The sequence below is a fragment of the Anguilla anguilla genome, chromosome 7 (assembly GCF_013347855.1).
Source record: "Anguilla anguilla isolate fAngAng1 chromosome 7, fAngAng1.pri, whole genome shotgun sequence".
In the NCBI taxonomy this organism is placed as follows: Eukaryota; Metazoa; Chordata; class Actinopteri; order Anguilliformes; family Anguillidae; genus Anguilla; species Anguilla anguilla.
Genome location: NC_049207.1, coordinates 34,219,465 through 34,275,453, shown reverse-complemented (window position 1 = coordinate 34,275,453; position 55,989 = coordinate 34,219,465). Strand labels below are relative to the sequence as shown.

Genomic DNA, 55,989 nt, shown 5'->3' with positions numbered 1-55,989 from the left:
AATACTATGACTTTATTCTCGTAACATTACGACTTTATTCTCAAAATCTCCGAATTTATTTTCCCTCAATGTGGCCCTAATACTCCGTCGTAACACACAGAGGCAGACCTGCTAAATGTCAGGTGCACCAGTGCGACCAATGAAAATGTTTAGTCGCACTTCACAGATTTTTGGTCACATGTGCGACCAAAATGGTCGCACTCTGGAGCATTGATATATATATATATATAGATGTTGTATTTTTTCATTTTGTTATGTGGAAATTTCACTAAATATATTGATGAAAAAAATTTTTTTCCTACTACACAGACAAAGATATACAATTAAAAAAAAAATTATTATATATATTATCCCATGTCTGCGCTATCCTCGTTGTACATGTGATTTAGGGGACACAACTGAGCATGTCTGCTGAGCAAAAAAATTGTAATTCCTGGTTCTGATGTGCCCCCCATAGATTTCTATTGGCGTCGCTGTTTCTACATTGGGATGGAAGGTATGCCATCAGACCAAGTTAAGGCTTGGTGGGGCGGCATGCCCCATACCTATACAGTATTGTGAGTTTGGTCCTTTTCAGGCTCCCCTACAGAAATAACCACAATGACCACAGACTCTCAGTCTTTAAAAACATTCATTTCTGTACCCTCTGACCTCATTTCAACAGACAGAATTCAGAACTTCACACGTGCACACAATAAAGCCCCAAACTTAGGGGATTTTGCGTTTTTCCTCCTTCTTCTTCTTCTTCTTCCTGCCTGAAATGCTTCCAGCCCAGAATAAGTCTCCCCGTTTGTCTTTTTTTACACACACCAACCAATAAAAACATCGGATACACACACAAAATGAACATAAGTTCACATGTTTTAAAACAGTTCAACTTTGCACTTCTGATGTCTGCTTCCCTTGTAGCTTAGTGGGAACTGCCTTTGCCTTTAGAACTGACAGACTGGGGTTCATATCCCCCCTCCAACTGAAGCACATTTCTAACTCATTACGCTGGCTTGCTGGCTAACTAAAAATACAAAATTTCAACTATTGCTTTTGCATCTGTAAAATCTTTGTGGGAAACTCATTTACTTTTCTGAAATCCAAATACACCCACACTTTACACCAGGGCTATTCAGTCACAAATTCAGTTGGGCCATATTTTAAAACCAGGAAATGTAGATGGGCCAGGCATTTTCAGCAGCCTATTTAAAACCTGTTTTTTAGCTTTTGGTAATGACAAATTTTAAACAAACTTTTTTTTTTATTGTTTCACTTCTGAAATAAAAAAATATATTTTTGGTCACATATCTGACCCAGGCACATCACAAACTGCAGAAACAGATTAAAAAAGAACTATCAATGCACAGAACCATAACAAGTGGCAATAACAGTAACCAATAACACACTATCTCTCTCTACCAGTATCTCCCTCCCTCCCTCCTTCTCCCCTCTCTCTCTCCCACACACACACACAGACACAAAACAATGCATTGTTTCACTTTTGAAATGAAAAAATATATTTTTGACCCAGGCACATCACAAAGTGCAGAAACAGAATAAAAAATCTATAAATGCACAGAACCATAACGTGACAATAAGAGTAACCAAAAACAAACACACACACTCTCACACACGCATAACACAACGCCTCCTACTGCACACTGAAGTAACATAACAAATGTGTTCGTTTTAAATCACCAGGACATGTGTGATTAGGCATACCCTTGTTTACACATCCCACATTATGTTGATATGTAGGCTACAGTTACACTGCTGACATGACTTGCTTAGTGGGAGAAGTGACATTTTTTGTTCTGAACAAGAGCAGTGACTTTTGGCTCGTAAGATGTCAACGTAATCCGAAGGCATTGGGGATGTACACTTTCTTGACATGTTACTAAATGACATGCAAAGTTGTGACAAGTGGAAAAAGGAAAAAGGTGAAATTATCTAAAACTGAGGAGTACAATTTTGAACTTACCTCCACATTTCGTGGTCCTCAGGGGTCCTCTGAGTGATCACATGGCATGGCAGATGACTAGCATCATGTGATTTAAGTTCAAAATGGCTTCTTATGATTATGTTGCTGAAGGACATTGCGGAATATTTGTGTTTGGGGACAAAAGCATTTTAGATATTTAATGCTGTTTCTAAAGGGGTATCTTGTCAATACTTTAAAATATTTATCAGGACACTTATAACATTATGCCAAAGGGTATAGTTTATGATTTATTTCTCGTTTTTTGTGTTTTACAAAGAATTTTCTATACTGATTTTAGGTGGAGAGCATGTTGCTGAATGACATTTTTGCAATTTAGTGTTAAAAAAATCCCTGAATTTATTATTCTTAAATACAATTATGTACTGGGGTCTACAAAGGGGTCAGAGGTAAATGACTTAAAACAATATTTAAACAAATTTTAAAAAACATATGAGAGTAACTGCTTGGGGACACAGAAATTGAGGCGTCTCATCTTTGACCCGAGTGCTGTCAGTCAGGGAGCAACAAGAGTTGCTTTTTATTGAGTTCATGTGCGAAAAGCTTGATTCACATGTGTATGTTGACCCAAACATACTAAGCACGACGATCGCTACCTTCTTAACGTTAGGGAACTGGTGTATGTTGACATCACTCCAAAACTTCGCAGGCCCCTTAGTGCGAAGCTCCTGTCCCATGGTTACGGACGATTGCATGTCGACAAGTTCGAGTAGGAATTTCCCCTCATCGATGGAAGGGACCACTTCCTTTGCTTCGGAGGAAAGGTCCCCTTCTGTTACAACAGTGAATGGGTCTCTGGCAAAGCCCATCACCTCTGTGGGCAGAGTAAGTCCATCCAATCGACCAGCAAAGTTCTCCTTCAACCTCGCAATGAAATCTGTCATCACATCAGTGATTTGTGCTGGTGATGCAATGCATTTGCGTAGGTTCGGAAAATGCAGCATCCTGCCTGTGCTCAAGTCAGTCGTGAAAAGACCCAGTTTGACTTGGAATGCACCCGTCTGTTCCAGAAGATCAATGACAGTTTTGGCTCTGCCCTGTAGTCCCAAATTTAGGTCATTCATGTGTTGGAATATGTCGCTCAGAAAGCAGACTTCGGCCACATAGTGGTCGTTCAGCATTCGATTCAAGTGCTTCTCCGCCTTTTTGTGCTTGCTACTGCAGAGGAAAGTTGTGATCTCCTCTCTGAGATCACAGAAACAATTCAATGCTTTGCCTTTGCTCAGCCACGTAATGTCATTGTGCAAAAAAACAGATCCTGATGCCCAGCAGACATGTCTGAAAGTAGCTGTCAGAATAAGCAATGTTGGAGGCTTGATGTGGAACAAATGAAATTAATTGTAGCCATTGTCCATTGTCGTTTTAAGGTCTCCGCTTAGTTTTGCGCACAACACTGTCTGATGCACAATGCAGTGTAAGGACATCATCTGAGGTGCAACAGCGGACCAACTTGCTGCCAAACCACTCGCTCTCCCTGCTATAGATGGAGCCCCATCCGTTACAAGCATGCACACACGCTCCATATCCAGACCATAGTCTTTGAAAAATGACGAAATTTTCTCAAAGACGATCTCGCCGGTTGTGTGTCCTTCTAATGGCAGTAAGCCGAGTAATTCTTCTCGGAAGCATTTGCCGTCAAAAAATCGAACATATATGCACAATTGTGCGGTATCAGCTTTGTCTGTGGACTCATTGACTGCTATAGACATGACATCAGCTTTTTTTGTTCTTCTAACAGCATTTCAAAAACATCTAGCTAAAATTTGAACCCTGCGAATAGTTGAAGTGTCAGACAGGGGTACATTTTTAATAGCGGATGTCACACTAGTTTTAATTTTGTCGTCATTTATCACCTCATCCACGACGGCCAGCATGCATTCTTTCACAGTTTCGGAGTCTGTGAATGGCCTTTTCTTCTTTGCCAAAATCCAGGATACACGAAGGGAAGCTGCTGTAGCACTCTCTTGGTCTGTGCATGACCGCACTAGGGTAATACGGCTCCGATCGTAAGATGCAATCAAACTCTGCACTTTAACGTCCGTCTCCTGTGATCCCTAGGGAAAGTTTGTCCGGAAAGTTTGGTGTTTCTCAATGTGGTGCCTCCGAATATTATATTCTTTAACTACCGCAATGCACTCATTGCATTTGGAGATGGCGGTAAAATAAACAAGTATTTGCCAGTCCAGGCAGGGTTAAACAGGCAGGGTTAAACCGACAGTTTTCATTGTCAATTTTACGTTTCAGGGTTGACAGAGACATATTTTCAGTAGAGCACTTGCCTAGTTGTGACTGTCAATAGCCAGATGTTTTGAAAAGCTACTAAGTGTGGTCGGATTCAGAACGTTGATTTGTGAAAGATATCCTGATTGGCGGAATATGTTTCTCATGCTGGTTTTGCTTCCTGACTGCTTATGGATTTTAGACATTTTAGTGATATAAAATTTAGGCTACACAATAACATTGCTATTAACAAATATTTTTTATAAAAAAATATTACAATTAAAATATTAAAATTGCTATTAAAATAGCCTATTTAATTCAAGCATGCTGGGCCACTCGGAGGTTGCTTCTGGGCCGGATGTGCCCCGCTGGCCGCCAATTGAATAGGCCTGCTTTACACAGTTCCGCTTTCCGCATTTTCACCGTGTTTCACGTTTGCTACCTTGCTTACGAGATGACACACCGAGTGTATAACGAGACACAACACATACAGGCACCTCCGAAATTGCTCTCTAACATCTGCGTTACAATTTGGTCTGGTTGGTAACTTTATTGGTTGTATAGAAAATGCTGCAAGATAATGATTTCATGCCAAGTATGTCCTGTTTCTTTAACTCAAAAAAAAACTGTTCACATTCACCGCTGCCCCTGTTCTCATACCTACTTCTTAACTAGGGTAGGCTACTGCAGCTAGCTTTAACCCTGAAACGCCACATTTCTAAATTTATGTTAGCTAGCACTATCCAGCCTCTACTGACATACAGACAATTAGTAGGTCTGTCGTGTGCGATAACCCATTGAAAACACTTCCATTTAAAACATGACATGCACTTCTATTTGACATTCATGGTAAAGGAAACTGTTAGTACACATACAGACGCCTCCGAAATTCATCTGTAAAATCTGCTTTGTGATTTGGTCCGGTTGGTAATGCTACTGGTCGTATAGAAACTGCGGTGAGATAATGATTTCACACGGGTATGTCCAGTTTCTTTAACTCAAAACGGTTCACATTCACCGCTGCCCCTGTACTGTTAACTGCAGTTTCTCAACTATGTTACTGTATCTACCTGACAGCCCCTCCTTTCTAAATTCATGTTGGCTAGCCCTATATATCCTTCACTGACACACAAACAATTTGTACATCTGTTGTGTGCAATAGCCCATTAAAACACTTCCATTTCTAATTTTGACATACAATTTCATTTATTTGGCATTCATGGTATAAGACTGAATCCATGCCTATATGTTTCTTTCAGAATGTAGGCTATGTGTGTTTGCATGCATTTATGTGTATGCATGTCTGTCATAGCCTACATTTATATATGAATTACTATTATAACTTACTCATTACAAACACAGTGCGAAAAGAAATGATATCTGATGAAAAACACGTTTTCAACGTACAAAAATGCCAAGTTATAGACATTGCTTTTTATGTGTAAGTAAGACATTTATTCTAATTGCCATTGAAATTATTGATTCTGATCAAAATTACGCCAAGTTACTGTACTGCAAAAAATATTCGTTATCTTACCTCAAACAAATTAAAGAAGGCCTCAATATGTCAAATTTGTATCTGTATTTATCCACTCCACCTTTCTATTGTGTGAATGATTGTTTGTTGGTTGGTATAAATGTCTGTTTGTACATGTGATTGTTACATCAAGCTCCTGTGCGGACAAGCTCCTGGCCAGAGCAGGGAGGGATCCAGTGGTCATGGTTCACGTAGGAACCAATGACATAGGTAAAGGTAGGTTTGAGTTCTGCAGGACAAATTTCTGGAGTTAGCAGAAAAGTTTAGGAGCAGAACCTCCCCGGTAGTTTTTTCTGGAATACTACCAGTACCACATGCAAGTAGAGGAAAGAAAAATTTCATTTGGAGGTTTAACACGTGGCTACAAACCTGGTGTAGGAAAGAGGGCTACAGGTTTATGGGGCACTGGGACTTCTTCTGGGACAGGGGTGATCTGTAGAAGTGCGATGGGCTGCACCTGAACAGGTATTAAGGAGACTGGTATTAAGGTATGGCTTGGAGATGAGGATGGGGATGAATATAATATAGAAGGATACAAACTCATTAGGAAGGATAGACCCAGTAAGAGAGGTGGGGGTGTATGTAAAATTTTAATGTGCAGAAAATTCCAGAAATTGACCAGCTCGTGCCTAGTGAGGATACTTGGATAAAGCTGAAAGGGCCTTACGGTTGGAGTGTGTTACCGGCCGCCAGCTTCAGACAGTAGTGTGAACTCAATGCTCTTTGGAAAAATAAAACAAGCTTGTCAGGATTGTGAGACTATTATTATGGGTGACTTCAATTACCCTGCTAATAATTGGGAAATGATGATGGGACAAGGAAAAAGTGAAGAAGAATTTTTAGTTATAAATGACCTTTTTTGTCACAGTACGTCAGTACGGTGCTATGCAATGATCTAGCCAGAATTTGTAGCATAGAGGTAATTGAGCCACTTGGGACTAGCAATCATTCTGCAGTTAGATTTGATGTATTATGACAAATTAACAAGGCCTCCTCTATGGCCAGAATTTTTTATTTTAGACGAGGCAATTTCAACAAGATGCAAAAAAAATGTAATAATATTGACAGGGTGAAACTTCTTAACTGCAAGTCTGTGAATTAAAAGTGGGGTATGTTCAAAAGGGTTATTCTTGAGGCGCAAAGTAAATTTATTCCAAAGGTAAGGAAAAGTACGTTGAAGAAGCGCTCCCCCCAGTGCATGAACAGAGTCATACGGGAGAGTTTTAGGGGGGGAAAAAACTGCATAAGATATATAAAAATGACAGCACTGAGAGTAATACGGCTGAATATTGTAATATGCATGCTAAGGTTAAAAAAGAACTACGGAAAGTCAAAAGGCTCTTTGAAAGGCGAATTGCACAAGATGCAAAAAGTAATCCTAAACGTTTCTTTCATTACTGTAGTAGGAAAAGGAAAGTCAAAGAGGATATCAGGCGCATCAGGAATGAAGAAGGAGCATTTATTTCTAAGAATAGGTAGGTAATTTTGTTGAGAGTTTTACCAGAAAAGAGGTTACTAATAGACTGGAAGGCAAATTCAGTACTCAGAAAGTCTTATCAGATATTGAAATAGAGGATAAAGAAGTACTGCATGAATTACTTAAACTAAAGACAAACAAGGCAGCAGGTCCTGATGATATATACCCAAGAGTACTCAAAGAGTAGGCTGAGATAATTTTTAAACCACTGGCAGGTATTTTTAGACAGTCCTTTGAAACTGGAAAAATACCTGAGGACTGGAAGCGAGGTCATATAATACTGATATATAAGAAAGGGGACCGTACTGATCCAGGAAACTACAGGCCTGTAAGTTTAACTTGCATAACATGTAAAATACTGGAGTCTATCATTAGAGACAAGTTGGAAGTATTTCTTGAAAATAGCAACATCCTAAGGGATAGCCAGCATGGTTTTCATAAGGGAATGTCATGTCTGACAAACCTTCTGGTATTCTTTGAAGAAGCTACCAGGTGTTTTGATTATAACAAGTATGATATTATCTGCTTAGATTTTCAAAAGGCATTTGATAAGGTACCACGAGAGACTTGTTCGTAAAATGAAGACGTTAGGAATTACAGGACGTATTTCAGAGTGGATTCGGAACTGGCTACAGGGTAGAACACAAAGAGTTGTAGTAGGAGGGATATTATCTGAGCAGGGAGCTGTTAGATGTGGAATCCCACAAGGATCGGTGCTGGGACCACTGCTCTTCCTCATTTATATCAATGACCTTGACAGGGACATAGGAAGTACATTAGCCAAATTTGCAGATGATACAAAACTGAGAGGCCCTGCTAATATAGTTTGGAAGCTACTAAAGTAATCCAAGAAGATTTAAATAAAATCCAGAATTGGGCGGAAACCTAGCAAATGAAATTTAATATAGCCAAATGTGAAGTTCTGCATGTGGATAATAAAAACATTAGGCAGGATTACTTTATCGAAGGAACAAAATTGGAATGTGCTCAGTTTGAAAAAGACTTGGGAGTAGTGGTTGATCAAAGCCTTTCTGGTTCTAGGCACTGTGCTGTAGCAGTAAGAAAAAAGTCCAACAGGATGCTGGGATATATATAGCCAAAAGTATTGAGTATAAATCCAAGGAAGTTATCTTATACTATACATTTGTAAGACCACACTTAAAGTACTGTGTGCAGTTCTGGGGACCATACTACAAGAAAGATATAGAGGGTCTGGAAAAAGTTCAAGAAGAGCAACAAAATTGATTCCTGGTATGAAAGATAAAAGCTATGAGGAAAGACGTAAGATTCTTAACCTCTTCAAGCTTAGTAAAAGGAGACTCAGGGGTGATTTGATTGTTGATCCCCTTTATGAATTTAAAAGCCTCAAAGTGAACTACAAGAGATTCTTCAGGTTGAGTTCTGTTAGTAGAACAAGGGAACATAAATGGAAATGAACAAAAGGTAGAGTCTTCCAAGACTAGGCTTGATACTGTGTTAGATACTATCTAGTCTGCAGGTAATCAAAGCACTAATTTGGTTAGGAAAATGGCGAGCATTGTTGGGCTGAATGGCCTGTTCTCGTCATTATGTTATGTTATGTAATTTATGTTACATGCTGCTAAGGAAATGTATGCATGGGGATAAATAAGTATTCCATGTATGTGTGTATGTATGCATGTATGTAGAATATTTATTTTACATTCAGTATTTATTTTAAGTAGCAAATATTCAAGAACTTGTACATTTAGTAAAATGAACTTGACAAGCAAGTAGAAATATGTTTTCTGGAGGAATATTATTTCTGCAGGTATTCAGCGACAGTTTTATACATTAATTGAAATGTCTTGCATAAGACAATTTTTGTTATTAGACAATTTCATGTGACACAAAGTTTGAATGACAACGTTGTGAGATGGTTAAGATTATTATTATTATTATTATTATTATTATTATTAATAACAATAATAATAATAATAATAATACATTTATTTTATATAGCGCTTATCATGGTCTCAAAGACGCTTTACAATACATGATACAAACATACAGACATACAATGAATCAAATTCAAGTGATTAAACAAGACCAGGGGCCTCATTTATAAAAATGTTCTTAGATTTATACTTGAACTTAGTCTTAAGATCATTTAAGAACAGTTTTCAATGTCTTCCAATAACGCAAGAACAGTCATGGTTATTTTTTTCTAATTTGACACACTATTTATAGAACATTGCATCCTGTTTTTAATTCAAAACACCTTGAGTCCTCACACATTTAATTGATCATTCCTACCAAATTGTTCATAAAGTTAATGCAAAGTTCACCACAGGCTTGGACGCATATGCATCCCAAACTGCAATAGCCCAACATAAGCAGCAGGAAAATCACTTATGTCAAGTCTAGGCTTTGCGTAGAGATAAGATCATTTCCACGTCAAAGTAAGGTTTTATAAATAACTACTTAGGCGTGGTTTTCTGCGTAAGTCATACTTCAGATCAAAACGGATCGTAAGTCCATTCTATAAATGAGGCCCCAGGTCAATATGTATATGCCTGGACCTAGCACACGTCATCTGGCCAACCAATGGTGTAACTTCATAACTCGGCCGACCAATGGTGTAACTTCATCACTCAATCACAGACATTTGCATTTGTAGGGCTGGCCAAAAAGGCGTCAGACACATATTCCAATCCATTGCTCAGCTTAGCAGAGAATGCACATTTCAGAGCACCTCAGAGACAGAATAATACATATTTAAAATAATAAATACGACACTGAGAAAAAATGAAACAAAAAATGAAATATGAACTCGCCATCCCTGCTACTTGCGTGTTGCGCGCAGTGTAGGCCTACCGTATTATTTATGTAGACATCGGCAGACTACAGCATAAATTGCGTCTTTTGTTTATATTCAATATAGGTAATTGCAGCGAGAAACTGCAGCTGTAGACACAAGAAAGTTTGTTATATTATGGTAGCAACGGATCGAAGCGGACTATATATATATATATATATATATATATATATATATATATACATACCGTCATTGGGCCTCATTCACCAACCGTTCTTAAGAAGAATTTTCTACTTAAAACCCACTTACGCAGTTTTCACAAAGATTCTGACATTCACCAATGTCTTCTTATTTGGGATTTGTTCTTAGGTAAGAACAGAATCTACGCACACTCAAGAGCACACTTATGCACATTTGAATGCTGACATGTTTGTGCAAAATAATTGGTTATTGCATTTTCTTCAATTCTACAGTTGTATAATATTATAGGATTTAAATTACAATAATATTTTTATCATTCATAATATTTTTTTAAAGAATTATCTTCATTATTTTACAAAGCATTAAGGTGCCAGGTTCCACCTCAGAGGGTGGTTGCCTCAGCAGAAGTTCATCTGTAAATAAATTATAAAAATCAAACCATTGTAGTGACCTTTTATTTTTGGGGGTTTCAATTATGCAATGTTTGGTCTATACTGTAAAAGCAAATGTTTAAATTTTGAATACAAACAAAGCACTTAGGTAACAGTTTTTAAACACATGGACACGTTGAAGAAGAGAACACTTATTCAGAGGCGTCACTAGGGGGGTGACACCAAAATGACTGGAAATACATTTTTGTGTGCTCAGTGTTTTGTGCAGCGACGGGTTTACTCCGATGCAGTTTACTGCCGGTTGATTTAATTAGCGGTATTAATGTGACGAGAAGCGCTTTGTAGTTTGAATGCATAACACGCAATTCCTTGTGCCCACTCCCACCAGCATTTTTTTTTTGCATCGTATTTAACATCAAACCATTTTTTTTTTTACTTCATCAGCTGTGCGCCCTTCTCGGGATACAGCGTTCACTGAACGAGTAATAGCATCCCATGCATCTTTTTTGTGTTATTTTATATCCACTACTGACGCTACTAAATATGACTGGTCGTTTGCTGTTCACTTCCCGCAGCAATACCTCCACTTCAGAACTACTGAAATGTTTTTCTTACATTTGGAGTCGGGTGCTCCACCTTCTTTAGATTTTCGTTTGGGCATTATTGACTTTGTTCGCTCTCAACTTTTATTTTCGATTTCTGTGTGTGCACACGACCCTGCAGTCTCATGCCCTTTTATGGGGATTGGCGGGACGTTTACCTATGCTAATTAGGAACAACTGGTACGCGCTTTACATTTACGAGGACGATGGGATTCATCATTTTAAGAATACGTGCGAACAATTCTGCGGTTTAAGAACACGTCATGAATCTGACGTAGATTTTTCTTAGGAACTTTCTTAAGAACAAATTTAAGAAAAAACTTAGGGAGATATTGGTGAATGAGGCCCATTGTTTTATTATACCAGCGTGTTTTCGCGCGTTTGCACAGAAACTGAAAACCTACCAATAAAATGGTTTCGCTATTTCTCAGCATAATGACAGATTTAAAGACTAAACAAACTCACCCAATACTGTCTTCAAATGGATCCATGCCAAAGAAAAGTATTTATCCTCTCAAAAGGCTTTTACTAACAAACCTTTAATAGCCTAGCATGCACTCTGGCTGGCACTGTCTTCCATTGCTTCCCCGACATTCAGACCCTCCCCTCACTGATAAAAGCTAGACCCTACGGTGTCGGATTACTTGCGTCGCCATGGATGTCGCTTGCCGTAAAGAAGTTTACTAGATGTCGTAACATTTAGATTTGGAGCTCCAGCTCTTCCGCACCCCAACTAATAAAGAAGTCCAAATGGCAGGCAAACAATATGGCGGACATAGGTGCTCCAAATGCTCCAAAGTTGTAGAGCACATTCAGATGCATCGGTCGATGAAGTTTTGTGTTGATCTGACTTATGGTGTGGGAGTTATGGCCTTTTAAAGTATGACCCTTTGTTATAGCGCCACCATCTGGCCGACATAGTTGATTTGTAGTGCCTGAGTAGTGGGGGGCCATAGGAACCCACCTACTAAATTTGGTTGGTGTACAACTTATGGTTGCTGAGCCTCAGACATTTTAGTGGAGAAAGCTTCCACGCCCCAACGAAAAAGTCAAAATGGCAGGCAAACAATATGGTGGACATAGGTGGTGCCAATGGCAAAGTTGTAGAGCACTTTCAGATGCATAGGTCGATGAAGTTTTGTGTTGATCTAACTTATGGTGTGGGAGTTATGGCCTTTTACGCATTACCCTTTGTTATAGTGCCACCATCTGGCTGACATGATTTTTGTGCCTGAGTAGTGGGGGGCCATAGGAACCCACCTGCCAAATTTCGTTGCTCTAGGACTTATGGTTGCTGAGCCTCAGACACTTTTAGCGGAGAAAAATAATAATAATAATAATTAAAGCCGCAAGCGGCATTGGGAGGGGTCCAAGCATTGGCACCATCGCGCCCCGGTGTGTATGCACAGCTGCAGCGGTTCCATGCCGCAACTAAAAAAGGTGTCACACTAATGTTGTCACGATACCAAAATTTTGACTTTGATACCAATTCCAGGTTTAGTATCACGATAATTGATACTGAAACGATACTGATTCAATACTCGGTACCTAACAATACTGAAATTACCTTAATAGATCAGAAACGTAATGTCCACAAGGGATGACCTCATTTTCGAATTCACGGTTTATTAAAAACCTGGTTTATTAACAACCTTTAAGTTGAAGCCTGTTCAACATATCAATAAGCATAGGACTATATTGTTACAACACTAAACCATAGAAAACTATATTAAATATATTTCAAAAATTTAACAATTGTAAAGTAAATTATCTTTAAACAGGTCTTTCACTTTAAAATATATCTAAAAACAGCATATTTCAATAACGATACAGCATCTTCCTATAATAAAATATTTACAAATTAGAACAGCTATTGCTACTGAAGTCAACTGAGTCTAAGCTTGCGCTGTATCAACTACGGGAAATGCACAAGCGCACGTCACTTCACTTGCCAAGCTTAGTTGCTACTGCCATCTAGCGAAGATTCTGACAAATTAAAACTTTTCATCCTCTCAATCGGTAATGCGGGAGACACATTTCCCTGGCTTTTACATTTGACGCAAAACTACCGAACGTCGGAAAATTCTAATACAGATCCGTTTCTTTTTTTTTTTTAAGTACCGAAAAAGTGCTGAAGTTTCGGTATACTGTGCAACATTACGTCCGACACATATTCCAATCCATTGCTCAGCTTAGCAGAGAATGCACATTTCAGAGCGCCTCAGAGACAGATAGAATAATAACACACATTTCAAATAATAGATAGGACATTGAGAAAAAACGAAACAAAAGACGAAATATCAACTCTCGACCTGCGTGCTGCTCGAAGAATAGCCTACTGTATTATTTATTTAGACACTGGCATATAAGAAAATTTTCGCTTACGCTGACCGATAAAACGCTATTCCAAAAGCAAAATCAGACATATCGTATAAATCAGTTATACATCGTTAGAAAGCTTATACTCTCACCTACGCGTAAAACCGATGGTAAGATTGTATATTTATTAAATGCTTAGTCCCAGATATTGACTGTAGAACCACCAGTGTTGGTGAAGTTGGCTGGTGTTGGTGAAGTATTGGCTGGTGTATGTAAAATGACCAATGGGGAGACATATTCTTTATGGGCTAGGAGGCAGGAAAAAGAAGGAGAAAACGCAAAATCCCCTTAGTTTGGGGCTTTATTATGTGGACTAGTGAAGTTGTTAATGAATTCTGTCTGTTGAAATGGTGTCAGAATGTACTGAAATTAATGTTTTTAAGGGCTGAAAGCCTGTGGCTGTTGTGGTTATTTCTGTAGGGAACCCTAAAAAGTGCCGAACTCTCGGTGCTGTAAAGGTATGGTGCATGCTGCCCCACCAAGGTGTAACTTGGAGGGATTGTTGGTGCTAGCTTGTTAGTCTACAACTGAAATAAAACTATACCCCAATGTAAAGCAGCCTTTGAAAGAAACTAGAATACGCCGAGGACTGTGACTGTCTCGTAGCGTATCCATACGTCACAAGTATGCATGGTATCTCAAATAGATATAACAGCGTTCTCTGTCCTTGTGAGCTTGCAAGTGCGGTCTCCCACAAGAACGGACTTTACAAGTCCAGAGTTCACGTTCTTGGTATTGAGAAACACGCATGGACTCCACCCTTTCGTTCCACTACGCTTGCATTAGTTGCTAAACGGGTGACAGGATCATTGCTTTGTCTATTTTTTCTACAGTCTAAGTTTATATCAGACTTCTGAGGCCCATGGCTATTTAGCCAGACTTGGCTATTTCGCCGTGACTTTTGCAACTCACCAAGTTATGGACGAAACAAAACACCACGAGCAAAGTGAAGGGACTCCTGGTAAGATGTTTGCAAAGTACAATCAAATATTAAAAGGGATTAATAGCCAATCAGCAATTAGACAAGGAAAATAATTTATATATTGGCTTAAATCTCAACTCTTCACAGATATTAGTGAACCACTGACTTTTTCGACTTTATTGCATGTAAAACAAAATAACTAAAATACTAATTTTCTGAATGGGAGACACAACCAAGTGATATGGCTTTAGCTGCTATTTAACAATGGTGCACCAGATTTGAGGAGGCAGTCACTGAGGCTTACATGCAGGGATTGGTCTACGCGACCCATGAGGGGGATGTCAGAGTGGAAGAAATCCTTTCTTCATGATTTCCCACTGGACACGTTCCCCTAAGTCACAAAACACCCTCTCCCACAGAGTTCTGTCTGCAGGGCATGCTGAAGACTTGTCTTATCACAGATAAGGGATCACACACAGATTAAGGATCTTCAAATAAAATGTTATGGATATAAACTTTCTCCAGTGTTGTCCAACTACAATTACTGACATACAATTACTAGAGTAGTGTGCAATTTTCTTTCTTCTGCTCTTTCTTCTGTTTAAAATCGTAATTTGGTCCTGTTCCCAGTAGTAGACCAGGGATCTCTGACACCAAGGCCACAGTGTTTGCAGGTTTTTTTGTGTGTTTGAGCATACTTTTGTGTGTTAATAAGCAAGTTATTAAATGGCTAGAGTTTGCACACCAGGCTTTGGCTATTTAATGAATGATACAGTAACTAGAAAAACCTGCAGACACTCTGGCTTTTGAGGACTCTGACACCCAGTGTTAAATTATTTGCGAACACCGGGTGGCAGCATAGACCTAGCTTGACATTACATTCCAGGATAACATTTCAGAAGTTTTAAACCTTGCTCAACACTATATTTTATAGACAGCTTGTTAATTTGGACATAAAAAATACAATTCAAGGGAATTGACAAATTGAGGGCAATTATAAATTACAACAAACTAATTTTGTTGGGTGGGTAAGCAATAAATAAATGTGCATATGACTAATTCTTGACAGAGTGCAGAACGGCAAATAATTTGCAAAATAAGAGCCAATCAGAAATGAATAAATAATAAATAATTATGTCATGCTATGTAATTAACATAGATTATATGTGTTATGTATGGTTTGGGACAGACAAACTCAGGCTCAGTCTGAGTGCTGACTGCTATAGTGACCGGCAAAAATGTGATACATGATATAAACTGCTGAAAGGTCCATTGTGCTCTAATCATTAAAATATTCTTGTGTCCTAGTTTTTCTTAGCAACCCACCATGTCTTTAACCTGTGGCCTAGTCCCCTGGAATGTTGCCTCCACATTTGTGCACCCATACTTCCGCACATCTGTGCCAGGTGAATTCTCATCAGAAGGAGGAACGTGTCTTCTGAAATTAACAAAATTATATCATAAACTATGGAGTATCTGGATGAGGTAACATTTTTATAACTGTGAAAATTAGCTATGTTTCGGAAGGACAAATGTCTTTTAAAGTGTAGCATTCCTACTTCAATTACCAGTAATAAAATCTACTCTGCGATCTTATTGTCTTATTCACATTCTTCAGTGCACTATAATGTAGGCTGCTAGGCATACAGTGGTAAAACTCAGAGAAGAATGCCAGGTTAAAGTGAATGAAATTTATTGTACAGCAAGTTAACAATTATAATATACAATGGTGCAAAAGATTGTGTGGAGTTGAATGGCTATATGATGCAAAGGAGACCTTGTTAACAAGTCTGCCCGAACAAGTTTCCCCTTACATACCCAAAGACAAAAAAAAAAAAAAAAAAAACCCCAGTCATCAATGATCTCTGCAAGCATATGGGTTAACCTTTGTATCTGCCTCGGGGCTGACCCATAGATATGAAGATCTTTAGTCAGGACCCCACCACCAAAGACACCAGTTTGTTCCCCATGACATCAGCTTTCCAACAGTAAAAAACATAATTACACTGTATTACGGAGAACCTAAGGTTTACATAGTGTTGAACCAGTAGGATTTTTTGCAGCTGAGTACTGTCTCTTTATGACACCTGCTGACTCCTTGTCAGCACAGTAACCAGTCTGTTTTCCTTTGAGGGTCTGATAAGGGGAACACTAAACCGCCCTACAAAAAATTAAATTGGAATTACTGAAATAAATTTTAATGTAGTGGACCTGTGAGGGGCACAGTGGAAAGGACCTATTTTGGCTACTACAAGAGGTCAAATGGTAACAAAAGCCACAAATGTTAACAGTAGTCTTCAACAGAACCAACAGCCTCCTGAAAAAACACACTAATCCATTTATTTTTTGTCATCTTGGACTCAAAGACGTTGTGCCTGCCATTCCACTCATGGATTGCAGCCCATCATGCACTGCAAAGGCGAGAGGCCTGTGGGAATGGGCACTGACATGTGACGCTCACTACAGACCTGTCCTCCAGGAAGAAACTAGGCCTTCCGAATTTTCTCTAAGCCTTAAATTTCATACCACTAGCAATCCTTTCACTGCTCTTTCCTTCTCCTGTCTTCTGTTTCTGGGTGACCTCATAAGAAGAGAATGATTACATCACTGTGCGAGTCAACCTTCACAGAGAGTGAAACACGTCCAAGGGTCACAGGGCTCGAAGAAAAGTTGTGATAAACGCTGTCATCTGCGATGAAATGCTGTAAACAACCTACAACCTCATGCCAGACATAAATGTTTTGGGTTCCCCCCTGAGAAAGCTTTGTGACTCTGTCCACCAGCACAGATGTTACTGTGGAATTAGAGTAAAATATTTATACAACTGACAAGGATGTAATTATTTTCTTGACTTCAGCCATGCCATTTTATTTCTATTTATTTAGTTATATCTGCTTTATATATTTGTTGACTGAGTAACATGTTGCCTTGCAACATAATGACTCAGAGGCTTGTATAGAACTCGTGATTGGTACTGCATTGTTGCCTTGGTTGGATGGCTAAACTGCTGTTTTAATGACCTGTAAGTTTTCTGGAACTTAATTAATAAATGAATTGTTATTATTCCAGTTAATTATTAATAACAATTAATGTATTAATCTGGTAAAATTACCCTGAGAGTTAAAGGTGCAGTATGTTAGTTTTTTTAAGAACACTTTTTTTCATATTTAATAAAATTTCCATCACAGCCCAACAGATATAAATAAGTTATAACCTCTAAGAAAAGATCAGATTTTTCTGACTGCCCCTGACTGAAATCAACCACTATAAATTTCACCGCACCTGAATCTTAACAACGAATCAGGACAGCTCTCTGCAACAGACTTGCCTACTTTGCCTATCAATCATATTACGCGTTCACAGCTCACACAGTGTTTGCTCCAGCCATGAGTACCAGCATGCAGTAGTAGTTGCGAAACAGGAGGAGTACAAGTTTAAGGATGCAAGTTTTGTTTTTTCCCCTCATATTTGTGTCCCAAGTTTTAATTCCCAATTGCAACAATAGATCCATGCCATCATTGCATACAATTCAGTAGAGAACACTAACACTTGCATCCTCTGTCACGTGCACAGTAAGATGCCACCACAGTCCACCAGCTGAGCTGCAGTTAGTAAGACGGAGGAAAGCCTAAGTGGAACAAACAAATTGCAGGCAGCCAGTTGGCCTGATGAGTCACTGCAGAACAATGATGGGGAATACAACTCCATTCGAAACCCTTCCTCTCTAGAGGATTATGTTTCCATGTGATTTTCTAGGTGCTTTGGGCCCGCCATTTATGCTGTTTTTTTTCTGAAGTCAGTCTCTTCATACATGGCTGTTGAATGTGTGTTTAATTTTGACCATATGAGTCATTATTTATTCTCACTTCTTATTTTCTCATTTTCATCATTCAAAACATTCAGTATTGGACATTCCAGACACATTATCTAACCCTAACCCTAACCCTAACAACACTGTCAGGCACATGAAAAGTGTCAGTGAAAAAGAACCCAGTTATTTCTCTGAGCCCTTGTAATATTCACAGCTTTAGCAACTTAAATACCCTATAGGTTCCTGTCATTTAAGTTTTTGATTTTTTTTAATATCAATAAGGCACAGTCAGTGTTTTATTTGGAAAATATTATTAAACCTGATTTCGTAAGTACAAGTTTTTTTTTTAGCTTTAGCTGCTAATCAAAATAATTTCACTGTGTTCACCTTGTGCTGGAGAGATTAAACTATTGATTATTTAATGAAAAAATGTCCTTTTTAATTTTAACATACATTCTGACTTTGCCTAGTCCTGGCCCTGGTACTCTCATACCTTGCATCTCCCAGGCACAATGCCTGTCTGCATTGCCCCCCAGTATTGGAATTTCCTGTGGTGGTCTAGATAGCAGAATTGTTGAGAGGCATCTGACTGTAAGATGCAGGAGGGTTGTGCCTGATGTCAAACCCAACTTTTAGACATCCTACCCCCTAGTCCAAGGGAGATTTGAAAATGTTTTTAACCAAATAAACTTGCCGCTCCATGCCGTTCCACACTGCTCAGGACTCGTGGGAATGGTTACCGTTTCTTTTTCCATCTGTTAGGCTGCTAAAACCAGGACTAGGAAGTATCTAAGAAAAACCAGTGATGACAGCAAGTGACGCGGTGGATCAGTGTCGACGCCCCGTTGTGTATGTAATAAATATGTGCCAGTTGTTGTCGTCATTTGTTATGTATGGATGAGGATTCTGTGTATTTTTTTTTTTTTTTTTTTTTTTTTGCGTATCCTCCACTGACCATTACTGTTGCATGCATCACAAAAACTATTACACTACTAACGCTTACATTACAGTGTGAGATATCCACATTATATAATACCACTAACCTATTTAAAGACACTCAATTTCAAAAATAATGTGTATAACTGAAATATGTTTAGCAGTAATACACACAGAAATGATGAAATTTTATCTGTGTTCAGTAGATGGAGACAGAGACAGTAAATCAACGATACAGTTCAATCCGCTTCTGTTTTGCTCCAGAAAACAATGTCAGATAGGTCTATCAGCAAATATATGGCTTAGCTATGCCCAGAAGTCCTCAATAATAATAGTATTTTCCAAGAAATTATGAAAAATCATTAACAACATTTCGTTAGGTGCAGCGTCTTTTACTGCTACCACAGAGTGAATGCGTAAGTGAATGCGATAAGAACATTTTTGGTTACGCTGACCTAAAAAACGCTATTCCAAAAGCAAAATTAGACATGTTATACATTGTTAGAAAGCTTATACTCTCACCTATTGAATAAATGAATTGTCAATCAAGCCAGACTGTACTAAAAGGGCAACAACGCCGTAAACAACACATGTGGTATTACACACAGCTATTTTGGAAGGTACCCAGGCATCACAAATGCGCATATATTTCACAAACGGATTGTCCAAGACAATATATGACCACTCAGTCTCAAAAGGGACATCACTATGCGTAAAACCATCAGTAAGGTTCAGAGGAGGCTGGTCCATAGAGGCAGAGGAGGTTGGTCCTCCTCTATTTTTGAGAGGCAAGAGGGAGATAAAAATATAAAAAAGAGTAACTGATTGAAATAAACCATTTCCAAATCTCAGTATCATTTATCAAATATTTTTTATCTCTTCTTTGGAAAAAATCCATTATTGAAATTCTGATTAAAATGCTTCAACAGCGACACCTGCAGGGCAGGCAAGAGGGGAAAGGGCAGTCCATGTGAAGTAGAGGTGGGGGGCAGAGGAGGATGGGCTCTTGCTGTCCTTCTTAGGGCGAGATCTCTTAAATCAATTTAATGTACTTCATTTTTTTTCATGCTAATCTGTTATTGGCCAAAACACGTAAAATGATGCTCCAAGGAAGGACGTCCTCCCTAACCAACTAAATACCAGAATACAATATTGACATCACGTTGGTCCAATGATAATTTCCAAATTTCATCTTCAATTATCTACCACTGTATTGTATTATAACGTGCAAATTGCGAACTACTTTTAAAACACATGACTAAAAAATTCCATTTTATTTAAGCCTTTTCAACCAGAGGAGGCTGGTCCATAGAGATAGAGGAGGTTGTCCAAATTTCCTTTTTTCAGATTTACGTTTCCCTTTTTTACCGAGCAGTAGCTAGCTACTTGCATTAGCCAACGCAACAATTACCTTGTTGTAGCAGCCCTGAAGGACTGAGATAACGGCGAGAATGGATTTTGAGGAGAGTGGTGCTGCTATTGCTAATGAGGCAATTAACGGCAGCGTGAGTGAGGGGGTCACAGAGAGGCATGGACGCAGACGCAGAGAGTGGGATGGGGAATACATCTTGTGGATTATTTGTTGTCACAGCCATTCCACAGTTTGGATTACGCAGCAGGTGAGGATCAAGACTGCTGGACGACCAGCTCCACAGGTCCATGATCAAAAATGCAAATTCTAGTGACACATTATGCACACACGAGGTTCATTCCCATCCAGAGCCCACAGTGACTAGATGTGTCTTTCCCTCTCGTTCACATGCCTCGTTTTTATATTCATCCTTTGTGTTGTAATATGTAAGGAATAAACCACGACGGGCTGTCCCGTTATTGGAAAATAATGTAGGGTCGCTTAACCAGCCCCGAAGTAGGCTACATTATTTTCCAATAATGGGACAGCCCGTGGGGGTTATTCCACTTAACGGGTTACCAACAATGACTATATATGTTTAGTTGCTTTTATATTTATTGATTTTTATCGATTTATTCAGCTGAAAGTGAAATACTCTTCCGCGGGCGTTTGGGCATATGATTTTACGGTTGTCAAGCAAAACTCTGGTTGGTAGTTCCATTTGCACCGTTGTTAAGCAAAAACCTCTGCTCTGGTTGTTAATTCTATGAAAACATAGAAAACTATGATTCTATCAAGAAAAAATAGTTCCTTCTCGTTTTATACTATACAGTTAGCACCAATTGTGGTCATTTTTGTCATTACATTATTTAATAAAACTGCATGAAACCATAAGTCAATCAAATTTATCTCCCTAGCACTGTCTTACTTTTAAAATGTTGTGGTCGCGCAATGTAGACATAACATTTCTCTAAGACCCTCTGAAACGAGGTTTGAATGCCAGCTAGCTTTATGACAGGTTCGCCGTCACTTGTCACCTAGCCAATATTAAAATTATTGGTTTTAGGTCAGAATGGTCTCACGGCATGCTTGTTATCCCGGCTAGCTAGCTAACTATTGAATTGTATTCAAAACAGTGGTTACTATCAACGCAATCGTTCACAAACATACGGATGAAAATGCGTCTCGTAGCCATGAGTTAAATGCGGAACGCCTATTCTACTGTCCAAATAAGGGACAATTCCGATTTGCGCGATGGCTGGCAACCGTAAATAAAGCTAGCAGCAGTAACTAGAAATGTGATTCAACGTTGCCATCAATTGTGAAATTGGACATTGAAAAGGGGAGGGGATGTAACAACAATTCAAAAGCGAAAGAATAATGTTGCTGTTTAAACTGCTTTAGAATGCTGGATTTTGTAGCGCATTGATTTTAGATTATTGCTACATTTGAACATAATAACATAACATAACTTGAACATACGAAAGTAGAGATAAGTAGCCAACTAGTGTAAAATAACATGACACCGTGGGTTGGTTTTCTTACTGTCCTCCCCAATTTTTGGAGTCACCAACCGCCGCTGGTAAGGTTATGTATTTATTCAATATTTAGTCCCAGATATTGACTGTTGAATGACATGGTATCATTTAAAACTTTGTCTCATTTATTTCGTTATTCAGTGAGCAGCGTTTTCACTGCTGTATTGGCATATCTTAGGGCTATTGTCGGGTTTCTTGTTGCTATGACGGAATACAATTTTTGAGTGGCATTTTAAATTATATTAGCTTCTCTACCGATCTAGCTTACGGAAGAAGACGTGAAGAGACCGTACGCGGAATCACAAAACTGACGTAATGTGAAACACATCAGTGAATACCTACGTCATTAAGCTCGCCCACCAGAACGGTTCTGCTGCACTGAGCACGGTTGTCTAACCGTGCCGAAAATATCATGCTGGGCACGGTTTGTAAGCGTTCCACGCCAAACCGTTTCCAGGTGGAAACACCATTGGAACCGTTCCTCTCCGTGCTCAGAACCGTTTGGCCCTACGGCGGAAAAGGGGCTAAAGTTGAGAGGATGTCAATCCCCACCCATTGACACCTAAGCCTGCACCTTCTGCATCCTGCATACTTTGAATTGTTGGCCATCTTCTGACACAAACTGAAGAACCACTTTTCAGACTGCATCTTCGTTCCCCTCTCATGTCCTCTCCACTCCCTCCTTTTGTACTAATTTATAGTTATTAGGGCTTGTTTGTTATACATGTAATATGTACATATTCAACATTGTATTTTGGATCTTGGTTAGCATAGTTAACTTGTGCTAGTGCTTTACTGGTGTTGCAGCTGTAATAGCTGGTCTCTCTGAGCTGGGCCTGTGCTGGACCCATGCTGGAGCTTTTACGCTTATTCAAATTTGATTCACGCCTTTGAAAAGGAATCCAGAAGCGGTCATTTCTTGTGCTGGCACAACTGAAATCAAGCTGGGAGCTAGCTCTACATCAACAACAGTCAGTTCAGCCAGTTGAGGTCAGAGTTTCACCATCCCTGTTGAGAACAGGCTGAACGATGTCCCACTTTCCCCTCCTAAGGTGGCGAATAGTTTTCTAGAACCACTTTGGGGCTGACTGAAAGTCCTTCTCCAATGCCTCTCCAAACTGATCCCATGTCCTCGCTTTTGCTTCTGCCACTGCCGCAGCTGTGATATTTTTTGCCTACTGGTACTTGTCTGCTGAATCAGAGGTTCCCAGTGCCAACCAGGCCTGGAATGCCTCTTTCTTCAGCTTGACAGCCTCCCTCACTGCTGGAGTCCATCAACGAGTCCTTGTGTTGCCGCCAGGACATGCATTGACCAGCTTTTGACGACAACCTCTAGCAGCCGCTTTCACAATAGATGTTTTCAACAGGGTCCATTCAGACTCCATGTCCCAAACCTCCTCCCGGATATGGGAAAAGCTCTCTCAGAGGTGAGAGTTGAAATCATTCCGAACAGAGTCTTCTGCCAGGCGTTCCCAGCAGACCCTCACTACATGTTTAGGCCTACCTGGTCTGTCTGGCAGCTTCCCCCGCCATCTGATTGAACTCACCACCAGATGGTGATCAGTTGACAGCTCTGCTCCTCTCTTCACCCGAGTGTCTAAAGCAAATGCCCGCAGGCCTGGTGAAACAACTACAAAATCGATCATCGACCTTTGGCCTAAGGTGTTCTGGTACCATGTACACTTATGAAAATCCTTGTGTTCGAACATGTTGTTCATTCTGGACAAACCATGACAAGCACAAGTCCAATAACATAACACCTCTTGGGTTCAGATCAGAGAGGTCGTTCCTCCGAGTTGTGCCCCTCCAAGTTTCCCAGTCATTGCCTACGTGAGAATTGAAATCTCCCAGCAGGACAATGGAGTCAGTAGGTGAGGCCTTTTCCAGCACCCCTCCTACCTTCTCCAAGAAGGTTGAATACTCAGAACTGCAATTAGGCACATAAGCGCAAATAACAGTCAAAGTTTTCCTCTGTCACACGCAGGTGCATCGAGATGACCCTCTCGTCCACTGCAGTAAACTCCAACTGAATGGCCACCAGCCAGTATCCCCACTCCCTCACGGCGCCTCTCACCCTGAACAACTCTCGAGTGGGAGAGAAACCCCCACCCATCCAGGAGTTTGGTTCCTGAGCTAACACTGTGTAGAGGTGAGCCCAACTATATCTAGTTGGTACTTCTCAGCCTCACACACCAAACCCTACCGGGGGACATGTAAAACCCCTGACAACATTGCTCCGGGGATCATAAAACCTCACAAGCCCTTCTGCTACGACAAGGCCACGATCCAGGAAGCGTCGGCTATAATGTGCCAGTGCAAAAACCACAGAACAACAGAAAGGCTGGGGGTAAGATTAAGAGTACTATTAAGGTGAATATACTGTATCTGGCATGGGGTAGAACACTTTCTGAATGGCTTTGGGGTGTTCTCCCTGTGCGTGAATTGGTATGAAACATTTGCTGCTGCCTCCTCTTTGAAAATTGACATTGTGTCTTGAAGGCTCTCTGGACTGAGAAGGTGAATTGATTGAGATTTACACCCTCATATTCTGGTCAGTTTTTTGGGTGGTGTAGCCGTGTGACAAACAGAATACCCCACTAAGGGGTGTGCTGCAAGTACACAGAAGCTCAAGCTATTCACTTGGACTGAAATAGCATGGGCATAGGATCACATCGGAAGGGTGTGCTCCTCATGGTTTTATATTATCCTAGCTTCCTATTTAATATATAAATGAGCTTTGATTCCTTTCCCCTCTGTTGTGTGTGTGTGTGTTTTCCTCTTGTGTGTGAGTGTGAATGTCTTCTCCCCAGCAGGCTGCAGCCTCCCCTGTAGCTGGCTGGCCACTCCCCGAGTTGTGCGCCCAGGCGTTGTATGTGCACCATTCAGCTGCGAGTGCAAACCTCATGTGGATATAAGATGACCAAGCACGGCAGGCGGCAGCCAGGCTGTCTCTCGCCCTGCTGGCATGCAGCTCACTATGACTTGTGTTTTGTCGTTTTGCTTTATTCATTTCTGTTCCTGTGTTATCGGGTGTTACAACCTGGTCTAGGGTCAGACCGTAACAGGGTGAATGATAAGGGAAATGGGTAGGGAAACATATTGCCAACCGATCAGTAACTACGGTCCGTATCTGGCTATCCAAATCTAACTAAAACTGAAGGCCCGAATAGCGTACCCCCTACGGAGCGTGAGATCTCCACCCAGAGTAGTTTCAAAAACAATAAAGGAAAAATAACAAAGCAAAATTAAAGCCGCAAGCGGTGTTGGGAGGGCTCCAAGCATTGGTACTATCGCGCCCCCTATGGAGCGATTTTAAAATGGCTTTGTCCTCATGATCACATACTTTCACCCAACATATCTACTGAATATCATGATGAGCAATGGATTGGAATATGTGTCTGACGTAATAAAATATTGATGACTTATAGCCAAATTTGTGCTAAGACATGCTGATGACTTAGTTGCATCACCATGGATGTGTCCTGGCCGATTCCCGTAAAGGCCTTTACTATGTCGTAACACTTAGATGGCCCGGCGTGTATGTACAGCTGCAGTGTTTCTGCGCCGCTACTAAAAAAGGAGTCACACTAGTGTTGTCACGATACCAAAATTTTGGCTTTGATACCCATACCAGGTTTAGAGATTTCTCTCAGCATAATGACGGATTCAAAGACTAAACAAACTCACCCGATACTGTCTTCAAATGGATCCATGCCAAAGAAAAGTAATTATTCATCCTCTCAAAAAGCTTTGACTAACAAACTTTAGGTAGCCTAGCATGCACTCTGGGTGGCACTGTCTTCCATTGCTTCCCCGACGTTCAGACCCTCTCCTCACTGATAAAAACTAGACCCTACGGCGTCGGATTACTTGCGTCGCCATGGATGTCGCTTGCCGTAAAGAAGTTTACTAGATGTCGTAACACTTAGATTTGGAGCTCCAGCTCTTCCGCACCCCAACTAATAAAAAAAGTCCAAATGGCTCCCAAAAGCAAAGTTGTAGAGCACGTTCAGATGCATAGGTCGATGAAGTTTTGTGTTGATCTAACTTATGGTGTGGGAGTTATGGCCTTTTACGCATGACCCTTTGTTATAGCGCCACCATCTGGTCTTAAACAATTAACCTCTTTTCTCCATCAGAACAACCTGCTAGACCCTCACCAGTCCGGCTTCCGATCCGGGCACTCAACAGAGACTGCACTACTAGCTGTGACGGAGGCACTTGCCACTGCAAGAGCCTCACGCCTTTCCTCTGTCCTGATCCTTCTTGACCTGTCTGCAGCTTTTGACACGGTCAACCATAAAATACTCCTCTCCACCTTGGCTGGGATGGGAATTGCCGGGACTGCCCTGTCTTGGTTCGCTTCCTATCTTGCAGATAGGACCTACCAGGTCACCTGGAAGGGGTCTGCCTCTGCCTCTCATCCACTTGTTACGGGAGTGCCGCAGGGATCTGTACTGGGTCCTCTGCTGTTCTCCTTATACACCAGATCTCTTGGTTCAGTCATTAATTCACATGGTTTTTCCTATCATTGTTATGCAGATGACACACAACTCTTCTTTTCTTTCCCCCCCTCGGCCACACAGATCAATGATAAGATCTCTTCCTGCCTGGCTGACATCTCCACCTGGATGGCCAGCCACCATCTGAAGCTCAACCTCAACAAAACTGAGCTGCTCTTCTTCCCGTACAAGACCTCCTTGCTTCGTGAACTCTAAATCACGGTTGATGGCACCACAGTGACTGCCTCTCACTCTGCAAAGAGCCTGGGGGTGGTCCTGGATGACCAGCTGGACCTCAAGGAGCACATCAAGGCAACATCACGGTCCTGCAGATTCCTCCTATACAACATCAGGAGGATTCGACCATACCTGACGACGCACTCCACCCAGCTGCTCGTCCAGGCTACGGTGACCTCTCGCCTTGATTACTGCAACTCTCTCCTTGCAAACCTGCCAGCTTGTGCCATACAACCACTACAGATGATTCAGAATGCCGCTGCCCGACTCATCTACAACCTCCCCAAATTCTCCCATGTCACTCCTCTGCTGCGATCACTTCACTGGCTACCGGTCGCTGCCAGGATCCGATTCAAAGCCCTGACCCTTGCCTACACTGCTGCCAACAGGACAGCCCCCATCTACTTGCAGGACATGACTCAATTCTATGTGCCTGCTCGACCACTCCGCTCTGCGGCAGCAGGGTGTCTTGCAACCCCTCCCACCCGCCCAAAGGGATCACAGAGCTTCTCCACCCTAGCTCCCCAGTGGTGGAACAAACTCCCCGTCCCTCTCCGAACCTCCCCCTCACTATCCATCTTCCGCCGTGGCCTGAAGACTCATCTCTTCAGACTATACCTAGAATAACCACCACCACGCTGTATATATTTAAAAAAAAAAAAAAAAAAAACCCTTTTCCTATCACTTGTTACATGTTGCCCCTTCCCTGCACTTCTTGGTAAATTGTATTCGTCCTAATACTGTAGCTTATTCTTCTGCCTAGTTTGGCTTTGCAGATGTTAGACCAGGATAGTGTTCTTTGTTCTCGGCTAGAAATAGCTTTACAAAATAAGTAATAGTACCTTACTACACCCGTGTTCAGCAGTTGTCTACGATCATGAAAATGCACTTTTTGTACGTCGCTTTGGATAAAAGCGTCTGCTAAATGAATGTAATGTAATGTAATGTAAATATATACAGTGGTCTATAGCTTTAATTTGTGTGAAAGAACTGGAAAACATATACAGTGAGTGCTCAATTGGTAGAGTTTGTGAAATAACGGGAAAATATACAGTACTCCACTGGCAACACTTTGTGTAAAATAAATGTGAAAATATACAGTGAGTGCTGCATTGCTACACTTTAAGTGACTGCTGCACAGCCTACTTGTTGCAAAGTTTGTTTCAACATCTTATTTTACGGGGCTTTGTGGAAAAATATTCCAATGCACTATCTTATGGGAAGGCGTCAGGATGGGGTCCATTTATGGAGATGCTGAAGTAGGCAGCCAGGTGTTGTTCCTTGAAGCTGGTTTCGGAGGTCTGTTTTCACCTGAGGATAAAGGAAAGAAAAAAGGAAAACCAGAAAGTGCAGTAATATAAAGAAAATGAGTAATTATTTGTTGTGCTTTTCAAAGTGATGCTCTTACCCTGTTCATCGTCAAGAAATCATGTTGACAGTTCATACTGGAAATGGGGATAAGTAGTGCAATGTATTTCCAGAATATAGTGTTGTTTCCCCAAAGATGGTATTTGTTGATATAATTGTGGTGCATATAGATTTTCTATTTTCAAAATGTATCCCAAAATTTCTTCATGATGAGAAGAAATTTTGGGATAGCGCTTCCGATATTGCTTGTGTTGAAAGTGCTATGACTGAAACAGGGATAGATGTAGCCACTTGCCACATCTGTCCAAAATGTAAAGAAGTCAGGCAGTTTTCACGGGAGGGGAAAATTTTATGACATCGTGCTAGCCTTGACAAGCCAGCTGTATTGTAATGTTAAGTTATATCTATCCTTACTAGCTAGGGTCCTTACCTGCTTGCTAATAACTTATTTGAAGAGTTGGGTCTTGGAGATTGACAGTGTTTTGTTAAGAACATAGGTAGAGGAACTTATGAGAGTTAAGTTGAATGCATCAGTTATGGAAAAATGTGTGCAGAGGTGTTAATGAGACTAACCATTTGTGAACTCTGGATTGATTGTATTCAGGAATTTGGCCAGCTGTGTTGTCTGTGGGGAAAAGCCAACAACAAATCTTCCTCCTGTGCATCACGTTTTGATTCAGAGTGTGCACGGAGAGGAGGGCCTATTCACAGATGGGTCCATTGTCGATGTGTTTGTGAGAGAGAGAGTGAGACAGCGAGAGCGGGGCAAGGAGGGGCTGAGCGAATCAATGTGGTGTGCGCAGCTGTGGAATATTTTACCCATTTTAAAGTATAAAAAAATAGAAAATCAATATGTGGTGGGCTGGAACAAATAAATCAATGTATCGGAAAGAGTTTATGGTTTGCTTCAGTTAGCTAATGGCATTGGTCTTGTGTCATAGGCTGCATGAGAGGCAATAATTTGATTCAGCATGTTTTCTGGAATTTGTATTGATTTACTGGAAAACATCAATGACAATACAGTTATGGAAACTGAAATATGTTAGCATTATTTGAATATCAATTTTATAAGCTGTGTTATCTTTGACATAGATACGGTCGATTAAGGTGGCCTTTTCAGTAGTTGCTTGTTTAACAAGTTGGGTGTACCCATGTTGCTGCATGAAATCTTGAACAGTTTGTGTAATGAAGAGATTTTCATTGAAGTCGCCCATTATTATTTTGGTTCCCAAGAATGTGTCAAGATGATCAATCAAATGCAGCAGTTTTGTTCTGAAAGTAACTAAACTGTAGGATGGTGGTCTGTAGAGGATGGTAACATTTGCTTCCAGTGACTTTATGTTGAATGTTAAACATTCAATGTTTAGACATAGCAAATGTGTGATGTTGCAGTCTGCATCATTTTTAAAGTAAACTCCAACACCACCATGCTGCTGTTTCTTCAGTTCCATTAAGATATGTTCAGTGTCATCATATGCAAGGCACCTTGGTTTGCTGTGAAATGAAAAGTTGTTGAGATGAGTGTCTTGGGTAGAATGTTCTTGTTTTAGCCATGTTTCTGTCACACAAATGACGTCAGCTGCAAAATACCTGTGATCACATCGAATGTCTTTGATATGAGCAGAAAGTCCTTGAACATTGTGCAGAAAAATTCTGTACGTTGTATAGAAGGATTGAAGTGGTGGCTGAATGAATGCAGGCATGTTTTGTATTGAAGTGTGAATTGTGTCATTAGCATATATAGCAGTGGCTTTAAAATCTTTGATGATGAGTCCTTCAAGAGATGTTACACGACTCAGTGCTACATATGCTTGTCCAGAGCTAAACATTTTCTTGAGAGAGACAACAGCTTTCTCCACTGTTAAGCCTTGCACTTTGTGAACAGTGCAAGCCCAAGCTAATTTCAGAGCAAACTGACGTCTCACACCACCACTGTTTGTTATTCTGTCCTCTTCAGGCTCAATTGGTGTGGCTTTCTCCAGTCCAGCTTTGGAAGATGGTTTTTTATTTCGAGCCATTTTTCAGACTTTTTCATTATCAAAGGTGACATATATCCTTGATGGGAAAGTGTCATCATCCTTGTAACATGTCAGAAACTGTTCCAAAGACTCCATTTGCAAGTCCATCTGAAACATCAATGTTTTTCAGTAACATGACACATGCATGTATGCCAAGATGCAGTGTGTTTACCAAACAAGTATTGTAAACTTTGAGATGGTGTGTCATTTTTCTTTTCAAGCGACCAGTTTTAGCATCCCTGTCAAAATCTTGAGCTTCAATGGAAGTGGTATGAGGGCACATTTTGTCCAACATCTGAAAATTGAGTGTCAACCTGTTGGTTTGTTCCATAAATGTGAAGATCTTCACTGAATTCTCCTTCTCCTGTCTCACAACTTTTCAGCATGTTGATATCTTGTTGTTGCAGTGGTTGCTTTTTCTTGTGTGTTCTTAAGCGATTCAGCAACTGTGCAAAGTGTGTGTCTTTTTGTCTGAGTATTTCTGTGAGTTGTGTTACAGCAAAATGATTTTGCCATAAGTTGACACCACTTGGTTGTGTACACAAGGCTTTTCCTTTGACTGGTGGCAATTGATATAGGTCTCCTACTGCAATGATAGACACTTTACGAAAAGAGGAACAGTCACCTGTTTGTTTGATCTGTCTTAATCGTCCGTGGATATATGTAAGAAGTTTATGATCAACCATTGAAATTTCATCAATAATCAGTATTTGGAGCTTGTTGAGTTTGGCTCTCAAAGTATTAATTTTTTCTTCTGCAAGTGGTTGATATGGTAATGAGACATCTATTCCAATTGAAAAACAATTGTGTATTGTAGCAGCATCAATGTTGTAAGCAGCAACACCAGTTGGAGCAGTGAGTAACACATGCGTGTCATCGGGGTTTTCTGATAGTGACAAGATACGAGATGCTTCATAATTGATTGCTTTTATCAGGTGGGACTTGCCTGTGCCAGCTCCTCCAGTGATAAATACATAAAATGGATCTGGGTTTTCGTTGTTGAGTTTTTGTAAACACCACTGCCGAATCTTGTAAAATAATTGCAGCTGTTTTTCATTTAGTGACCGTAGGAGACACATTGCAGTGTCCTTTTGCAACCCACAGAACCTAGGTTGAATAGTGAAAGTGTTGCTTTCATCTGGCTGCAGATCGGGAGGATTTCATCAGTTTCCTCTGTGTTTGTTACATGATTGGTCATTGCTTCCAGACACTGTAGACGTTGTAATTCTGATTCTGGGAAAATTAGCGCCCATGCATCTTCTGGTGGTCCATTACTGTTTAGATGTTCTTGAGCCTTGTCAATTCCATCAGCTTCTTTTTCAAAGAGTTTCTGATTTGTGTCAACCAGAAATTTCACAGCCTTAAGTTAACTGTTGATGATTTTGACAAAGCCTGTGTGATAGAAGTCTTCAAATGTGTTGAAGTTTGGTGGTTTCAACTCAGAATCGTTGTAATGAGGAAGGAATAACTGTAGCATACTGTGGTAATATTTTTCAGGATTTTTTGTGCGTGAGAAGTGGGCATAACGCACAACAGCAGCGTCTGTGCATGTCCTCTTCATTACAAATCCTAAGTCCTGATGCAGTTTTATGCTGTTAGGTGATGACTTGTCTGATTTTGACAGAATTCTGTACTGTGATGCAAAGGTTGCCAAACACGTTTCAGGAAATGCTTCTGTTTTTGGTCTTCCTTTGTATTTGTCTGTGATGCTGTTCATCCATATGCTGTCATTTTCAGTGTTAATACATTTGAGTCTTTTCTGAAGAAGATGAAGCGGAAGACTCATTTTGATAGGATGTTGACCAGTTGGAATGAACTGAACCTTTCTTGAACCCTCTTTGAGTCTCATATTGGTTAGTCGGTATATGCTCTCTTGTGCAGATACTTCTCGGTTATGAAGATAAACACTGCCAAGTTTCCGCAAGGCTAGTTTAGCATCAGTGTTATTTGAGGCCTCTTTTTGGGCTTGTTGTAGCAATAATCCCATTTCTCTCTCTTGCTTAGATATATAAGATATTATATACACAATGCAAGAGTAGGCGTCAACAACATACTGAATATCCATATTTGCATTCCAGCATCGGAGAAGTTGTGTGTTATACTGATTTACCCAAACATCAGATGGTTTTCTCTGTAAAACAGCATTGGTTTTTTTTGTCATGCGTATGTATGCAGCTTCAAACAGCTCCTGGGATATACCAATAGATGCAAAGAGGGAATCTGCAGAGTCAAAAGATATGTCAGCATTCATGACAACTTGCCGTACTCTCTCCATAATCTGTCCTGCAAGTTCCATTGAAAGCCTTGGATGATTGGTTTGTTGTTGAGGTTGTTTTTGGTTAGGCTCACTATTGTGGTGCATTTCTTCTTGAGAAATTTTATTTCTTGTGATGAAAGTGTTTTTTGATGGTGGCCGCGGGAAGTTAAAGCGACAAACAGTTTTGTTTTTTCTGCAGCTCTTTGAATGCTTTTTGCTGTGCTGTTGCACAGTAGAGACAATGTCGTGCATTTCCTTATCATCAAGAGGTGGCATTTCACATGTCACATATTGATCAATATATGCTACAACATCACCAGCTTTATCAACTTGAGGTGCATTTTCAACCCAGAACAGACAATGAGTATGAGGTGAACCTCGTTGAAATTCCACTCTGTAGAAGTAGTCAACAATTTTTCCAATTGGTTGAGCTGGTGACATGATGACATCTTTAAGGAAACAATGAAAGCGATAATCAAACATTCTGGCAGCTGTTACAGGATTCTTTCTAAAGAGATCACATCTCTCTGACCAGTCCAGATCATCAGCATTCATATGTTTGCCTTCTAGCCGGAGGAAAATTTGCAATGTCTCTTTCCATCGCATGTCAGCTGAAGAAAATGAACAAAACCATGTTGGGATTCCAAGCTGTCTGACCATAGCAAAAAGGTCTTTCTGAACACTTCGCCAGAAAGCAGGTGTGCCTCTGATAGGTTTCATGAATTTGTATCCCTCGTCAAAATGGAGAATTCTTTGAAGTGAATCTTTGTTGATGCATGTCTGATGTAATTTTTCTGCCAGAGTCATATCCTTTTCTTAGTGCAATAGATACATTTGAGAGCACTTGGTTAATCTCAGATAAATATTGTGCATAAAAAATGTAGTCCAGGTTCTTTGCAAATCTTCCATCTGCATTGAGTATCCGGTTATTGAAATATCTACATATGGTTAACTTTTCTTCCCTAGTATCATTAAAAGTACCGGTTCCTTTGGGGAAAAGAACAGGGAAGCATTTTGCTTCATTGCCTTCATTGGTTAATAATCTGACTGGGTTGTTGTCTTGTGCTGGGGCCAGAGACAAAATTCCATCAAAGTGCTGATCCATCACCTCTTGGACAATATCAACAGGTTGTAAATATGTATCATTGAACATTCCATGTTGCTGTGTATCATGTATTGATTCATCAATGTGTTCATCATCTGGTGTTGTTTCAGTGGATGCTTCATCATTAGCGTTTTCTGGATTAATCTCAACACAGGTTTCATTGTCAAAAGACATAGGTTCACATGTGTGCTGATGTGTCATCATTTTCATTGGGTTGTTGAATTTTGTTCAGTGGATTAATCCATTCGTTGTTGAAAGTAATATCTTTATACCATGGGTAATGTTGTTTCAAATATGAGAAAGTTTTATGAATAGCAGCACTGTTTACATATTGATATTCGTAGTGGCCTTTGTATGTTAACTTTCTCTTTAATTTCACACAGATCATCAAATCATCATGCTCTGGTCTTGGAAGTACACTTGCAATCTGAGGGACATTAGATGGTACACACGTGACAGGTCCATGAACACCGTTTTGTCCTCCTTTTGGTAAAGCAAGCATCTTCATAAAAGGAATGTTTATTGCAATTGTTGTTCCAACGAATTTAAGTTCTTCAGCTGAGGTGGAATAGGACTCAAAACCAAATTATTAGCAACACTTTCTGGAGGCATTCTTCCATCAAGAAGTTTTCTGTGACATGTGTAACAAATCCACAGTATACTATTAGGATCTGTGCAGTGTTTTACACAGGCGGTTTCACATTTGTGAAGGTATGTTTCAGTAATGCATTCACTGGCCAATGAAACTGTAGCATTACCTTTTTTTCCATGTGTCTTTTTTACATTGTATGACTTGATGTTTAAACAATTGTCGATGGCATACGGAACACACATATTGGGGACCAGTGCTAACCTTGTCTTTGAATTCCTGAACAATGTAGTCCATTTGTTGTCTTTGTTTCTTTGATTCAATCCTTCTGGTAATATTGTACTGTTTCAGATTTTCCTTGTGTTGTTTATCAGTAGCATAATTGTCTATGCTGTATTGTTTTGTACTTGCACGGTGTTGGTCATGAGTGGCATATCTGTGTATACTGTATTGTTTTGCACTTGCACGGTGTTGGTCATGAGTGGCATATTTGTGTACACTGTATTGTTTTGTAGTTGCGCGGTGTTGGTAATGAGTGGCATATTTGTGTATACTGTATTGTTTTGCAGTTGCGCGGTGTTGTTCGTGAGTGGCATATTTGTGTATACTGTATTGTTTTGTAGTTGCACGGTGTTGTTCATCAGTGGCATATTTGTGTATACTGTATTGTTTTGTAGTTGCACGGTGTTGTTCGTGAGTAGCATATTTGTCTATGCTGTATTGTTTTGTACTTGCACGGTGCTGTTCATCAGCGGCATATTTGTCTATGCTGCACTTTTTCTTATTTGCACGATGTTGTTGATCAGTGGCATATTTCTGTGCACTGTATTGTTTCACATTTGCCTGGTGTTGGGTATCAATGGCATATTTCTGTGCACTGTACTGTTTCACATTTGTCCGGTGTTGGGCATCAGTGGCATATTTGTTTATGCTGCGTTCTTTGATAGTTTTCTTGTAGTTTTCATCTTCATTGTATCTTTTAATTCCTCTTCTATTTTTTGCATCTTGGAACGGTTTGTTCATTTCATATTGCTTGTTTTTTCTGTCAAGGTCACATCGACTTGAAGAACTCCTTATCTGATGTGACTGTGGCCATTCATTGGATTTCTTGCAGAGTTTAGTGCATTGGTCAGAATTGTGTTGCTTAATGCATGTAACTACTTCATAATGAGATGCGTTGCAGTGTTTTAGGTATATAGCTGTGTCAATTGTCTTTCCATTTGTTGTGGAATACTTGAACCACTTGTTGCGACTATGTGAAAACATCAACTCCAAAGAGATCTGCAGCTGCTTGTATTTCCACCTCAGTTGCCCAAGTTTGAACATAATTCATGCGTGATGCTTTTACATAGTCTTCAACAGAAAAATATCCATGTCGGAGAATAGTTGCATACTGTAATGCGTTTGTTTCCATATGTTTAACCACAGCTAGTTGGATTTTTCTGTGATGACCTTCACTTCCACTAATGGAAAATGACAAAGCTCTGAAAAAGCAGTTACCGTCACCTACAATAGCCTTTGTCTCACAAGGATCATTCATTGGGATATTCATTGGAACTGGTTCTTGTGTATGAACGTATTCAGGAGAGTTGTGGATGATGTTAATTTTTGAACAAAGTGATTTTTTTTGCTGCATAGTGAAAGGAGAGAATGTGAGACATGGGCTTTCCATTTCATTGACAAAAACAACTTCATCTGCACTTGGATTAGGCATTGTTGGGTTGCGCTTAGACATGTTGTAATGTAATTGACATTGTTTTGACCTGTTCAAATGTACCATCAGCCTTTGAAATGGCTTTTGACAGCCCTTACATACATCTAGGGAAGTCATTGTTATGGTATCAGTGGGATTATTGGCTTCATGTAGATTGTGGGATTTAGGAGCTATATTTTGAATCTGGAGATTACTGGTGATAGCTGCAAGATCTGTTCTTTTGTGGTTTTCTTTGGCGTGCTTACATGTTTCATTTGTTCTGGGACAATTTCTTTCTGTGTTTTTATTTACATTACACAGTGAAACATTTTTTCCTGTGACATCTACAGGATTACTCTGCAACTGTCTCTTCCTTGTAACTTTCATCTTTATTGCACTGGCTTCAATTGGAGTGGCCTCTCTCTTTTTGACATGGTAGAGGTTGTTGTTCAGCATGGTTTAGGCCTACATTGATATCAGTTTGCTTATGTTTTTGCAGTTTTTGACGTTTGGCAGCTTGCTATAGAGGTTTTTGGTCTGCGTGTTTCACAATTACTTCTTGATGCAAAGATTGGAAGTTGTAATGTAATTGACATCGTTTTGACCTGCGCAAATGTACCAGCAGCGTTTGAAATGGCTTTTGACAGCTGTTGCATACATCTGGCAAAGTTATGGCTACGGTATCGCTGGTATTATTGCCTTCATCTAAATTGTGGGATTTTGGAGCATAATTTTGAATCTGGACATTACTGGTTGTAGCTGCAAGCTTTGTTCTTTTCTGGTCTTCTGTGGCCTGTGTACATATGGTTTTATTTGTTGTGGGAGAATCTGTTTCTGTGTTGTGTAAATCGTTTCCAATGAGCTGAAACATTTGTGCTAAAGACCTAGGAGTCGTATACGTGCCAGTCTTGTATGCATCCACCAAAACAATTGTTTTGTTAACATCAACATTAGAAACAGGAATGAGGCTTTCAAAATGATGGCCATTGTGTGACAGTACGGGTGCTGGGACCCAGGCGCAGAGTGGGGGAAGGAAAACACGAAACTCAAAAAGGGAAAATTAACAAAGATTTTACTAACACAAAAAAGGCAAACACAAACAGGGAACAGGCAAGGCCACAAAGGGCAAAACAACAAACTCAAAACATTCTTAGGAACAAAAAAATAAACAAGAACAGAACTACACTAGTACGGAAAACAAACGGCAGAAACGCACAGAAACACACAAGCGGAAACAAAGTAAGAAACACAAACCGGTCAAAAACAAAGGCGGGAACAAAACAGATCTCAGGAACAAACACAGGAACAAGAAAATGAAAAAATCCAAAAACACCAGAACACCAGGGCATAGGCACGAACACATGGATTATGAACAAACAATCAGAACGAACCACAAGCAGGTAAAAAACGCAGGCAGGTACAAAGGGTCTGAAACATACGCAAGTTGGGAACAAACACAAGGAACCAGCACCCGAGTCAAGGGAACAGAGAACTTAAATAGACAGGGGTAACAAGACACAGGTGAACTCAAAAAACAATCAAACCAGAAGGAGGGGATAAGACAGGTGGGAACAATGATGGGATAACGAGACAATGAAACAATCATACAATTAACAGGGGGGGAGCAGGACACAAAACAGAAGTGCCGCCATCTGGCGGCCCAACAGGGGAAACACAGACAGGAAAACAGGACCATGACACATTGTATGCCAACACCAACGGAACATCAGTATCTCTTGCATTTGCTGGATCTATTGCATCTGCAGATATTACATATATTGGACTATGAGGTTGAGCAGTTGTTTTCCAAGGTGTGTTGAAAACAAGGATATCTTTCTTAGTATTAGCACAACTAAGGATAGCCATATCACCAAAATAGTCAAGGTCATATTGGTTAGTTGTTTGCAAAGTTTGCCATGCTTCTCTCCACTGCTGTTCTGTATATATGTTTGGATAGTATGGAGATGCCTTAATTTTCTGTTCACCTACAGTATTCCAGACCTTTCTATAGTACTCAGGCCTTTCTGGCAAATGTTCTGCAAAACATTGTCTTGCATTTATGTTATCAATAATGGATTCATACAAGCAATTACCATTGGCCTTGTTTGGATTGCCACTTTTAAGTTGGATACCATGCTGCTCTGCTATGCTAATTGCCGTCTCTAATATTGAGTTGCCTTCACCTATACCTCCTCTTATGTTGTTCTTGGCCTTTTTTATGGTAAGTACTGCAGCTGGTCTGCTGTTTATTTCTTTTTGTTTGTTTTCAATATCAGCATGAGCTACTGTCACAGTTGTCATTACACAGTTCTGCAATACTAAACTTATTGGGACATTCAAAAGTGCGCTGGAAGGGAACACAGAAATTAGTTACCATCACCCAGCTATATACCCCATTTATGTGTTGTGTATCCTGAAGCCCTTTGCCTACTTCTGAAGGCATGTGACCCCCTTCCCCCTGACCAACAACACTTCCTTCATCCCTAGCAAACTTCTGTTTCTGTACTATTTGACTAGCCAACTCCTGTTTCAGTCCTCTCTCAGTAGGCAACTCCTGCTTGTTCTGTCTGTGTAACACTGGTCTGTATGTTTCCCATCTTTCTCCTCCTTACTACCTTATGCCTAACATTTTTCTGTTCTACAACTTCTTTGACCCTGTCAACTACTACCAAAGGCCTATGACCCACATGACCTGAACCAGCACCACTTAGCTTTTTGATGTGCAGGGATTTCTTCTCAGCCACAAACTGGGGTGCTGGGGCATGGACAGGCTTGGCGTTCTGGCGGTAGGCCGAAGGGTAACATAGGACGTATGTGTCAAAGATGCGTTCCATCCTACCCCCGCTGAGAATTCGCTGTAAACACAAGTTGATGTTAGGAGTTAATTACGTTGAATACTTACAGAATACTTTTTAGAAAACGTAATTGAACAGTTGTACAAAGTGTATACATCAGAACAAACATACTTGCTGTATGTCAACAAACAGTCCTTTGGCAGCATGCTGACGTATACAATGACGCCGGTCCCGAACCTGCATCCTCACATCTAGAAACAAGCTCAAACAACATGACTTAAATGAAATATGGCTCTCCAACGTAACAGTAACACATCGGGACGCAGACACATTGGCATGCAAGAATTACCTGGAACAGTAGGCAGCAGGTGTGTCCATTGGTCATGGTCGACATACTTCATTTTAACAGCTGCACAAAAGAACATACAGATGTATGGGTTTAGAAAAACCAAAAAAGAAAAAGCAGAGACAGAATATTGTTCAAATATTGGACACCACTAACAATGGACAATTTTATGTAACACACAGAGCAATTATTATCTGGAAAGGGCCGATAGGATGTTGCTGAGCGCTGAGATGGATCAACACACTGTGGCTGTGATGAAGTACCATGCTCCTTATTTTTGTGGAAGCATCGTTTGAGTGTAGGATGCACTCTAAGTGGCACAGGATTGACAGGGGTGTGCAGGATGCTGTATGAAGTGTTCCAAATGAAGTCCGCAAGGAGAGGCATACCTTTGTCATCACTTAGGTGTACCAAATCCTGACACCACAGATGCCTTAATTATTAATGTCATTACCTTTTGTTTAAGTCCCAGAGAAACATGCATAAGAATGTACTATGTACTCCAAGAACAGTGATGTTGTAACCACAACTTCTTGGAACATACCTTTTGGATGGCTGGAAAACATCATTTGTTGAGAAGTACTGCACTCCCATCTTTGCTGCAACTCGGTGATATTCCTGCTTTAGCAGAAGCTGGTATTCCAGTGTTGCATGTACATGACGTATTGGGAAATCCACCACAAACACCTACAAATAACAAATTGCTATTAGTATTAAAACAAAACCTACTTAATTTCTGTGACTATTACTAGTCCCTTTGTGAACACACAACATTTCACTGAAGGACATTATTGCCTTTGTCTGAGTGTGTTTATGATTTCACACATACCTTGTTTGGCCAGTGTTGCAATGCAACACTGAGGAGAGTCCCAAATGCCCTGGCAGCCTCCTCAATAGTGCGACTTGAGGTCATGTTGTTCCCCGGAGCAAGCAGGCACACTGCATCCGGAGTACGTGGAGTATCACCAAGATGGGAGATCTCCAAACGCAACGCTGTTGCATCTCCTCCAGGTGTGGCCATAAAACCAAAGGACAGCCGACCCTCTGGCGTTTTCACAACTCCATCAGCAAAAGATCTGAGATGTGAATCTCCAACAACGAACACAAACTACATAAAGAAAAGACAAATCAAACATGTTAATACATACGCTAATGAATGTTGTTACAACACCAATTGATGTAACAACCTTTCATGTATACAATTATATCGTATGACATGCTATACAGTACATAACATAGTATTAGATGCTATAGACTACATAAGGCACTTTTGCATACATCGCCTCTTTCTCATTGGCGTGACAATTGTCAGGAAACACAGTCTTGAGCTGATGCCCAGTGATGTCTGAAACAGGCCATTGGCGGACTTTATGACGTGAGCCACACCCTGCCATGGCTAAACAGGAAGAACTATATTAACTTGATGCCACATAAGAAAACACAGCATTACTGGTGCTACTTGTTGTTTGCACATCAAAGTCATTCACACGTGGTACAATGTTACATGTTCACACTGTGATGATGTGTTTGCCATGAACATGAAGGCCACTTTGTGCATTACAGCTTTTTTTTAAATAAAGAGCAAACAACAACTTTCACCACTTGGCGCACATGCCAAATCTGGCCAATCCTTGTCCATTTAGGGGGTACCCTATTAAAAGCTTTGTAACCCCAGATGTGGACACCACAGACACTTGAAAAATGGCTTAAATGAAGGAAGACATTTGTACCATTTACAATACTAGCTTAGATTACTTTATATTCATAATTTTGAACGAAATGTAGTGCCACAAATACAACTGTCTAGGCAAAAAATCTAAAATGAGTTTGCTGTTTTTTAGTCCGCAAAGAAATACTGGGAGATTGCATATATGCAGCAGGTTAAAGTATAGCAAAAACTTGTTGAGCAGAAGTTCATAAAATGTAAGGGGATATGTAGAATTACTACAGGGTTGGGTCTGTTTCCGGTTTTGCCCACCCGGTCCGATATGAGCTTAAACCGGTCTGATTTCATGCAAACCGACTGAACCGGCATTTGTCATTATGAGACGTTCTGGCAAATGAAAAAGTAGCCTACATGAGCAACCTGTGCCGATGGCGCTAAATCCAACTTGTATTGCATTAGTAATAAGCAATATGACAACGTGATTAACGTAATATTATGTTTGTTTATAAATGGAGCCACTAGTGTCTGAGTGCAAAAAAAACATTGACAGGCTGTGCGCAATTTAGTGCCGAGGCCGGCAACAAGGAGATCAAGTTTCATTATACAACGGCTTGGCTGAAGACTCGATTCTGTTTGGTCCAAGGGTTATTATTTCTCAGTAAAGGGACACCTTGGCCTTTTAACAGAAAATCAATGCGCTACAAAATCCAGCATTCTAAATGTTTAAACAGCAACATTATTCTTTTGCTTTTTAATTGTTGTTACATCCCCTCAATGTCCAATTTCACAACTGATGGCAACGTTGAATCACATTTGTAGTTACTGTTGCTAGCTTTACAAATCGGAATCGTCCCTTATTTGGACAGCAGAATAGGCATACCGCAATATTGGCTACGTGACGCGAACCTATCATAAAGCTAGCTGGCATTCAAAACCCGTTTCAGAGGGTCTTAGAAAAACGCTATGTCTACACTGTGCGACCACACCATTTAAAAAAAAAAAAAAGACAGTGCTAGGGAGATTAATTTGATTGACGTATGGTTTCATGCAGTTTTATTAAATAATGTAATGACAAAAATGACCAGAATTTGTGCTAATTGTATGGTATAAAACGAGTTTTTGCATAACAACGGTCCAAATAGAAATAACAACCAGAGTTTTGCCTGACAACGGTAAAGCTGCTACACTCTCATTCATGTGCTCTCATTATGTTCCACTCTGGAGCGGCTGAGTCACGTGCGACGCCTAGTGGTAACATTCGGTATTACTGGTCCGATCCGGTATTTGGCTTAATATCAAAAATTTTTACATTTTATATTTTTCCAACCCTAATTACTACACATCTAAGATGCAAGAACTAAGCAGTGTACCCAGCGTCTCCAAATCTACCCAAAATAGATTTGGAGAATTGTCAATCGTCCAGATTGTACTAAAAAAACGCCGTAAAGAAGCACAGCTATTCTGGAATGTACCCAGGCATCACAAATGCGCCTATATTTCACAAACGGATTGTCCAAGACAATATATTAGACCACACAGAATCAAAAGGGACATCTCTATGCGTAAAACCAATGGTAAGGTTGTATATGCATACGATATTTAGTTGCAGATATCTACTGTAGAATCACTTGGTATAATTTCTTAAAACGTTGTCTCGTTGGTTAAATTTGCATGAATTATTGCGATCTCAAGATCGCGATTTCCTGGAGGGACAAAAAAGTGGCAGCGAAACGAGGCACCAAAATTTGGGTAGTGATTTGGTCCGGTCGGTGGTGACCATACAGAAACCGGTGCCATTAAGGTACCGGTTTTCAGTACCGAACCCTAGTTATAAGTGATAAGACTTGTATCTAAACAGATTTTCCCTGACAAGAACAACAAACATGATATAACAGGCCAATATACAGATTGTAACAGTTTTATATAGCCTCTCAAACACATTCATTATGTTTTTATGTGAACATTCACTTTGATGTCTTGACATCTGAGGCGACTGAACGCATTCACATTCCACAAATAACTGTTAACAACATTTATAGCGCTTTTTGGTCATTTGCATTTGTTCTAATACTGTAGCTTATTCTTCTGCCTAGTTGGCTTTGCAGAGGTTAGGTCAGAATAGTGTTCACTGTGTGAACTAAACTGTGTTCTTGGCTAGAAATACCTGTACAAAATAAGTATTCCATCTTATTGAACCTGTGTTTTGTAGTTGTCCATGACCGTGACCATGAAATGCACTTTTTGCAGCGTCTGCCAAATAAATGTAATGTAATATAGCAGAAAACATGCACACGTGATAAAGATTTTGCTGTTGAATTGATTAATTTGACTCATCGTCATTTCCATATTATCGCAAAATGACAAGAATAAATACAATGAAAAGTCGGACTTGCGTGAAATTTGTAATTAATATTGCAGTGGTATACCCACCGTTTGCTTTCATCTTTTAGATTCCTTCAAACTTACTGCTAGCGGAGCAGCTAAATATTTGAGTGCAGTAAAATGATGGCAGTTTGCAAAAGCAAAAGGGACGTTTACTAGAATTAGCCTGTTATTTTACCCTGACAAAAAGTGCGGAAGGCGATTTTTCAGTTTGCTTTTACTGTAAAGTAAAATTACGCAGAACTACCGCATACCTCACATAACTGTGTCAAACGTTTTGAGTCAGTTATAAGGGGCTAAGAAACAAAATCTGAATGGAAATATTAAGCAAATTAAAGCTTTTGCATGTTTTGCTACATAATATGCTGTCCGAGCACGAATAGTTAATATTTTATAAAAACAGACTTGACGCTAAAGCAAGAAAAGAACAGAAGAGCATACATGTTATAATCCTCAATCTTAATTTCTGATCTGTTCCAAGAAGTAGGCAGGCTATAACCAAAAGTAGGCTACTGCGCCACATAACATAGTTTGAATTGCAGTTATTATGCACTGTTGGGCGCAATATATTTATTGTATATGTAATGATACGTGTGGACGGGGCCTAGCAGCCAAGTTAACATTTACCGACTATTTTATATGGTCTGAAAGAGTACATTAGTCAACGGTGCAAAGGTAGCTCCATAAACACTTGATTACAGTGAGTTTTAGCACATTCGTTGCAAAACACGTAGCCAAGGTAGGAAGCTATTTGCCAAACAATGAAGACGAGAAACTTACCCCAGGCCTGGTTTGTCAACGCTGGTCTTCAATTAAAACTGTGGTCGTTTGTTAACGTGTCGATTCCAATTGCCTTAATAAACAAATGTTTTAATATAAATTTGACTATCAATGTTTATTATTTGCTTTTTAATTCAATGACGAGAGATATAATGGTTTCACAAGGAAAACTACCTCAAACGAAGGCGCTTGCTTAAGTAGCTACCCAAAAGTGAAATGGCAGGCAGGAAGCCTTGGGCTTTTATCGACGCTGAGAATGCTGGGATTTTTCCCAGAGGCCACTGACTTTCAAACTAGGAAAAGGTAGAAGCTGATTGGAGAAATAATCTTCACACACTTCACCTATAGATGTCCTCAAATCGTCTCCATTCCACTCATAGCTACCTAGCTATGGCATGTCCTCACCTCTGCAACGTTATTTGTTGTCGTCCTAAGCGATGGCAAAACCTATAGCCTAACTATGAAGCTATTATATAGTTTGTGCTGCTGCATACTATCTTTTCTTCAACATCATTCCAATATTTTTATTTGTTGCATTCATAGGGAAGGCATACGTTTGTGGAAAGCAATGCACACGCATTTACGCAGATACCCGCCGTAGCCTTTCACTTTATTTTACATCTACCAGTATGCTTTCGTTATACTTCTCTGAGTAGCAGCTGACTATATCTCTGGTTTTCCCCACATTTCATTCGCTTACAGCTTAGCAGAGCATGCACATTCACAGACAGATATCATATCCAAAATCTCTCCAAAAAGTAATATAATGCTTTTTGTCCATTGTAAAGCATTGAAATGAACCCCTCATGAAGGCTTAAGATGAAACATTGTGTGAAGATGGGACGATATGAAAACTATTTTCAACCGTCCACCACGTTTTGGCAATGTTCCAACACACTCCTCACTGTTGTAGGTGTCACAAAAACTATTACATTACTAATAACTAACGCTTACCTTCTGTGAAATACTAACACTTACAGTGTGAAATATCCATATTATGCAATACCACTAACCTATTTAAAGACACTCAAGTGAATGTGATGACAATAAAATTTTCGGTTACGCTCACATATGTTATACGTCGTTAGAAAGCTTATACTCTCACCTACGGAATAAAAACGGCGACAACGCCGTAAACAGGTGTGGTATTACGCACAGCTATTTTGGAAGGTACGGTCTAAAAACTAGACCCTACGGTCTCAGATTACTGAGTTGCGTTGCCATGGATGTCTTCTAGCCCCTTGCCGTAAAGAAGTTTACTAGATGTCGTAACACTTAGGATTTGGAGTTACAGTGCTACCGCGCCGCAACTAATAAAAATGTCCAAATGGCAGGCAAATAAAATCCCAATAGCAAAGTTGTAGAGCACATTCAGGTGCATCGGTCGATGAAGTTTTGTGTTGATCGGACATATGGTGTGGGAGTTATGGCCTTTAAAAGTATGACCCTTTGTTATAGCGCCACCATCTGGTTGACATAGGTGATTTGTAGTGCCCGAGTAGTGTGGGGCCATAGCAACCCACCTACCAAATTTGGTTGGTCTACAACTTATGGTTGCTGAGCCTCAGACATTTTAGCGGAGAAAGCTTCCACGCCCCAACGAAAAAGTCAAAATGGCGGGCAAACAATATGGCCGACATAGGTGATTTCTAGTGCCTGAGTAGTGGGGGGCCATAGGAACCCTCCTACCAAATTTGGTTGCTGTAGGACTTATGGTTGTTGAGCCTCAGACACTTTTAGCAGAGAAAAATAATAAGAATTAAAGCCACAAGCAGCGTTGGGAGGGGTCCAAGCATTGGCACCATCGCGCCCCCTATGGAGCAATTTTAAAATGGCTTTGTCCTCATGATCATATACCTTCACCCAACATATCTAATGAATATCATGATGATTGTATAAAACATTGATGACTTATGGCCAATTTTGTGCTGAGACGCTGTCGGATGACTTAGTTGCGTCGCCATGGATGTGTCCTGGCCGCTTCCCGTAAAGGCCTTTACTAGGTTGTAACACTTAGATGGCCCGGTGTGTATGTACAGCTGCAGCGCTTCCATGCCGCAACTAAAAAAGGTGTCACGCTAGCGTTGTCAAAAGGTGTCACACTAGTGTTGTCACGATACCAAAATTTTGACTTTGATAATGATACCAGGTTTAGTATCACGATACTCAATACTGAAACGCTACTGATTCAATACTCGGTACCTAACGATACTGAAATTACCGTAATAGATCGGAAACATGATGTCCAAAAGGGTTGACCTTATTTTCGAATTCATGGTTTATTAAAAACCTTTAAGTTGAAGCCTGTTCAACACATCAATAAGCATAGGCCTATAGTGTTACCACACTAAACCATAGAAAACTATATTAAATATATTTCAATAATTATACAATTGTAAAGTAAATTAAAGCCGCAAGCAGCGTTGGGAGGGGTCCAAGCATTGGCACTATCGCGCCCCCTATGGAGCGATTTTAAAATGGCTTTGTCCTCATGAGCATATACCTTCACCCAACATATCTGCTGAATATCATGATGATTATATAAAATATTGATGACCTATGGCCAATTCTGTGCTAAGAGACGCTGTCGGATGACTTAGTAAAGGCCTTTACGGGAAGCGGCCAGGACACATCCATGGCGACGCAACTATGTTGTAACACTTAGATGGCATGTCCTAACAGTTAAATGGCCCAGTGTGTATGTACAGCTGCAGCGCTTCCATGCCGCAACTGAAAAAGGTGTCACACTAGTGCTGTCACGATACCAAAATTTTGACTTTGATACCAATACCAGGTTTAGTATCACAATAATTGATACTGAAACGCTACTGATTCAATACTCGGTACCTAACGATACTGAAATTACCTTAATAGATCAGAGACGTAATGTCCACAAGGGATGACCTCAGTTTATTAAAAACCTGGTTAATTAACAACCTTTAAGTTGAAGCCTGTTCAACATATCAATAAGCATAGGACTATAGTGTTACAACACTAAACCATAGAAAACTATATTAAAAATATTTCAAAAAATTAAACAATTGTAAAGTAAATTATCTTTAAACAGGTCTTTCACTTGAAATATGCTGTTTTTAGATATATTTTAAACAATACAGCATCTTCCTATAATAAAATATTTACAAATTAGAACACCTATTGCTACTGAAGTCAACTGAGTCTAAGCTTGCGCTGTATCAACCACGAAGAATGCACAAGCGCAGGTCACCTCACTTGCCAACCTTAGTTGCTACTGCCATCTAGCGAAGATTCTGACAAATTACACTTTTCATCCTCTCAATCGGTAATGCGGGAGACACATGTCCCTGGCTTTTACATTTGACGCAAAACTACCGAACGTCGGAAAATTCTAATATGGAACCGTTTCTTTTTTAAGTACCGAAAAAGTGCTGAAGTTTCGTATACCGTGCAACATTACCGTCAGACACATATTCCAATCCATTGCTCAGCTTAGCAGAGAATGCACAATTCAGAGCGCCTCAGAGACATATAGAATAATAATACACATTTCAAATAGTAGATAGGGCATTGAGAAAAAATGAAACAAAAGACGAAATATCAACTCGCGACCTGCGTGCTGCTCGCAGAATAGCCTACCGTGTTATTTATTTAGACACTGGCATAGAAGAAAATTGTCGGTTACGCTGACCGATAAAACGTTATTCCAAAAGCAAAATCAGACATGTTATACATCGTTAGAAAGCTTGTACTCTCACCTACTGAATAAATGAATTGTCAATCAAGCCAAATTGTACTAAAAAGGGCGACAACGCCGTAAGCAACAGGTGTGGTATTACGCGCAGCTATTTTTGAAGGTAGCCGACCCAGGCGTCACATGCGCGCATATTTCACAAGCGGATTGTCCAAGACAATATATGACCACTCATTCGCAAAAGGGACATCTCTACGCGTAAAACCGATGGTAAGATTGTATATTTATTAAATGCTTAGTCCCAGATATTGACTGTATAATGACATGGTATAATTTTAAAAAAACGTTGTCTCGTTTATTTCGTTATTCAGTGAGCAGCGTTTTCACTGCTGTATTGGCATATTTTAGGGCTAATGTCTGGTTTATCTTGTTGCTACGGAATATCACATTACAGGCATTTGGCAGACGCTCTTATCCAGAGCGACGTACAACAAAGTGTATAACCATAACCAGGAACAAGTGTGTCGAAAACCCTAGAGAGAAGTACCGTTCCAAGTGCAGGGAACAACCGCATAGTTCAACTTGGACCCTGTAGGTTAAACTGATTAACACTAACACAAACAAGAACAGCAACAACGCAGTCTATGCAAAAATACAAGCAATAGTTAAGACGAGTGCATTAACCAAGTCACCGACGAAACAGCTACCTAGTTACAACCCTAAGCTTACAGTCAATTTAGAGATTAAATTGAGAATACGATTTCTCTCAGCATAATGACAGATTTAAAGACTAAACGAACTCACCCGATATTATCTTCAAATGGATCCATGCCAAAGAAAAGTAATGATTCATCCTCTCAAAGCTTTTACGAACAAACTTTTAGTAGCAAAAAACGAAAGATCAACTCGCCATCCATGCTACCTGCTTCCTACGCTCAGAGCACCGTATTATTTTAGACATTGGCAGAGTACAGCATAAATTGCGTCTTTTGTTTATATTCAATATTAGTAATTGCAGCGAGAAACTGCAACTGTAGACACAAGATAGTTTGTTATGTTATGGTAGCAACGGAACGAAGCGGACTACATATGTATTACCGTCATTGTTATATTATACCAGCGTGTTTTCGCGCGTTTGCATAGAAACTCAAAATGGTTTAGCTATTTCTCAGCATAATGACAGATTCAAAGACTAAACGAACTCACCCGATACTGTCTTCAAATGGACCCATGCTCAAGAATAGTAATTATTCATCCTCTCAAAAAGCTTTTACTAACAAACTTTTGGTAGCCTAGCATGCACTCTGGCTGGCACTGTCTTCCATTGCTTCCCTGACGTTCAGACCGTCCCCTCACTGATAAAAACTAGACCCAACGGTGTCGGATTACTTGCGTCGCCATGGATGTCGCTTGCCGTAAAGAAGTTTACTAGATGTCGTAACACTTGTATTTGGAGCTCCAGCTCTTCCGCACCCCACTTAAGCTTCGCTGCTTGGACCCCTAATAATCCTAACAAATACAATAGGGTACCACCAGCTTCGCTGCTTGGACCCCTAAAAATACCTTGTTCCCGTTCCAGCTAGGAGCTAACTCTTAATAACAGTGGCATGTCTCCGTAGCAGCACAGCTTGTCCTTGCTCCTTCCATTGCGCTAGCAAACTAAACCGGACCGGAGCGTTTGACGTTCATTAAGAAAAGGCGTATTTCAAAATAAAGATCCTCGAATATTTCTACATAAATGGCCCTTGTAGCCTTACATATGTAAACGTAAATTCACCAATAAAATAAATCTTACACAGGGAGCAAACTAAGCAGTATAAACAGTACATTATGCTTCCAATAACATCAACTTAAGTATCCTTTACAGGCATGAAGGATCAAGACTCAGTGAAGAGCAGTGATACTAGGCAGAATAAATAGTGCAACTAATTAGCTCTCAAATTACAAACAGGTGAACACAATCACAATCAGTGTTCACGATGGCTAGGGTTGTAAATTTCCGGAAATTTTGGAAGGGAAGTTAAGCTCGGGAATTTTGCACAATTTCAATATATAAAAATTTTACCTTTTAATAGTGAACTTATTTGGGGAGAAATACACATAAAAAAGCAATACTATGTCTTATGGCATGTTTTGGTAAAAAAAATATGCCCATTTAATTGAACTGTAACCGTGCACTGCAGTCAGCAGCGCACTCTTCCATCACATGTACTGATAATTTGCCAGCATCCCTTTAAATAGGAATTCAGTAAAATTACAACCCTCTGCATGCACAGTGCATTTTCCCATCACGTGTCAGGGTTTCCCCCAAAAAAGTTGTTAGGCCCGGTGGCAAGTACCTTTTGAGGGGGGCGGCGGTCCGGCGTGGGCCGGCGGCCAAGTGTCTTTTTTGACGGGGGCCCGGCGCGGACCAGCGACAGACTGATGGCAGCATTAAGGTAGGGCCCTATAGTTTCTGTGATAACAGAATCACGGACGGAATCACAGAATTGAGAATTTAAAAAAGCTATAACACAGCTTCCATAGGGCCCTACATTAAGTCAGTGCTAAAAGCTGACTGGAGATTTGAAAATATGACTACGTAATGTGAATTTTGTTATAAATTAATCATTTATTCAACACACATTTTTAAAAAATCAACAACTATTTACAGCATAGCATCTTACAAATAATCTGACAACAATGTACAGTCTTGGAATGCTGTGTTTTCACCAACAACAAAAGAAATAAAAATAAATATCAATTTTTTCCACTCTACAAAAAACTTGTATTCAAGTCCTGATTGGCTACTGAATCTTACAACAAGCCTTGGAATGCTGGGCACATTTAAACATTTAAAAAACTGTCTAAGGTTTTTTGGCTTTTACAGTACCTTTCCTCCTTGACATTATCCCTAAATATCACAAAAGAAGTATCTGTGTTACTGACTGTTGGCTAGCTAGCTAAGTTAGCTAAATGTCATAAAATTTTTCCTGACCGTGAAAACTGTCTGACTTGTTTAAATTTTGGACAGATGTGGCTCATGAGTAAATCTATCATTGTTTTCGTTGCAGCACTTTCGACACAAGCAATATTGAAAAAATCCATCAATTTCTTCTTACCGTGAAGAGTGCCCTTAACCGTAGTGTTTTTTCCCCAAAGATGGTATTTCTAGATATAGCCTAATTTTGCCGCTGTGTTAACACATTTCTACGGTTGCCGGTCAGGCACTCTTCAGCGTAAGAAGAAATTTTAGGATTTTTCCGATATTACTTGTGTCGAAAGTGCTGCGACGGAAATAACAATAGATTTACTCAGTAGCCACATCTGTCCAAAATGTAAACAAGTCAGGCAGTTTTCACGGTGGGGAAAAATTGTATGACAACGTTGTCGTGCACATCAAAGTCATCAAGCTAACGTTATTAATAAACAAGTGAAGTCGTTATTTCGATGGCGATTAATAAGTCATGTAATGTTACAATGTATCGAACGTTACATTCATGCTACTAGTTTAACATTACCTACACACTGCTTAAGTTAATATAAAAAGAATGTACTTACCGACGTGATGAAGTGATAATGCAGTTTGGAACGAGGTTAGTTAGCCTACTAAATAAGAAATGGTGGCTTGCTAGGTAACGTTACCTTGTGATGGTTGGAAGCGTCAAATGTTGAACGTCACTCTACGCACAATAAGAATAAAGAACACTGATTTCAGACCTGCTGTTTTCCTATAGTGCGTTCACGTTTTAACCAACAGATGTCGCTGGTGAGCTTTCCAACCGAGCCGCCCCACTGTAACTGTAGTATAAAAAAACATCTTAAAAATACATTTAAAAAAAAATTTAAATCCCAGATGCTTAGGCCCGGCCGGGGGTCAACTTAGGCCCAGCGGGCCGTCGGGCTTGCAGTACACTGGCGGAAACCCACACTACTGCCAACACTACCGCACTGTCTGAGCCAAAGGACTACATGCTTTCAGGTAAGTTTTGATTATATTACTGGAGTGTATATTGTATATTTATGGTATTTCAGTTAACCGGCAGATAGTAGCCTAATGCAAAGTACACAGTTTATACCTTGTTAACACCTTCTGCTAGCTAGCTGTTACCATGTGATGTAGCTTGATTGAGCATGCTAATTGAGGAGTTTTAATGAATCTGTTTCCATTCATTCTTTATTGTAAAACATTTATTTTATAAATGAGTTGTTCACTTTAAACCCTTAGGCCTATTCTGACAGCGGTATTAATTCAGTTTATCATTTAGTTTATATTCGCCAATGAACATAATACATTTCATCGTGGTTTTTTTCACAGAAGTTAATTATTTTGTTATGTTTTGTTTTCGTTATGGAAAAAGGGGTCATAAGAATGGTTTTCGTTGGCAAAATTAACGCTGTCTGATAAGTAGGTTATTTTTATCACTGTGAAGCAGCATGGGGACGTCGTATAAATATTGGTAATTTTGGACAAGCAGTTAGCTTCTCTTCAAAACTTTCCGTCTTTGGTCCTACATAGTGTGCTGCCGACATCACTTGGCACTGCTCACGGTATACTGCTCGTCACTAGAACCATGGGATATATTTTGTTAATGTTTATTCCATGTCTGTCATTCCTTGACTTTTTCTAAAAACTTGCTTCAACTATCTATGTAAATAGAATTCTAAAACAACCCTTGGAAGACTGTTTTTAGGGGGTTTTTAGGTGTTAAGTTAACGACTCCCACTAAAACCAAGAACCGTGGCGTCAATCAGAATCAGAATCAGAATCAGGTTTTATTGCCAAGTAGGTTTACACATACGAGGAATTTGTTTTGGTCAGGTGGTGCATAACAGTGAACATAAAATAAGATAAATAAAATGAAATAAACATAGTGCAATAAAAACATAACAGACATAAAATAACATAAACATAGTGCAAACGGTAAACAGTAAACAATAAACAATAGTGCAAGGGGATAAAGTGTTATAAGTACAGGTGCTGTCTGTTTGGTGTCCGTGGGGGTCAGGATAACAGTACAGTATCAGTGGGGGTCCCGGGCCTTGTTGATGAGGCCAGCTGCAGTCGGGAAAAAACTGTTCTTGTGTCGTGAGGTTTTGGTCCTGATGGACCGCAGCCTCCTGCCGGAGGGGAGTGTTTGAAAGAGTTTGTGTCCAGGGTGGGAGGGGTCGGCCACAATCTTTCCTGCCCGCCTCAGGGCCCTGGAGGTGTGCAGGTCCTGGAGGGATGGCAGATTGCAGCCAATCACCCTCTCAGCAGCGCAAATGATACGCTGCAGTCTGCCCTTGTCCTTGGCAGTGGCAGCAGCGTACCAGATGGTGATGGAGGAGGTGAGGATGGACTCAATGATGGCAGTGTAGAAGTGCACCATCATTGTCATTGGCAGGTTGAACTTCTTCACCTGCCGCAGGAAGTACATCCTCTGCTGAGCCTTCTTGGTGAGGGAGGTGATGTTCAGCTCCCACTTGAGGTCCTGGGTGATGATGGTGCCCAGGAAGCAGAAGGACTCCACAGTGTCGACTGGGGAGTCATGCAGGGTGATGGGGGCGGGTGGGGCTGCGTTCCTTCTGAAGTCCACTACCATCTCTACTGTCTTTAGGGCGTTGAGCTCCAGGTTGTTATGGCTGCACCAGGACACCAGATGTTCAATCTCTCTCCTGTAGGCAGACTCATCCCCACCAGAGATGAGTCCAATGAGAGTGGTGTCGTCTGCAAACTTCAGGAGCTTGACTGACTGATGACTGGAGGTGCAGCTATTGGTATACAGGGAGAAGAGTAGAGGAGAAAGGACGCAGCCTTGAGGGGAGCCGGTGCTGATGGTCCGGGAGTCGGAGACGTGTTTCCCCAGCTTCACGTGCTGCTTCCTGTCAGACAGGAAGTCGGTGATCCACCTGCAGGTGCAGTCAGGCACGTGCAGCTGGGAAAGCTTGTCCTGTAGTAGAGCCGGGATGATGGTATTGAATGCGGAGCTGAAGTCCACAAACAGGATCCTGACATAGGTTCCTGCAGTGTCCAGGTGCTGGAGGATGAAGTGGAGGGCCATGTTTACAGCATCGTCCACAGACCTGTTGGCTCTGTATGCGAACTGCAGGGGGTCCAGGAGTGGGTCCGTGATGGTTTTGAGGTGGGACAGTACAAGGCGCTCAAAAGACTTCATTACCACAGAGGTCAGGGCGACGGGTCTGTAGTCATTGAGTCCTGCGGTCCTTGTTTTTTTGGGGACGGGGATAATGGTAGAAGTCTTGAAGCAGGCTGGTACGTGGCATGTCTCCAGTGAGGTGTTAAAAATGTCTGTGAACACCGGAGACAGCTGATCGGCACAGTGCTTCAGGGTGGAGGGAGAGACAGAGTCTGGTCCAGCTGCTTTGCGGGGGTTCTGTCTCTTGAATAATCTGTTAACGTCCCTCTCCAGGAGGGAGAGAGTCGTCATTGTGATAGGGGAGGGGGAGGAGGCCTCTGAGGTGGGTGATTGTAGAGAGGCCCGGGCTCCTGCTGAGATGGGGGAGGAGGAGCTGGTGGTCTGGAGCTGGTGAATGGGTTCACGGGGGATGGTGTCAGGACTGTCCCATTGTCTTTCAAATCGGCAGTAAAACTCATTCAGGTCGTTGGCCAGGCGCAAGTCATTAGTGGAGTGGGGGGCTTTCGGTTTGTAGTTGGTGATCTGTCTGAGGCCCTTCCAGACAGAGGCCGAGTTGTTTTCTGAGAACTGCTGTTGGAGTTTCTCAGAGTACAGTCGTTTAGCATCTCTCACCGCCTTGCTAAACCTGTATTTAGACTCTTTAAACCGGTCCTTGTCCCCACTCCTAAATGCTTCCTCCTTTGCCAGCCTTAGCTGTCTGAGTTTAGCTGTAAACCAGGGTTTGTCGTTGTTGTAGATAACCCTGGTGCGTGATGGTACACAGCTGTCCTCACAGAAGCTGATGTATGATGTCACAGCCTCTGTGTACTCATCCAGACTGATGGTAGCAGTCCTGAAAACATCCCAGTCAGTGCAGTCCAAGCACGTGCGAAGATCCTCCATAGCTTCACTGGTCCACTTCTTAGATGTCCTCACAACAGGTTTGCAGAGTTTTAATTTCTGCCTGTATGCAGGAATCAGGTGGACTATGATGTGGTCAGAGTGTCCCAGTGCAGCGCGGGGGACGGCGTGATAGGCACGGTTGATTGTACTGTAGCAGTGATCTAAAGTGTTCTCCTCTCTGGTCGGGCATTTAATCAACTGGTGGTATTTAGGCAGTTCGTGGCTGAGATTCCCTTTGTTAAAGTCGCCGAGGACGATAACGAAAGAGTCCGGGTTTGTCCGCTCCACACACAGTATCTGGTCGGCGAGCGTACGCTGTGCCTCCTGCACGAGGGCTTGCGGTGGAATGTAAACACCGACCAGAATGAATGAAGCGAACTCGCGGGGGGAGTAGAAGGGTTTGCAGTTGATGAAAAAAGTTTCCAGAACAGGAGAACAGTGCTGCATAATCACTGTAACATCTTTACACCAGCCACTGTTTGTATAAAAACAAATACCTCCACCTTTCATTTTGCCGGAGCCCTCTGTGTCGCGATCCGCTCTGAATAGCTGAAAGCCTGCCAGCTGCAGCGCAGAGTCCGGTATCGATCCACACAGCCAAGTTTCCGTGAAGCACAAAACGGAAGATGTTGAAAAGTCTCTGTTTTTCTCCACCAGTAGCTGGAGTTCGTCCAGTTTATTGCACAGCGATCGCACGTTAGATAGAAATATTCCCGGTAACGGAGTGCGTAGACCGCGTCTACGCACTAATTGACACTATGCTACCCAAAAATGTTGCTGATGCTTTACATTCGAATGTCTGACTGCAGAACGCGTGTGCTAATGCTGTGGAAGTGAGAAATGTCTGTCTCCTATGAACAATAGTTGATTATCAAAATAATTGCACTTATCATACCTCATTTATCTTAGAATTCCAAAGAATAATTAGTAATGACGATTGATCTAACGATTGAAAGTGCTAATTTATTAGTTTAGTAGTAGACTCTATTTATGGCATAGCAGAGCTACAAGTGGGTGGCTGCACATTCATGTGTTTCTCCAAATATCGCATATAAAAACAGTGTATTCCATTTTCGTTCGAAACAGATAGCGTACTTGTAGTTAAATACTTAGAATGAATGAAGCAAGTTCTTATAACGCGTGCGGAAAAAAAAATGTACGACTAAACTTGTGAAAATGCTTTTTCATAATTTATTGTCTGTAAGAAAATATAACAGAATAGCTTTTCATCACTTGTTATTATTGTGTTTACAAAGCCTACTTTAGCACCTGTGGTTTTAAGGGGGATGCTATGGCAATGCGCTATTGTTCTCCAGATTGATGGGCCATTAAAATGACAAAAGGAGTCGGAGTCATTGGACCCCTTTGTCCGTGGCTTTAGGTAATGCAAAATGCACTGCAGTTCTAGTGTTATACTGTTTACGCAGATTTATTTGCAGCGTTATCGCGTT

The 55,989-nt window shown here is 40.5% G+C and overlaps 2 protein-coding genes across 2 annotated transcripts; both read right to left on the bottom strand.

Moving 5' to 3' along the window:
• Window positions 1-37,999: 37,999 nt before the first annotated feature.
• LOC118231443 lies at window positions 38,000-40,119 on the bottom strand. The gene is made up of 6 exons (XM_035425242.1): window positions 39,869-40,119; window positions 39,584-39,726; window positions 39,234-39,472; window positions 39,043-39,102; window positions 38,865-38,944; window positions 38,000-38,753 (listed from the first exon to the last, which is right to left on the bottom strand). Exons 1-6 carry the CDS (start codon window positions 40,058-40,060, stop codon window positions 38,439-38,441), a joined length of 1,029 nt encoding a protein of 342 aa, XP_035281133.1. The 5' UTR covers window positions 40,061-40,119; the 3' UTR covers window positions 38,000-38,438.
• Window positions 40,120-52,229: 12,110 nt separating this feature from the next.
• Window positions 52,230-55,225, bottom strand: LOC118231922. The gene is made up of 4 exons (XM_035426297.1): window positions 55,132-55,225; window positions 53,678-55,041; window positions 53,409-53,536; window positions 52,230-52,242 (listed from the first exon to the last, which is right to left on the bottom strand). The coding sequence occupies exons 2-4, from the start codon at window positions 54,983-54,985 to the stop codon at window positions 52,230-52,232; spliced, it is 1,449 nt and encodes a 482-aa protein (XP_035282188.1). The 5' UTR covers window positions 54,986-55,041; window positions 55,132-55,225.
• Window positions 55,226-55,989: the final 764 nt, after the last annotated feature.

Excerpts from the sequence above, each read along its gene's own strand:
- LOC118231443 (XM_035425242.1), bottom strand. The coding sequence starts at position 40,060 with ATGGCCACACCTGGAGGAGATGCAACAGCGTTGCGTTTGGAGATCTCC. Across the intron at positions 39,473-39,583 it reads GTTTTCCAGCCATCCAAAAG|GCATCTGTGGTGTCAGGATT; the intron begins GTATGTTCCAAG and ends TTAATAATTAAG. Across the intron at positions 38,754-38,864 it reads TGTTTGTTGACATACAGCAA|CGAATTCTCAGCGGGGGTAG; the intron begins GTATGTTTGTTC and ends TTGTGTTTACAG.
- LOC118231922 (XM_035426297.1), bottom strand. The coding sequence starts at position 54,985 with ATGCAGCACTGTTCTCCTGTTCTGGAAACTTTTTTCATCAACTGCAAA. Across the intron at positions 53,537-53,677 it reads CCGTCGCCCTGACCTCTGTG|CACCTGGACACTGCAGGAAC; the intron begins GTAATGAAGTCT and ends TTCATCCTCCAG.